This window comes from Peromyscus californicus, unplaced genomic scaffold, assembly GCF_007827085.1.
Source record: "Peromyscus californicus insignis strain IS unplaced genomic scaffold, ASM782708v3 Scaffold_13__1_contigs__length_99412109, whole genome shotgun sequence".
Classification (NCBI taxonomy): Eukaryota; Metazoa; Chordata; class Mammalia; order Rodentia; family Cricetidae; genus Peromyscus; species Peromyscus californicus.
The window spans coordinates 29,632,774-29,704,862 of record NW_026294424.1 but is presented as its reverse complement, the minus strand read 5'-3'; the positions used below and the strand labels follow the sequence as shown (position 1 = coordinate 29,704,862).

The window sequence follows — 72,089 nt, the reverse complement described above, 5'->3', positions numbered from 1 at the left end:
AAATTATAAGAGCTAGTTAGGTACAAACCTAAACTCAAGGCCAAGCTTTCATAATTAATAATAAGTCTCCATGTCATTATTTGGGAGCTGGTAGTCCTCAAGAGAAAGTCCAACAAGAAACACCGGATATATCCTCCTCCTCCCCTGCCCCCTCCACCTTCTTGTGGAAGGTAGGAAATGTGGATGTGGCTTTATTCTGTTAATGGGCAAGATGGCATCTTGGTAATGCCAAGGAGCTAGAGGGCCCCAGGCTGCCTCCTCAAAGTTCAGTCTGTTGAGGCAGCAAGCAAGAGACTGCCTAGAAATAAGGTAGAGGGAAGCCTACCCCACCCAAGCCAGGAGCCCAAATCTTGATATCCTTAAGCCCAGGCCACCTCAAGAGGGCTTGGCTGCAGATTTAAGTTTCTTTCTCCTGTGCTTGAAGCTGTACAGTAGGTTCTGGGTTTTTGCCTTCTTAGCATTGCTACAGGAGGACAGCTTTCTGTGCTTCCTGTTACGTTGCCACAGGCCACTAATTGCATCAGGAACCAGGTCAGGGATGTTGTTCAGGTGGAATGTCACCACAGCCAGGTGCAAGGGCCGGTGATGGCCCAACAGCGGTTGGGTTGCTAGGGCTGGCTTCAAAGTATGGCTGAGCTTCTCTCTGCCTCGGCTGCTCTTCTTCAATCTCCTTCAGTCTTGCCTCCTACATGGCCTGTTAATGACAGATCAATTGCCTGTTGCCCCATTAGTAATACTGGAAGCCCCCTCCATCTCCTCCATTTGGAGACCAGCCAGTCTAGCCTAATGGGTGATCTCCAGGCCAATGAGAGACTCTGCCTCAAAGAATGTAGAAAGTGTTCAAAAATGACACTCAAGGTTGTCCTCTATTGTGTGCGAGACACACACACACACACACACACACACAGAGGCATCATTTTATAATTTTATAATGTGCCCTTTCCCTAACCCCTCAACAGCTTTTATAACCTCATGGATAAGAGGCCTTATTCTACACAGGGATTATCCATTAAAACTTCAATATTTACAAATTTAAGCGTAACTTAAATTCCACCACAAAATAAGTTCCTTTTTATACTATTTCTTTTTAGACTCTATGGTTAAGAATACCTTGTGTCACCACATAATTCAGAAAAAGTCAAAATACAAGGTATACTTGGGCTCAGGTAAGAGTCACAGGGTTCTCGATCTGTCAGACACATGAAAGTTTTTTGTCCCATAGCATCAAGATAGGTGCACAACAAATAGCAGACTGCGATGTATCATGGTGAGCGGTAAGGATTCTTACTTTTCCTTCTATTCAGCTGTATCACCACGGACAGTGAGTTCTTGCTCAGTCCTAACTAAGGCTTCACCCAGCACCGCAGACAGCACAATCACATATCAGTCCTTCCTGTGGCCTGCAATGTCCAAATAAAACCGTCCTCTTTCTCCTGGGTAAATCCACTCTCACTGCTATTTTCCGTGCTTTGTGGGATCCAGGTTTGTTTTGGTTTGGTTTCTCAACAAATTAAAAATAGAAATACCACATGACTCAGTTATTCCATCACTAAGCATCAGTCTCTTTGTCCTCCCACAGAGATAGTAGCACATCCATGTATTGGTGCTCCATTCAAAATAGCACAGCAATGGAACCCTCTTAGATGCCCAATAGATGGATGGAAATTTTTTAAAGTAGCATATACATAAAGGAATTTTACTCAGCAGTTAAAAAAAAAACCTCAGGAAAATAGATGTATCAGGAAATTATATTAAGTGAGATAACCGACTCTCTCTCTCTCTCTCTCTCTCTCTCTCTCTCTCTCTCTCTCTCCTCGCTTCCCTCCCTCCCTCCCTCCCTCTTTCCCTCTCTCAAATACCCTCCGCCTTCATGAGTTCATGTATCTAAGCACTTGGTCCCCAGCTGGTACTGCTGTCAGGGAAAGACATAGAACCTTCCGACAAGCAGCTTGGAAGTACCATCACCGCTGGAGGCGGGCTTTGAAGTGCATAGCCTCACTCCACTTCCGGTTCCCTCTCTTGTTCTACTTCCTGGTTGTGGGTGACAATATATATGTATTTGGTTTTTTGAGACAGGGTTTCTGTGTAGTGTTGGCACTTATCCTGGAACTCACTCTGTAGCCCACGCTGGCCTCGAACTCACAGAGATCCGCCTGCCTATACCTCCCGAGTGCTGGGATTAAAGGCATACGCCACCACGCCCACAGTTGTTGTTTTGTTTCGTTTTGTTTTTTTGGTTTTGGGTGATAATATTAACAGCCAGCTTCCGATCATGTTGCCATTCCGTGCCTTCCCCACCATGACGGACTCGATCCACCTGGAACCGTAAGATAAATTCCTCCTTCCTGAAGTTGATTTTTGTCAAGGTATCCTGTCACATCAGCATAAAAGAAGTAATACAACAGGTAAAGCCTAAAAGACTAAACAGGAGGCTGACTAAGCTACTTTTTCTTTTCCGCTATGATGAAACACCCCGACAAAAGCAACTTAAAGAAACAATTCATTTTGGCCCACAATCAAGCAGGAGCTTGAAGCATCTAGTCGCAATGCATCCATAATTAAGAGGCAGAAAGCAGCTGGGGGAGAGGAAAGACTATGATCAAGCTATAATACATAGAACTTGAAAAAAAAATTTAAGGAAGCAGAGACCAGTGAATGTCCTAGGCTTATTTTCTCTTTTTTATGGAGTCTGGAATCCCAGCTGAGGGGCTGCCACTGAAGGGCCCCAGCATACTTGCTTAGCCTAACGCCATTTTTGAGCAAGGCCTGAAAAGTAACTAAAGGTCAGAAAAACAACTTGTACCCTGGATAAGAGCCAAGTCAGCAGGCGTGTCGAGCTCGGGGGAAAAACCACGAGCTGTCCTGAGTTTGAACCTGGCCTCATACGAATCGTCCAATCAGAACCCTGTAAACTATGCTTCCTGCTTCTGTACCCGCCCTTCCGCTGCCCAACCCTATAAAAACCCTCCACTCCAGCCCGTCGGCGCGCCAGTCTCTTCAGCCTCTGGAGGGACTGTATCGCCCCGGGTACCCGTGTTCCTGAATAAAGCCTCTTGCTGTTTGCATCTGACTTGTGGTCTCGGTGTGATCTCTGGGCGAGGGTCTCTCCAGAGGGAAGACTCCAGACGGGGGTCTTTCACCACCATCTACAGTAGGGAGGTCTTCCCATTCCAGCTAGCCTAAAGAGTATCCTCACGGGCATGTCCAGCAGCACAGCTCCTAAGTGAGTCTAGATTTCCTATGTTCACAATTGGACCTGACCCTCTTAACCTTGCTCCTTGTTCACAAGATGATACTCAAACCATCACTTCCTTTTTATCATTATTATTTTAACTTTTATTATTTGTTTGTTTTTGAGATGATCTCTCTACATAGCTCTGGCTATCCTGCAACTCACTATGTAGACCAGGCTAGTTTCAAACTCACAGAGAGATCTACTTGCTTCTGCCTCCCGAGTACTGGAATATTTTAATTTTTAAATGTATGGGGTGTGTGTGTATGTGTGTGTGTGTGTGTGTGTGTGTGTGTGTGTGTGTGTGTGTGTGTGTGTGTGTTATCTCCTCCCACCATGTGGGTTTCTGGAACTGAACTGAGGGTGTCAGTCTTGGGAGTAAGCACCTTGATCCACTGAGTTATCTTGCCATTCTAAATATATCACTTTAAATCATAACCTTCCAGCCCTTTCTGCCAAAGTTGTATGTTTATTTCATGATGCAAAATATAATACAACTTCAAAAGTCTCCATAATTTTTAACAATTTCAATAGTATGAAAGTCCAAAAGTCCAATCTCATCTGTTACTCAAATTAATCTTTTTTGTGAGCTCCTATAAATTAAAGAACAAATTATATACTACTGAGGTAAATGGTACAGAATAGACATTCTCATTCTAAAATGAAAGAATCGAGGCATAGCAAGGAATAGTTGGAATAAAGAAAGACAAAAAAATCCATCAGGAGAAACATTGAATTCTGCAGCACTGTGTCTAGCATCTGGAAATCATGATAAAACTGGCTGGGCTCCCAGTGGTTTAGATAACCTGAACCTTCTAGCTCGGCAGCCTACACCATTTGAAGTTTCTCTATTAGGCCAGCTCCACTTCATGCCTGCAGCTTCCATCAGTGGATGTCCCTTGGTCCTGGCATCTCCAGTATGTTTGGATCTACCTTGCAGCTCAGGCTTCACTGTCACAGCTTCACACAGGGCCTCTGTCCCTGCCACACATTGCCTGCCTCAGTTACTTTCTGAAAATGTCTCATCTTACAGGCCTGCAAAAACAGTATCACATGGATGACATGGTCATGTTATGTGTCTAGCTCAAGATATAGCTAGTCTGTATCCTTTGGACCACAGCTGTGTGAACGTTTATGTGCCAATCCTTCGGAAACACTTCCCTAGGTAGTTGTCTTCAAGAAGCATGAACCTCTTGAGTTCTTCCTTCAAATAAAATTGAATTATCATGAGACAGAGCCTCCAGTGCATGAGGTTTTGCCTTAAGATGTCTTTCCTATTTCCCAGTGTGAAGCAGGAACTTTTTCTTCAGTTATACTGGTTTCTTTAACAATTACTCTTGCTTTTTCTGTACAAGCCTGGATGCTTTTCTGTCTTAATATTCCCTGTCAAGTAAGTTAGTCTTGTTACTTTTTAACTCAACTTCACTCAAGTTCTCAGAACAGAGGAAGATTTAAAAGAACAAAAGCAGATTTTTGACTAACATTTCTCACGAATGGCCCCTCTTCTAATCCCTCCTGACGTTCTCGCTCCCCTCTGAAACCTCACAGGCCTCCACTGTCCAAATTTCTCTCAGCAATCTTGTCTCCCAAGCTTTCAGCAAAATGGTCAGGTATGCTCTGCTGAAGCATGCTAGGGCTTTGCTACACCAATGTACAAACTCTTTTACATTCCACTTGCAAATAAATCCCAAAAGCCCAAGAGCCATGTGGTCATGTTTAATCACAACAACAGACACAATTTTCAGTACCAGTTTTCTGTTTCAGTTACTTTTCAAGTTACTGTTGTAAACAACACCCTCCCCACCACCAACAAAACCTATTTACAGAAAAAAAGGATTTATTTTGGCCCATTTCAAGGTTATAGCCAGGCACAGTGGCATATACCTCTGGTCTGGGGTACTCAGGGCTGAGGTGGGAGGAACACTTGGCTTCCCTACCCTTGTGGAGTGTACCTCTAACTGAGCCACAATAAACTGTTTCCACCTTAAGTTGCTATGGTGGTTTGAAAGAAAATGGCCCCCAAAGGGAGTAGCACTATTAGGAGGTGTGACTTTGTTGGAGTAGGTGTGGCCTTGTTGGGAGAAGTGTGTCACTGTGGGGATAGGATTTGAGGTCTCCTATGCACAAGCTACACCCAGTGAGATAGTTCACTTCCTGTTACCTGTGAGTCAAGATGTAGGACTCTTAGCTCCTTCTCCAGCACCATGTCTGCCTGCACACTGCCATGTCCCACCCCGATGATCATGGACTAAGCCTCTGAAACTGTAAGCCACCCAATTAAATGTTTTTCTTTATAGGAGTTGCCATGGTTATGGTGTCTCTTCACAGCAATTGAAATCCTAAGACAGAAGTTGTTACCAGGGACTAAGGTATTGCTGTGATAGCTGATCATGTTTTTGTTTGGAGGAATTTGAACTCTGCTACTTTGGGTTAAGAAAGCAATGGAATATGTTAAGCACTGCTTAATGGACCATACTAGTAGGAGCATGGAAGATTTGAACTGTGGGAGCCTGGCTCAAGAGGATTCATGGGGGAGGAATTTTAGCATTTTGCTGAGAAATCTTTCGTGTGATATTTTGGTGAAGAATGTGGTTGCTTTTTGCCCTTGTCTGAAAAGTCTGCCTGAGGCTAAAGTGAAGGGTTCTGTTGGCAGAGGAAATTTCAAAACAGCCTAGTATAGACTCTGTTGTGTGGTTATTAGTGTTAGCGCTGATGAAGATTTATAATGAAGTGGAGCACACTGAGTAAATAAAAATACCTAATGTACAAGATTGAGAAAAGGGGCACTAGGAAGTGGAATGGAGCTAAGTCCTGTGTTCAAGGAGATAAACAGAATTAAAAATGTAGTAAAGGGAATAGTGAACTCAGGGCAAGATCCCACCCAGCTAAGTTTCCAACTTGTGAAAAGAATTAAAGGAAAACTTAGAGACAGGTGTGGTAGTGCACACCTTTAATCCCAGGACTCCAAAGGTAGAGGCAGGTGGATCTCTGAGATTGAGGCCAGCCTGGTCTACAGATCCAGTTTTAGGACAGCTGAGCTTAGGTAGTGAAGGAAACCATTGAAAACAGAAATCTGGTGAAGATGTAATTAAACGAGAGGGCCATGTTCCAGCCCCAGCAAGCAGCAGAACTTGGCAATTTTGGCCACATGGTTCTAACTTTAGAGTCAAGAATAGAAGAAAGAGGTTATAAAATCTTCCTCTATGACTAAGGAAAGCCACTGAGGCCAGGCATGTGTCAAAGGTGTCCCAGAATGGAGGCCGAGAGAGGCCATTGAACGAAGCTATATGGTAGAACGAAGCCTGGATTGCCTTGGAGACTCCAAGATGTTGGAGATGCCAGAGTCGTGAAATACCTGCCAAGGAGACCTACTAACAAGGGTGTGGAAACAGCCCAAAAGAGAGAAGTGTGTTGTAGTCAACAAAGCTGAAAGGAGTTGGAGATCTGAAGAGAATTTTGACATCAGACATGGAAATGCAGAGTTTGGAATTTCCCAGCTGGCTTTCAGTCTTACTTTGGTCCAGTATTTCCTCACTATGCTTCTTTCCCTAGGTTTTGGAATGCTAATCTATATCCTGTGCCATTATGTGTTGGAAGTATATGATCTGCTTTTTCATTTTGATTTTATATGGGATTACAGTTAAGAGATTTCACGAATCTCAGAAGAGACTTTGAACTATAGACTTTTAAATATGTTTGAGACTGTGATGGAAAATGGGGACTTTTGACATTGGACCGATTGCAGTTTTACATTATGATATGGCTGCAAGCCTATGGAGGCCACAAAGTGGAATGTGGTGGTTTGAAAGAAAATGTCCCATATAGGGAGTGGCACTATTAAGAGGTGTGGCCTTGTTGGAGGAAGTGTGACACCATGGGGGTGGGCTTTGAGGTCTCCTATGCTCAAGCTACACCCGCCCAGTGAGACAGTTCACTTCCTGTTGCCTGCAGATCAAGATATAGAACTCTCAGCTCCTTCTCTGGCACCATGTCTGCCTGCATGCTACCATGTCCCACCATGATGATCATGGACTAATCCTCTGAAACTGTAAGCCAGCCCCAATTAAATGTTTTCCTTTATAAGAGTTGCCCTGGTCGTGGTGTCTCTTCACAACACTAGAAATCCTAACTAAGACAGCTGCTTTTGTCAGAATATTTTACCACAACAATAGGAAAGTAAAGTAAGACAGAAACAGACACCAAGAATGAGGCCTGAGAGGTCTAGGTAAATATCATGACAGCCTGTCCTAATAACTCAGTTAAGAACTAGGCCTCGGTCCCTGCTTTTTGGAACCAAGCAAGCAGTTTCTGAGGAAGAGATACAAACAAAGGACAATCAATCTCCAACATCCCCAACAGCAAGGACAAGGAAGCCTGATGGCCTAAGCTCAAGGTGATAACTAAATGAGGACAAAGCCTGGGCTTTATCCAAGCATGACCAAAAGTGAAAAACTGTAGCCCTGACCAGTCCCTGGCTATCCCTGGCCAATTAGAACACACTAACATGATTGCCATTTGCTTAAGCCAATTGTATCCAAAGTGACCTAACTGCTCTAGGAACTCCCCCTCTGCTGTGCTTAAAAGGAGCCCACATTTCCCTCTCGGGGTCTTTGCCATCTTGCCTGTATGTAGGATGGTCTGCCCCAGCATACTGGAATAAAAATTCTCTTGCTGATTGCATATGTGGAGATGGTGGTCTTTTGTGGGACTTCTCTGGGACCCTAAAAGGCTGTTGCTGTGATAAATTTGACCATGTGGTTCTTAGGCCTTGGGACTAGTTTGCAAAAAGAATGTGGAAGTGTTTGGATGTTTGGGTTAGCAAAATTTCTGAGTTCTGTATATAGAGATTAATAGGCCTTTCTGGTATGAACTTAAAAGGAAAGAATGTAGAGTGAAATATAGACTGGGTACCTGGTTCAGGAAGATTCAGAGGGTAAAAAAAAAATGGGTCAGAGATCATTTGTGTGATATTCTGGCCAAGACTATAGCACTTAATTCTGTACCTCTTCTGAGATCTTGAGTGAAGTTGCATTTAATAAAGATAATGGACTGGTGGTTTGTTTGGTAGAAGGGTGTACAGGTGGGTTTACAGTTTCAGAAAAGAAGATTACAGACAACAAAGCAACCATAACCGTTAAAGAGATTAGAAACACGAAAGAGACACCTACAGCTTAGCTCCAGATAGTGGAAAAGGTGCCTTCAAGGCAAGACCCCACCCAGCAAAAGCTCTAACTTGTACACATGAGAATGTATGTGAAAGGTGAAAGCCTGAAGTGAGAACGCAACTAAGGAGTCCCCTGCTCCTCAAAAGCAATTGTCTAAGAGAGCACTGTCTTAGGGTCAGCACACAGAAGCAAATGCAAGTGACGTTCAAGTGACCCAGACTCCATCCCTAAACTGTTAGCAAAACTTACCAACGTTATTCACATGTTATTGGTGTCAGAGGCATAACAGATCCAAGACTGAGGTGGATAATGGAGTCTTGCTCTGTGGTTTCAGAGAGCCACTGAGGAAGGGTTGAAGTCCCCGAGAAGCTACTGTGTGAAGCTGTAAAGGTGCAGCTAAATTTCAATGAAGACATTCATTGTTGGAAACGTTGTTGAATGTTGGGAAATACCATAGTATGTCCACTGAGGGAAGCTGCATTCAAAGAATGGAGTCAGCTCAAGAGAGAAGCACACGTTTCAACATTTAGTCCCCAGCTGGTGGCGCTGTTTGGAGGGGTCATGGAAACTTTAGGAGGTGAAGCCCACCTGAGGAAGTGGGTCACTAGGCATAGGGGTGTTATATGCCTGACCTACTTCTTCTTCCTGGCTGGTTCATGTAATGAGGAGTTACCTCAGGCTCCTTCCAGTACAGAGTCCCCACTGCCATTATAGACTGTATCGCCTCAATCTGTGAACCAGAAGAATCCTTCTTTCCTTAAGTTATTTATCAGTTATTATAGTGACAGAGAAAATGACTAGTCTTCTTATAGTCTGAATAACAAACAAGGCTTTTTCTTGATATTCACTATCTTGTTAATATTCTGGTCCACCCCTTGAAATCCCACCCCTTGGTGCCACCTTGCATCTTGACGTAAAAGCCTCATACTAGGGAAAAACTCCTCCCCTTCCTCTCTCTTTCTTCTGTTTTTCCTCCCACAATATGCACACCCTCGACCTCTCTCTCTCTTCTTCTTCTTCTTCTTCTCTCTCTTTCTCTCTCTCTCTCTTTTCTATCATCTCTTTTCTTCAACTCTCTATTATAATAAACTATCCACATGGATGCAGCATTTGGGTTGTGAATTACTGGCCGCCGCCACCGCCTCGATGCCTGCATGGCAGACATCTGCCCAGCATGTTTCCCTGCACATGTGGGATACCCTTGGGGGTCCCCCCACATAATAATTCATAACATCGGCGCCCAACATTGCCACTGCTTTCTCCTGTCCGCTGTCCATCTGAGGAGCTCTGGGACCCTGTACCACCCGTCATTTTTTTCAGACTGGAGTATGACCAGGGACTCTTCACCCTATTGGATCAGTAAGATTCCTCCCTTCCCTGCCGGCCATTCTCCCACAAGTGAGGATTTGTCTCAATTTGCTCGCTGATACCATGTGTCTTTCGGGCTCTAAGCCCTTCGGCCCCCATCCCTATGTGATGGCATATGGACACAGCTTGTGCACACTCAATTCCACAGGCCATAGCCTTTGTTACAATGGTCCATTGGCTGTCTTGCGCCGTTCGTTAGTCCTCACTGACTCTCTGGGATGTTGGAGGTCAGATTCATCTCGTTTTTGCTTGCTGGTACCACATGTTTTTCAGGCTCATAGCCCTTTGGCCCCTGTCTCTAAGCTACAGCATATGGAAACGGCCTGTGCCCGTTCAATTCCACCACCCATAGCCTATTCAACGACAGTCCATTGGCTATCTTGCGCCATTATCATTGGCCCTTGCTGACCCTCTGGGATGCCAGAGGGCAGTCCACTGGGACTCACTTATACCTCATTGTGGAAAAAATGCACCTATGGCCCCCCCGCCCCCACCACTGCCACCAACCCATGGCTTGGGTTTGCTCATGTGACAATGGCTGTGGCTTTATTCCACAGTCTGGGGGTGGAGGGGGGGGTCCCTCTCTCCCACCTAGCTGTGCTGCTGCTTCTCTGTCTTCCTTTCACAAAGTCTATTTCCTATGTGTGAATGGAAATGTATGATTGATAGGGCCATCTATATTTCTTTCTGACTGACTTTTAAATGCTTCAATTTATCTGTTCCTTGTCTGCCCAGTTTAGTTTTGAAAAAAAAAAAAAAAAAAAAGCCCACATGAACATGCGGTCAGGCACCATATTTGATAGGGGTGATCATGTGATCAGGTAGCACCATCTTAAATAAGGACAATCACGTGATCAAAACACCATCTTAAATGAGGGTGACCACATGGTCTAGCCGCCATCTTGGCTAAGGTCAAAACAGGCAGGTCATGTGATCTCACCTCCATCTTTACTAAGGGCAGCATGGGCAGGGCACCTGGCACTCAGGTCGTTAGTATGGGAGGAGGTTAGAGAATTGCCTCCCGCCATGCATTGTTTCATTGTTTCATTGTTTCATCATTGTTCACCAGCTGAGGAAAAGTCCTCCCGTCCTTGGCCTGGCATTGCCCAGCTGCCTCTCTCAGGCTGTCTGGGCAGGGTGGGAGTCCAGTCATCGGTCCTTTGTTCCTCCCTCCACAGCCGCTCATGTGGGTGGAGCCTGGAGAGGTATGCACTCCCCTCTGGAGCATCAGTGGAACCACATGCAGGTGGTATCATTATATTAAGATGTTAAATTTCAGATTTTAACATTAATACAATTCTGATACACTTTGGGTCACAAGCTCAGGACTTAAAATTTTCCTTGGCTACTCATTATCTGCTTTTCCATGATTTGGATTTCAGTACTGATTGATAATACTAATTTATCTAAAACTTTTATTTTTTTCCCTCACTTGTGTATTTCTAAAACAGCATTTTTTCTCTCTCCTGGTCTTGGGACTCCTGCTCTTCCCAATTATTAAGACTATAGGCCAAAAGGCTCCAAATAAATTCATAAATTTTAACTTCCATCTCTAGTCTATATTTAAGCCCGCTGGCTGAAACATTGAGGAGCAGTTTGGACCACAAACTGCAGCACTTTCCCTGCTACAGATGTCAGCAGAGATTTTTGTCTATGTGATGTGGACCCCAGCCCAGCCAAATGTAATTGTTCCCTGCCTCTACAGCCAGGTCACATGACCACATGCCTGGGTTCCCTCCTTACCTTTAACTAGCCAGAATCCTCCTGACCACACCCTGTTCCAGCTTGAAGCAGCTATGGAAAATACATTGTCCTGTGCTCCCTGTTCCCAGGATAGGCTGGAGGGCTAGGTTAGGCATGGAAACCCTGGCATAGAGTCCACCAAGAGGGTCCTTTTCCTTTTCTCAGAGGGTGCTTTTCTCAGAGTTGGGCTGCACCCAGACTCACAAGCCCCTTTTCTCCTGTTCTCATTTGGCCTTGGGATCTTTCCCTGTCACTCTTCTTTGCCTCCTCAGGAGACAACTTAAGAAATAATTATTTCCAAGCGGTGGCACACGCCTTTAGTCCCAGCACTCAGGAGACAGAGCCAGGCGGGTCTCTGTGAGTTCAAGGCCAGCCTGGGATACCAAGTGAGTTCCAGAAAAGGCGCAAAGCTACACAGAGAAACCCTGTCTCGAAAAAAATAAATAAATAAATAAATAAAAGAAATAATTATTCCTATATAAGTCATTCAGGATTATAATCTGGCTATACTCAAAGATCAGAACTACAGCTAGAGGGCCTTAAAAATGGTAATAGATTTAGATATCACTGCCAACAGCTTAGAGAATGTCTCTCCTTACTCAAGGTCTATTCAGGCTTAAGAATGTGAACCTCCCTGTCCTTGCTAACTTCATTAAGCTGTAACTAACTGGGAAACCTGTATATTCAGATTTAAGTCATATATATATGTTCTCAAAGTTATAAATAAATCTAACAGATTTTGTTCCCCCAATCCTCAAACACCTGTAGAGATATGAGAATATAGCATTTAATATAAAAGCCTTTTTATGATAAAGAGACATGTCAGCTCCTGGCAGCATCCTGTATCTCCTGCAAGAAGACAGATGGCCTCAGAAGAACGTCTACCCAGAAGCTTATGGCAAGGCTAACCATGCAGCAAGAAGCTGAGATCCTGTCCAGACTGTGAATAAGTGGAACAACAGAGGACTGATTGCCCCATACTGAAAAGTCAAGGTGGGTCAGTCTCCCCAAATTTATACTCCACAGGAAAAAGCCTGTCAGATCTTCTAGGTCTTGTAGCTGAACAAGTTCTTCTGTCCCCTCACCCCCCAATGACCACAGAGAGACTTGGGATTGCTGCCTAGGTAACTGGAAAGCTGTCTCACTTCTTAAATTTATCCTTCTCAGATCTAATGATGTTTGATGACTAGGGTATCAGTTTAACAGCCCTAATCCCAAGATTATTTATATATATATATATATATATATATATATATATATATACTCTCAAATTACAGACAGGTATGCCTCATTCACAGACTTCATGGTACAGGATAGACCAGTTTCAGATATAACATCAGAGGTTCAAAGTTTTAATATTTGTGAGACCAAAATGAGCCATCTTAGAAATAAGACCAAAATGCCTTCACCCAAAAACTAAGGCCTAATATTTCCCCTTCTAGGAATAGGCCAATAGTTACTGAAACAAGTCAGTTCAGATTCCAGAAACCAGGAAGTGTAAAAGTACAGAGTCACAAGATAGTCACGAGGTAATGCCTGCCAGACTATGGAATGTCCTCTCCCTGGTTTCCAGGGTAACTGACCATAAAAATGCCCCCACCTGAGGGCAACCAATGAGAAATAGTGGCGGGCAACCACTCCCTTAGAAGTAAGATTAAGCCATGATTTCTAGAAAGCCCCTAGAAGCGAGCCAATCAGAATTGTACCCGTACTAGCATCCCTAAACGATGTAACCTTGTGATTTTTCCCTTTAAAAACTGAGCTTGCAGACAGGCGGGCACTTCCTCCAGCCTCCACTGCATTGGATGTATTGGATGAAGTCCCTGCCTAGGCTTGTATTGCTTTTGGATATCCAGAATTAAGCCTTGCTTTTGCATTCCGGCATGTTCGTCTTTGGTGGTCTCTCTGGGGGTCGTGATCTGGGCACACCAATATTGACAAATGCAGCTTTGATAAACTGATAGAACATTGACTCCAAAGAGTTCTTAAGAGTCCTTAAATGGATTTTTAACCCTTTTGCCATAATGTAAATGCACTCCAGCTGTCTTATAGATATCTACAGGCTCCTGGAGAAAGTTTTGCTACTGCATCAAGAAATCTGTTCTGATGAAAACTAAAAATCTCCAGAGCCTCTTTCTGACTCCACTTATTTTTCCAGCATATTTTGCAGATTCATTGTTCCCGCCTGACCTCCAGAGAAACAGCAGATGCCATGGCCTCTATACTCCTGATTTGGCATGCCATTTCCCCCGAAGCTCCTGGAACACCACTGCTGCAACCTGCCTCCTCAGCTCCCTCAAGGAATGTTCCTGAGATCTTCCACTGTGTGTGACTCCTGGTTCCCCCCACCCCACTTCGCCCCTTGTCAGCTTGAAGTAGCCTTGAGAATTCAGTGTCCTTGTTCCCCCACTTCCTCCCATAATTCACCTCTTTTTATGATAATCAAAATGGAGGAATGTTAATATTCTGATCCATCCCTTGGTGCCACCCTACATCCTGACATAAAAGCCTCATTCTAAGGAAAAACTCCTCCTCTTTCTCTCTCTCTCTTCTGTTTTTCCTCCTACAATATGCACACCCTTGACCTCTCTCTGTCTTCATTTCTCTCTTTCTCTCTGTCTTTCTCTTTCCTTTATCTCTCTATTACAATAAACTCTCCATGTGGATGCAGCATCTGGGCTGTGAATTACTGGCCACCCCCGCGGCTGCCATGCCTGCGTACCTGCATGGCATGCATCTGCACAGGATGTTTCCCTGCACGCTCAGGATAGCCCCGAGGACACCCTTGCACAATAATTCATAACGTATCTCAAGACTGTAAGTGAGGGTGCAGTAAAGAAACCATGGAAATGACCACTCCATACTTAGGAGAAAGATTTTTCCTGTAGGTAAGAGAGAGAATAGCCAGAGGCATCTAGAAGAATACAGAGCAGAGAGAAAAAGAAACAGACTGACCATGGCCAGGGCTTGGAAGTGGGAGATGTGGAAAAGTCATGCAGATTATAAGGCAGATGAGTAGCTGTGGGGAGGGAAGGCCATGAACTAGAACAGCCTGGGAGTTTAGGGTAGAGGAGGAAGTGAGAAAGGTCAGGAGTTGGCTTTCACATGCATGACAGGTACATGTGAATAGAGACTAAAAGAGTCCAGAGGACTCCAAAGTTAGTGTGGACTTTGATGTGCTGATAGGCGCCACAGGTATATGACAATAGAAAGAAAAATGTCCCTTTTGTCAGAGGCAAAAAAATGAGTCCTTCTATAGTCCAGCTTGAGCTGAGCCAAGATTGTCATACTGGACCAAGTCAGTGGGCTCAGGGTTTCCTTTGTACCTGACAAAGACCAAAGAAATGTGTTTTGTAACTTAAAGAAACAACTTCGAGACAATCTAGACCATTTGTTTGAATACGCATGCAGATGTAAACCTATATATCTTGAGACCATTTGAACACACTGGGGGAGGACTCAGAAACAATGGATGATGCTGATCACTTTCTGACCTTAAACTCTTCTCTTTCAGCTTCCAGAACCTCTTCATTCAATCTTCTATCCCTCTGGCAGGCCCATTACCTTACCATTCCAATCTTAAATTCAGGTGTTACTTGTGGTTTTCTTTGGCTCATCCTTATTGCTTTTCTGCCCTGCCCCGTTTCTTGGTTTCCATGGTTCCCTTTATACAGATAGTCACCCAATTGTCATATATTCCTATATGGGCACATACACACAAGCTCATTATGAAAACAGTGTTAACAAACTGCTTTTCAAATACAGTGGGGTTTTCCTCCAACATACAATAGATGAGGGATTAAGAACTTTAAGAACAAATTTTAAATCATGTTGTTACCCTTCCTTTCGACCCATTGTTTAATAAAGAAATGACTTATATACTTTAAAACTTATATACTTTTTTCTGATTTAAAAATTGTAGAGCTAGTCGTGGTGGTGATACATGCCTCCAGTCCTAAGTACTCAAGAGGCTGAGAGGAGGATGGTGTGAGTTCGTGAGTTCAAGGCCAGCCTGGACAACATAGAAAGCCTTTATCTCAAAAACAAACAAAAACTGGGCAGTGGTGAACACACACCTTTAACCTCACCACTTGGGAGGCAGAGGCAGGCGGATCTCTGAGTTCAAGACCAGGCTAGTCTATGAAGCACGTTGCAGGACAGTCTTGACTGTTACACAGAGAAACCCTGTCCTGAGAAACGAAACAAACAATAGCAAAAACACAGAGCCAAGAACATAGATCTGTGGTTGAGGGCTTGCTTCTACTTCTAGCATCGTAAAAGGAAACAAACTTGTCTGAATTCATATTTTATCTAGAAAATAAATGATCAAGGTTTTCCTCTGAAGAAATTCAATGTTATTAATTTTCTGTTAGAATTAGAAAAGTTGCATAGAGTCAGTATTTTTATTTATGCTTAAAAGTTTTTTTAAAAGGTTAATTCTATACTTGGATATTGTTAAGTTTCTGAGGTGCCTATTTAACATATCAAAGCTGGAACTGGCCACCAGGTTCTCCCAGCATCCCTCAGTCCCTACCTATTACAGGGTATGGCTGGCAAATTCCACCTTCTACCTTGAACTTTCCAGTCCAGGGGCTGAACTCTCCCCCAGAGGCTCTTCCCTATATAATTCAGCCATTTTGGTTACCCACTCCTTCTTGGACCTTTGTCCTCCTGACTGCTGCACCTTGTTTCCCTCTCTGCCTGCTTCCTTCCCGCCCCCTTCTCCCCACATGGCCCAGTTGGTCATGGTCATGTCCACTCTGAACTCTCCCAGATATTCCTGCCTCTGGCTATGCTCTCCCACATATCTACAGTAACCTTTCTCCTTCACCATACTTAGGAGTAGTCATGTCCTTTCCTTTCCTTTTTATTTCTTTTTGTCATTCAGATATATTTACTCTAAGCCCATTAATTCATAACCTTTTGCTACTATTGTTTAGGATTTCATGTAGCGCACACTGGCCTCCAACTTGCTACACTGCTGAGGATGACCTCAAACTCCTAATCTTCCTGCCTCTACCTCCTAAATGCTGGGATTACAGACACGTACCACCATACCCACATCAAATCCATAAATTTTATTATTTATTTATCTGAGACAAGGTCCCACTATAGCTGACCTGGAACTCTCTATGTAGACCAGGCTGGTCTTGGAGCTCCCATATATCCACCTGCCTCTGCCTCCTGCATGGATTAAAGGTGTGTGCAGTTAATTCATAAATATTTTTGGGAATATTGTTTTCTATTATCAAATTCCCATGTGCAAATAAACAGAACGCCAACCACTGTATAACGTAAGCTGACTTTTGTAGGAATGCCACTGTGTTCGAGGCAGCCTCGGTGCGATGGTTTCCATGGAACAAAGGGATTTAGAATTCCATTCAAGTGGAACTTAGAATCCGTAGCAGAACCACTTGCTGCTGAGTAAAGAGGACATACGCCACTTCCTCTACTTTTTCAGTCACCATGGAACCCTCCCTCGACCACACCATGGAGCGGGGAGTTAGCTTACGTTCCCAGTCTTCCTTCACTACAGAAAGGGATTTTGAGAAAAAAAGCAGAGCACTCTTCCGGAAACCTAAGTACGCATTCTCGAGGGAATATTACAAGCTGACTTCAGGTGGCAAAAAGGTACAAAGGTATTAAGTCTGGGGTTCTTGGACTGGGGCGTATGTTTTATTTAGGAGGAGCAGCTCGTGTTCTCTTTAAATCTGTCAGCAACACATCTACTACAGCCATTCCCTGTCGCAAATGGTTCTAATCGACTCTTGTTTTTCTATGTATTACAAGAGTATAAAATCAAATATGGTCTCTGGTTCAGTAAGACCATGAGTAAAGATGGCTATCTGGGAGGAATAATGTGCCAGAATACCTTAAAGGACAGAAATGGTTGTTTCTTCTGTAACCCAGATATTCCATAGAGATAAATGGCAGTGATGAGCCCTTCAGGCACAAGTGGGCTATCCAGGTATCCAGGTATCACTATGATGTTGAAAAAGTAGAGCTAAAAAGGAAACCCTGTCTCAAAAAAACAAAAAACCAAACCCCCCCCCAAAAAAACCCACAGCATATCATGAAATTTTTAACTATTTAAAGGTAATTGTGGAGACATTGAAGCCCTGGTGTTGCTTATGGTCAAATACAGCGATAAATACTTTCCTTTTTTAGAAATTCTTTTGATTATTTTTGAATTTCGTATATCTGTATGGAAGGGGTTGTGCACATGAGTCCAGGTGCCCTGGAATGGGGATACAGTTGGGTTACAGTTGGTCGTGAGACTGCCAGTGTGGTGCTGGGAACATAACTCAGCTCCTCCATGAGAGCTGCACATGTTCTCAACTTCCGTGTCGTCTCCCCAGCATCCTTCTACTTGTTTCTTCCTTTTTTAAAATTTATTTTTATTTTATGTTCATTGGTGTTTAGGCTGCGTGTGTGTCTACTGAGGGTGTAAGAAGCCCTGCAACTGGAGTTACAGGTGTGAGCTGCCACGTGGGTGCTGGGAACTAAACCTGGTCCTCTGGAAGAGCAGCCAGTGCTCTTAGCTGCTAATCCATCTCTCCAGCCCCCTCCTCTCTGTCTCTTGATGCTTCCTTTTCCTGTAATTTTTTTTCTCCCTTGATATTAATCATATCTTTGAATTCTTTCTTCCATCACTAAATAAGGAATAGAAGTGAATGTTTCAGTTCCAACCAATCTTTTCTTTGGGGGAGGGAGAGTAGAGAGAGTTTCTGAGACAGGATCCCTCTGTGTATCCCTGGCTGTCCTGGAACTCACTCTGTAAACCAGGCTGGCCTTGAAGTCACAGAGATCCACCTGCTTCTGCCTCCCAAGTGCTGGGATTAAAAGGGAGTTCCAGTCTATCTTAAAGTCGATTATGACATCTCCGTTATCTCCTAAAATTACTTCCAGCTTCTGCTTGGGTTTTCCCATCAACTCGAACTGTGCTTCTTTTTCTTTTCAGTGCTGGGGATTAAACACAGGACCTTCAGCACACTGAAGTTTTGTAGTTTATACTTGCACTGTATGTACAGCTCAAAATGTTACATCTTCACTCGTGTTCAAACTCACCTCTTCTCAACAATAATCAAAACTCTGGCTTCTTTCTCTTAATGGTACAGGTAGTTTGGGCCATCTTTTACTTTTTAAAAGTTTTTTATTAGGCGGGCGGTGGTGGCGCAAGCCTTTAATCCCAGCACTCAGGAGGCAGGGGCAGGCAGATCTCTGTGAGTTTGAGGCCAGCCTGGTCTACAGAGCAAGATCCAGGACAAGCACCAAAAACTACACGGAGAAACCCTGTCTTGGAAAAAAAAAAGTTTTTTATTATTTTATATATATATAAGAGTTTTGTCTGCACATATGTTTGTGTACCACGTGTGTCTGGTGCCCATGGAGGCTAAAAGAGGGTGTCGGCTCCCTGGTACTCCCTAGGTCCTCTAGAAGAGCAGAGTGTCTTAACGGCTGCGCCATCTTTCCAGCTCCCTGATGCTTGGAGCAGCTGGTCACGTGGTATCCAGTCAGGCAGCAGAGGGAGATGCGTGCTGGTGGCCAGCTAGTTCTCCTTCCTTTACCAGCCCAGGGATGCCTTCTTCTTTTAGGGTGCATCTTCCCACTTCAACGACCCTAACCAAGAGAAGGCCTCACAGACACGGCCCGGGGCTAGCCAAATCTGCATGAACCCCTATAGGTGTGCCCAGGGGTTTATGGCCCAGTTGATTCTAGCTACTGTCAAGTTGGTAATCAACATTAACCATCACAACTAGCTGTTTGAAATGTTTGCTTTTATCAGGAACATTTGGTTTGTCTCTGTCCTTAGCACCACACCAAAAGTTAGTGGAAAAAGAGAGAGGGAGAGAATAACATACTTACTTGTTTTTAGCCATGGAGAGAAAATCCTCTCATTGATGAAACATGTATTTTGGATTTATCTCCCTGTGGGTTCAAAATAATTACTTCCGGTGTCAGAGATTCTACTGGTTATATGCCTGCATTTTATGCAGTCTACCCAGTTAACGGAATACAAGTTGTGAACAATGGGAAGCCAGCAGAGAAATTAGGAACCAATAAGCAGGCTACCTTTAGGTCTTGATAGAGTGGAGCTGTGCTCCGTCCCTGCCACCGCTGATATGAAACATAGAAAAATAGCACACAAAAATGATAGAATTCTTATAAAAGGAAAGTTAACAGACTGCCTTTAAATGTCATTTTATCAAACTGTTACTGGGGAACACACTATCCCCTTCACATATTAATAGTCTTGTAGATAAAAGGATTTTAAAATGGGGCTAAGGGGTGGCTCAGTAGGTAATGCACTTGCTGAGCAAGTCTGAAGACTTGAGTTCAGATCTCACCTGTACTCGCTGATCTACAGTGAGGCGGGAGTCAGAGAGAGGGAATCACTGGAAGCTTGTGGGCTAGCTAGCCCGGCTTATGCAATGGCAATCAGCAAGAGGGAAACCCTGTCTCAAACAAGGACCAATACCCAAAGTTAGCCTCTGACCTCCACATGTGCACTGTGGCATGCACACACACATTGTACACAATACATTACACACACACACACACACACACACACACACACTAAAAAAATATGATGACTATCCACTACTGTAAAAAAAAATTTAGAAAGAAACTCAAGGACAATTTTAATGGAGCTTAAGAGAAAGAAACAACAGTATAGATAAGCTGAAGCTCTTGACAGCTTTGGGGAGGAAGGGGATGGAGAGGTATTGAGAGAGAAAGTCAAGCTTCGAGGGCAAGAAAACAGGCATGTATGCCTTGCAATGGAAGTCCATTAGCACTTGATGGCTGGGAAGTGTGTGGGATGCGGGGTGGAGGAGGCAGGTACTCTTCAGAGAGAGAGAACAAAAATACTCAGAGAGTCAGGGCAAGCAAGTTTGGAGTTTGGGTTGTTTGTTTGAGAAATGGAGATAGAAGAAAGAGGTTCATTTCTGGGTGAGCGGGCAAATTTAGCAGTGAAGGTCTATAAGCAACCACAAAGAAGGTGGGGATTGTGGGTGTTTAAGTATTCATCTTATCAAAGGGGTAATTAGTACTCTCATCTTTCTTCCTTTCAATTTTATTATCTATCTATCATCATCTATCTATATATCTATCATCATCTATCTATCATCATCTATCTATCTATCATCTATCTATCTATCTATCTATCTATCTATCTATCTATCTATCATTGAGACAGGGGTTCTCTGTGTATCTATCTATCTATCTATCTATCTATCATTGAGACAGGGGTTCTCTGTGTAACAGTCCTGGCTGTCCTGGAACTCATTCTGTAAACCAGGCTGGCCTCGAACTCACAGAGATCCACTTGCTTCTGCCTCCTGAGTACTAGGATTAAAGGCATGCACCACCACTGCCCGTCTTGATTTTATTTTTAGTGGGGTGTGTGTGTGTGTGTGTGTACAGATTCCCTGGAGTTGGAGTTACAGGTAGCAATGGATCCACAGGCAACAGGAAGAGAGAGAGCCACTGCTCCTGGGTTAGGCTTCTGACACTTCAAAGCCCACCCCTAGTAACACAAGTCCATATTTCCTCCAACAAATAGTACCACTCCCTAAGCAAATCTATGAGCCTATGGGGGCAATCCTTATTCAAACCATCACATTCCACTTCCTGGCCCACAAAGGCTTGTAGCCATATCATAACACAAAAACACATTCAATCTAACTTCAAAGGTCCCCATAGTCTGTAATAGTTTCAACATTGATGAAAAATCCAAAGTTCACAATCTCGTCTGAGACTCAAGGCAATCCCTTAACTGTAATCCCCTGTAAAATTAAAACGAAAAACAGATCACATACTTCCAAATACAATGGCAGAAGATATACATTACCATTACAAAATGCAGGGAAGGGAGCACAAGAGGAAAGAAATACTGGACCAAAGCGAGTCCCCAAACCAGCTGGGCAAACTCCACACTCTGCATCTCCATGTCTGATGTCCAAACACTCTTCAGAGCTCCAGCTCCTTTCAGCTTTGTTGACTGCCACACATCTCTCTCTCTCTCTCGGGCTGGTTCCACACCCTTGTTAGCAGGTCTCCTTGGCAGGTATCCCACAGCTCTGACATCTGCAGCATCTTGGATTCTCAAACGACATCCAGGCTTCAGCTTCACAGCTTCATGCAATGGCCTCTCTGAGACCCCATGCAGGGACACCCCCGACACATGCCTGGCCTTAGCAGCTTTCCCTAGTTGTGTAGGGAGATTCCACAACCCGTTTCTTGTATTCTTGACAGCAAAGCCAGAACCATGTGACTGAAGCTGCCAAGTTCTTCTGCTTGCTGGAGCTGGAACTTGGCCCCCTAATTCAAATATATTTGCACCAGCTTTCTGTTGTTGGTTTCCTTCACTACTTAATCTTTTCTTTAATTCTTTTTTTCACAAGTTAGAAGCTTAGCTGGGTGGGCTCTTGCCCTGAGGTCACCACTCCCTTTATTCCATTTAGTATCAGGCCTTCTTTAAACTTTTTATCTCTTTGAGCACTGGACTTAGCTCCATTACACTTCCTGGTGCTCCTTTTCTCCTCAAACTGTACATTTTGTATTTTTCCTTTCTCAGCTTACTCCTTTTCATTATAGATTTGCATAAGACTGGCCACTAATAACCGCATGACAGAGTCAATACTAGGTTGTCTTGAAATCCCCTCCATTAATGCCATTAATCCAAAACTCTTCAATTTAGTTTCAGACAGATTTTTTTGGACAAGGGAAGAAAGCAGCTACATGTTTTATTTCCCCAAAACATCGCAAGAATGATCTCTAGGCCACTTAGTAATATTTTTTCCTCCAAACCCGCTGAGCCAGTCTGTCATAGTCTACACTGCTTACAGTATCACTGTCTTCCACGCTCCTACTAGGACGACCCATTCGGCCCTGCTTAAAACATTCAACTGCTGTTCTTGTCCAAAGTCCTAAAGTGTGCATTCTGCCAGCAAGCAGCATGGTCAGGCCTATCACAACAATACCCCACTCCTGGTACTAACTTCTGTCTTAGTCAGTGCTCGATTGCTGTGAAGAGACACCATGACCACAGCAACTCTTATAAAAGAAGGCATTTAATTGGGGGTTATTTATAGTTTCAGAGGTTTTAGTACATTATCATCAGGTAGGAAGAATAGCATGCAGGCAGTCACAGTACTGGAGAAGTAGCTGAGAGTTCTACATCTGGATCTACAGGCAGCAGGAAGTGAGAGAGAGCCACTGGGACTGGCTTGGGCATTTAAAAAAATTCTTCTCTCATACATTACATCCCTGTTGTATGATACTCTGTGTTCTGACAAATAAAGCTTGCCTGGAGATCAGAGGGCAGAGTTAGCCACTAGGTAGCCATAGAAACCAGGCTGTGGTGGCACATACCTGTCATTCCAACACTTGGGAGGAGGAAGGAGGAAGATCAGGAGTTCAAGACCACCCTGGGCTCCACAAGATTGATCTCATCTAAAACAGGGCCAGTCAGTGGTGGTGCAAGCCTTTGATCTCAGTATATGGAAGATGGAGACAGGAATATAAGGCCGGTGGATAAAGGATCTCTAGCCCATTCAGTCTGAGGATTCAAAGAGACCATTTAGTCTGGGGGTTTGTAGAGGTAAGAAGTCTTTAGTGGTTGGCTGCTTTACTCTGATCTTTAAGCTCTCACCCTCACTATCTGACTCTGGGTTTTTATTTAATAAGACTAATTAGGATTGTGCTTCATCTGGCGTCCAACTTTTGGGTCAGGAATTCATGAAAAAGCCACTTGCCAGTGACTTGCAGCCACTGGCACATGCTGGAGCTGCACTTGGGGGCTCCCGCCTGAGTCACTGCCTTGCCAGCTAGGTTTTTCTTTTTTTTTCCCCCAAGCCCTCTGAGAAAGTTAGGGATTTTTCTGTTGCAGCCTTTCTGCAGCAAACTCTGCAGGTGCTTGGGCTCTAAATGCAGCCAGAGTCAGCTGTGTTTGAATGTTCCCCTGTGTAGATGCCTGGCTCTTTGGCTTCTTCTCTCCCGGTGGGGTGGGTTGTGGGCTTTACCTGGACATCCTCCTCGGGCTGTTGCCACACTAGGGAGCTGCCTTGACACCCGCTTGGGCTTCTGCTGTTCTACACAACAGCAGTCAGTCTCATTGTCATCTTTACTGCCGTCATCAGCAGATTTGGTGAGACAACTGGGAATTCTTAAAGGGGGAATTAGTTGAGAGAGAGAGAGAGAGAGAGAGAGAGAGAGAGAGAGAGAGAGATTTTCCCATGTTAAAAATGGGAAACAATATTACAATGGAGAGAGTTAGGTCTCTATATGATCATGTAATACATGGGTTAAAAATGTAGTAATTAAATGAAGGGATAATCAACTTAACTGGGATTGACATAATGTTAATTTGTTGGTTTGATTATTCTTGGTTTATCTCTAAAAAAGTTGGCTGATATGAGTGCCAAGATACAGGCCTTAGAAAAACTTATTAAAATGGATCATAAAGATATTCAGTCACAGACAGAGAATTTTAAAGGAGAATCAATCTCAGCATTGCATTATAAAATTAGAGAGGAACAGCCCAAAGTTTTTAAACAACCAACCTTAATTTATCCAGTCACCTTATAGGAACTGCCAAATGACAGATATCCCCAAAGCTGTGTAAGAGCTGACTGGATTCCTGTGGAAATGTTAGATTTAAGGAGATTTAAGGAAGAGATAGTCTCATATGGTATGAATTCACCTTTTGTGAAGCATTTGTTAAATTCATGGTCAATTAGTAACAGAATTGTCCCATAAGATGGGAGAGACTTGGTTACAGCAGTATTGGAACCTGGTCCTCAGTTACAATGGAGGACCTGGTGGAAAGATGAGGCTAGGACAACGAAGTAGGGCTAGAGTTATTGAAATCTCCCAAAACCAACTTCTTGGAGAGGGCAATTATGCTGATGTACAAAGACAGTCTCTATATGATGACCACACCTTGACTCTATGCCATGCAGCAGCTTTGAATGCTTGGGACATATTTGAAGAAGTGAGAAAGAGAACTGAGTCATTTTCTAAAGTTAAAAAGGGCCCAAAAGAAACCTTCACTGATTTTTTACAAAGATTGACTTCAGTTATAAATAGAATGATACCAAATTCAGAAACTAGACAAATAATAATTGAATCTTTGGCTTTTGAAAATGCTAATTCACAATGCAAAAAGGCAATTAGTACTTTAAAGGCAAAATCAGCACCTATAGAGGACTGGAGATACAGTCAATATTGAATCTCATAACCATGATGATGCTTAGATAGAAGAGGTGATTTCCAGAGGCTTGAAGAAAAATCAAAACCTTAGGTGTTTTGGCAAACAAGGTCACCCAAAAAGGAATTGTAGACAGGGAGTTCCTAGAAACAATGTTTTTTCTAGGAATAACCCAAACAGGAAGCCTCTCGCTTCTGGAGTATGCAAAAGGTGTGTGGCAAAGACAGACATTAGACCAATGAATGCAGATCAACAAGAGACGGGCAGGATAACCCTTTGCCCTTGGGAAACACCCTGGGAGGGCCTCTCGCAGGCATCCATGCCATTCCCTGTCACCGCCGGGGAAACTCCTCAGAGCAATTAAAGGACTTAATGCCTATTGTAAAAAATCACACTGCTCTGGATGATAGAACAGCTTTAGAAAACAAAACAAAAATTTCAGGAGAAACCATAAACCAAAACTGATAAAGATTAGATTTGAACAAGAGAGAGCCCTCTTAATTAGAAGAGGTTCATCAAACAGTGTGACCATTCAATCTAAACTAAACTATAAAACCAACAAATGCTTTTCATTTGATCAGATATAACTTGCCAAAAGGGAAACTCCCCAAAGTTAGGGTTGGGGAGGGTTTTGTTTTTGTCTTTCCAGGAAAATAAAAACAACCATCTTGAGGAATTTAAAGGCCTTTGTACAAATAAGTATTGCTAACTGGGAGGTCCAGCCTTCCAGCTACCCAGGGTATGCCAAAAAATGAAGGCAGCAAGGGGAAAAATAAGGAAACATATTCACTTTCTGATGGTAACTTTCTCTTTTACTTCATCTTAAAAAAATCCTCTCTGGCCGGGCGGTGCTGGCGCACGCCTTTAATCCCAGCACTCGGGAGGCAGAGCCAGGTGGATCTCTGTGAGTTCGAGGCCAGCCTGGGCTACCAAGTGAGTTCCAGGAAAGGCGCAAAGCTACACAGAGAAACCCTGTCTCGAAAAACCAAAAAAAAAAAAAATCCTCTCTGAAAATCTCTTGCTCTCTCTCCTGCTTAGCTACTCATCCTCTCTCCTCAGCTCCCTCTCCACACCCACACACACTCCCTCCATAGCTCTTTACACAGTTTCTTCACATCGCTCCTCTACACAGTAGCAGCTCCTTCACACAGCTCTCTCTCTCTCTCTCTCTCTCTCTCTCTCTCTCTCTCTCTCTCTCACACACACACACACACACACACACACACACACACAGTCTCTTTCTCTCTCTCTCTCTCTCTTTCAGCACACTCTCTCACATTACTCCTTCCGCAAATTCAGCTACATCTCCTTCTCAGCACACACACACATTCACTCACACACTCTCTCACTCCTCCTTCCCCTCCCACTGCCAAACTCTGGACAATTATATGTTACATTTTCAGGGGCCAACCCATTCTCATAACACATGATAAGTCACACAGTTTTTCTCAGGCTAGAGATGTCACAGACTGGCCAGTGAGTAACGCTTGGCCATGCATGCAGCTCTTTCCCAGACAGAGAATGACATTGAAATTCGGGACTTAACAGTACCAGCTAGTTGGCTGAACCTTGAGTGGTTGGGGTACATGCAGAAAGAGAATTTCTGCAGAGGGTTATGTCTACCAAAGTTACTTCAGTTCTGACCTTGATTCAGCAAAAAAAAAAACACCTGAAACTTATGTTTGTGTATTCTCTGCAGGGCAGCTAGTCTGTTCTGAATTTGTTCTGAAATCTAAAGTTAGCTGTCTTTGTGACTGAGAATACTGTTACCTTCCTGTGTCAGTTATGAAAAATATTCTAGTATTATTTCTAATCATCAGAATTATACAGCTTAAACAGAAATCATCTTCCTAACCATCCACAGTTATAAGTGTGCCGAAAGATGTAAAACACAGTACCAATGGGCTGTGGGAAGAACCCCACAGCTGTTCTTTTTAGTGAGGTAAGTGGTGGCACCTGAGAAAGTTACTGACAGAAAACAATCAGTTTCCACGGCCAGTGACCCCACAGGCTTTACCTAGTGGGGCTCCCCAATAGTGAGTTATTTGTCTGGTGGGTCAATCTGTTAAATACTAATTGTCACATTACTCCTTCTGCAAATTCAGCTACATCTCCTTCTCAGCACACATTCACTCACACACTCTCACTCCTCCTTCTCACACCTGCTATATACTACCATGGCCTCCTTCATGCAGGAGTTCAAGGCCACCCTGGGATCCACAAGATTGAGCCAGTCTAAAAGAGAAACAGGGCCAGGTGGTGGTGGTGCAAGCCTTTGATCCCAGCACATGGGAGGTAGAGACAGGAATATAAGGCAGGTGGAGACAGGATCTCGAGCCCATTCAGTCTGAGGATTCAAAGAGACAGGCTGACCCATCTGGTCTGAGATTTCATAGAGGTAAGATGTCTTTGGTGGCCAGCTGCTCTGCTTCTCTGATCTTTCAGCTTTCACACACACACACACACCCCCACTTCTGACTCCAGGTTTTTATTTAATAAGAGTAATTAGGATCTAGCTTCACATTCCAACAGCAGTTTACTCTCCCTCTACTCCTCCAAGTTCCTCCCCTCCTCTCTCCTCCAGATCCATTCCTCCTCCATTTCCTCTCAGAAAAGAGCAGACCTCCCAGAAATACAAACTGAACACAGCATAACAAGTTAGAATAAGTCAAGGCACAAACAAAATATCAAGGCTGGACAAGGTAACTCAGTAGGAGGAAAAGCATCCCAAGAGCAGGAAAAAAGAGTCAGAGATGCCCCCCACTCCCACTGTTAGGAGTCCTACAAGAACACCAAGTGACACACTTTCTGCAGTGAGGTCTCACATACTTTAACAAATAGTACTGCTCCCTATGCATTCAAATATATGAACCTACGGGAGCCATTATCATTCAAAACAGAAGGGAGCTAGAGAAGAGGAAGAGAGCCTTGCCTTTTGAGTTAGGCATGGCTGGCAGTTCAGCAAGCAGCCGTATGACAAAAGGAAGGTATTTCATAGAAAATCCCAAGTGCGTGAGAGAAATGGTGTGTTGGGTTTGACCAGTATCTAGAAGGAAGAGATAGAAAAGAAGAGGAAAAGTTATGCTTTTCTGAATTAGGACTTGGAAAACCGACAGCTTTAGAGCTGCATGGTAGCAGCTTCATAAGGCACTCTCTGAAGTAGGGTTTTGGGGAAGAAAAAGTACATTATTTCATTAAGGGAGTAATTACTCTTTCTATCTCGTTAGCACGGCTTTAAGTGAACCAGTTTTCTTGAGGGATGGCTTCTTGGCCAAGTTTGACAGGCCCAGATGGATTCACTAAGTAAAGAGATAACAGTATGAAATGTTCTAATCTTCGGAGCAGATCAGAATGCCATGTCTCCTTTCCAGGCCTGAGGCATTCTGTTCTTTTGGTCAGGTCTCAGGGAGTGACAAGTCTGAGGTTTACCTTTCTTTCTAGTGTTACCAGAGAAATGGCAGAGGGATCCAAAGCTTCGGATGCCTTCATGGCTACTGCAACCACCCCCACGCTGGGGTAACCCGAAAATCATTTAGGAACCAGACCAGGGATTTGGAGCCCAGAAAAACTAATGGTATTTCTGGCCTCCAGCTAGGACAGGACCAAGGACATTTCTGGATTCTAACCTAGGGAAAAATTGTTCATTTGGGGGTCCTCTTACCCTAAACTCCTACTCTATTTCTAACTCTTGTCCTTATGACTAACACATTTCCAGGTGACTAATGTTCCTCAAAGTGGCTGAAACAGGCAGCTTCCCAAGGGGCATTTTTGTGCCCAAGTTGTTGACTAACCTATTTTGATTAACTCTTAAAGAAGGGGACAATATCATGTCTTTGTTCATTATAAGCAACCTCTGCCAGATAGTAATCCCATGGCTGTTCAGATTGTCATGCCTCTTCCCAAGGCCAGAGGTCAATTTAGGTCCCATTCTTTTTACAACAACAACAACAACAACACAGTAATAATAAATAAGTTTAAAAATCATGTAACAGAGTAAAGCAAAAGTAACTAAAGAAAAAACACAAATCTATAAAATACCCATGCTGTAATAGGAAGAAATAACCTTCCCATAAGGAACCTCAGGAAAACCCTGCTACCTCCATTTCCCCTCACCCCCTTTCAGACGGTATTTTAAATATTAAGGAGAGGTAATTGTGATACTTTTTTTCTTCTTGAAATTAGTGTCACCAGAGCCACGGGAGATGAGGTCCAAGCTGATTATGACAGAGGGTAGTTCCTCAAGTATCCCAAACCTGCTACTGTCTGAATGGTGTGTCATGACTGCACTATGCCAGAAATGTAGACAAAAACATCCACGTCTTTCCACAAGGTCTTCATTTATTGAATAGCAAAAATTCACAGGGTTTTGTGGTTTCAATCGCAGCTATTTGCCAAATATTCATGTATTCCTTGGTAATCCTTGCTGAGGCAAACACAGGCTTCTCTTCTAAATCTTCTCTTCTTCTACTCTCAGATCATACAATAAATATATCTGTATGTACATCGATTACAGAATGTCTGCAAAGGGCAGTGAGCAACAACAGGGCTCAGGGGGTTTTATTGGTATGATAAAAATACAGCTTGTTTTGATGCTAAACTAAATGCCTGAGCTTTAGGAAAGATGTTGGAGCAGGCTGCTGGGAGTGTCGTTGGTTTAACTGGGAAACTATAGGTGTGAGTTCAGCTGTAGAGGGCGAAGAGTGGAATCTGGGCCCATACGAAGGGATGGATGGATGGTCCAGATGGGAATAGAAAGATGGACAGTTGGTGTTGAGCATCAACAGTGGTAACTCAGCTGAGTTGAAGCCTCAGGGGCAGTCAGAGGAGTTCTTTGCCTACCAGTTCTGGCCCCCAGGATGGTCAGATGACCGATTTGTGGGGTCATTGCCATCACAGCGCTAGGCGTCTATCTCTTTATGGAGTCCAGGTGAGGAGGCTGCACTCTTCTTGGTTTGATGTGTCCGGTAAGTTCTTGCGCCTGGTTTGCTGATATGATTGTAACAATCCCATGTGCGGTTACAGTTTCAATTTACCGTGATCAATTCATAGGGTGGCACCCTTTCCGCTCCAAGCTATAAGCCATTTGCCGGCGCTATGTGAGTGGGGCTGGACACACGTTATTATTCATGTGTCCACCCTGGTGCAGGCATTCCCCATCCTCAAAATGGAGTAAAAAAATCTGCTTTGTATAATGTAGAGCAAGGCTTAAAAAAACCAAAACAAAACACCCAACTACTCTTACAGAAGATGGAGTTAAAACCTTCCTCTGGCCAGGCGGTGGTGGCGCACGCCTTTAATCCCAGCACTCGGGAGGCAGAGCCAGGCGGATCTCTGTGAGTTCGAGGCCAGTCTGGGCTCCAAGTGAGTTCCAGGAAAGGTGCAAAGCTATACAGAGAAACCCTGTCTCGAAAAACCAAAAAAAAAAAAAAAAAAAAAAAACAAAAAACCTTCCTCTGCCTCCCGAAGGCTGGGATTACAGGCGTACGCCGCCACCCCACCACCGCCTGGCTCTGACTTTAGGTTTCTAAGCATTCAAAAAGTGGTTAACATAAAAACTGCAACATAAACATGTTATCCTTATCACACCTCTCCTACCAACTTTTTTTTTTTAAACATAACTTCTATCCGTGGATTTCATTACCTACTGTAGTCTAACTTGTTGTAAGGTAACGGCCACCATTACGGACATACCCTTTACTACACGGCCAAGTGGGCACTCGGTTTCTCTTAAAGGCTTCTGCACCCGCTGAAGGGTTGCCTGGAGGTAGTGTTTGCTGGAGAGGGAAGCAACCTCTCCACTCCCATCAGCGGCTCCCCAAGGCTCAAGCCGCAGCTAGTTTTGGTTGTCCTACTTTGCCAACTGCGCGCCTGACTCTACAGTGCGCTCTTGCCCGTGCCTCGCCATGGTGCCACGGCGTCCAGGAGAGCGGCGCAACTCCGCGGCCCCGTCCGGTTAGCCGCCCCATTTCCTCCTCCCAGGAGCCTGCCTACTGCCCGCCTTCCTTTGGTCCCATCGCAGGAAGCGCGCCTCCGCCGACGTCAAGACGCCTGCGCCACCCCCCCCCCCGCCCCCCGCCCCGGCGCACCGAACGCACAAGGCGTGGTGGGGGAGGGAGGGTGTGTAACGCCGTGCTCTAGACACACTCCGGTTGGAGAGCGTGTGCGCGGCCCGGAGCGGGTTCCCGGATGTCGGCCTCCCGCTGGCCCCGCCCCGCCCCGCCCCGCGCTCGCTCCGCCCTCTGCGCGCCCTGTTCCGTGCCTTGAGGTTGCGGTCAGCGCGAGCCGCTGCAGCGAGTCGGGGCCGTCCGGGTCGTGAGGCTGCCACCCTCTCCAGCCGCCGACGCATCTCCAACCGGGACTCCGCCCGCCTCGCTCCGGGTCCAGGCCCCCCCCCCCCGTTGCACCCCGCCCGGCGCCGGACAGCAAGCCGCCGCGTCCCGCGGAACCCACAGCCGCCGCCCGCCGCCAGCGCCGCCCGCCGAGCAAGATGGTGAGACCTCGGCTCCCGGGTCGGGCGAGGGAGGGCCCGGGGCGTCCTCCTCGGTAGAAAATAACAGAGGCCTGGCGGCTGCGGATGCCGAGCCCAAGGTCCACGGCCGCCCGTGCGCCCCCCGGCCCTGCGCGCTCCCCGGGCCTCTGCAAACTGCAAGGCCCTTGCGAGCCCCCCAGCCCCTGCTCGCCTCCAGGCCTCCGCGCGCCCCCGCCCCCCTGCCCTGCCAGCGCTGGCCGTCTCCGCGTCCCCCGGCAAACCCCTGGGCCTCCGCTTGCCCGGAGCCTCGCCGCCCCCGCCCTCCGCCGCCCCTGGGCCGCCGAGCACCCACAGCGCCGCCGCCCCCGGGCTCTTAAGCCCCTGGGCCTCCGCGCAACCCCGGCCCCGCCGCCTGGCTCGGCCTTTGCCGAACCTCTGCCCCACGGGGCTCCCTCCTCCCTCCCCTCCTCCACGTGGAGCCCACTTTCCGCCCCCAGATCGGTTTCCAGGTTGGGGATCCTGAAATCCTGTGGAAATGATAGTGTGCGGCAAATGGCGCTTTATGTAAGACCCACTTCTCCAGAGTTGGGCTTCCTCCCACTCACTCTGCATTTTCCAGCACCGAGCCTTGGCAAGAATCCTTCCACTTCTTGCCTTCGCTCGTTTTCGTATTTATCTCGCTGCTGTTTGCAATCTTAGGGGTTTGCTTTCGCGGCTGCTTTTCTCTGCATTGGTGAACATGAAAGGGCCAGCGTGTATATTGCTTGAGACACGGGGCAGCCCGGCCCTGGAGAAGTACTTATACTGGTTCGTTCATGTTTTCTTAATATTTTTAATTTTGTTGCCTTTGTGTGTCCGGTGCTTGGGGTAGTCGTTTTTGAACCATGGCGATTTAAATTTCCCTTTGCTTACTTTCACATTAATCCCTAGGTGGAATTCACCATGTAGTGTTTCTGGCTGACGCTAGGGGTGTGCCTCCTGCCTGTCACCAGGGCCAAGAAATCTATGACGCCTTTAGCTTGTTACCTTACTGGTTCTGTAGCTCCGCTGGCCCCTGTTGTTTTCCTCTTTGCGATCAAGAATTGTGTTCAGAGGAAAATGTAGCCGCACTGTGCGTGTGTGTCAGTTACCCAAACACGACATTGGATTGTAGCACCCTGTGTAAAAGTCTCTGAATACTTACCAAGGAATTTTAGACTGATTTGGGGGTTACTTGCACCTTTTAATTGTACATATGATCCCTTTTAGGTAAGATTTAAATGATTCCAATGTGGATCGGAGAAGGGACTGTTTATTGGCAGTTGAAAATCAATTAGGGTGTCGTGACGAGAGAATGAAGTGAAATTAGTCAGCTTTTGTTTGAAGTATAGGGCTTGTTGGCATCGTTAGACCTGTGTTAGGAGCAGTTTTAATGACTGCTTCATGGTTTGGGTATGTAGGATAATTTTTTTTTCTCTTAATTTGGGAAGCTGTTTAGATGACTTGGGTTTTTGAAGGTTACAAAACTTAAACGTTTCCAGACCATTACAGAATATTTAGAAAGATCATGTCGGCTCATAATACAGTTGTCCTAGTTTGAAGTTAGGAATTGCTCTTGATATTTTTTGTTTGTTTTGAGGCTGTTTTTCTCTGTAGCCTAGGCTGGCCTGGAGCTCATCGCTGGCCTGCTCAAGTCTCCTCTCTGAGTTGTATACCATCACCCTATACCAGAGTAACAGATGAAAAGGCCAAGGTGTTCAAAATAGGCCTCTCTTCCCTTCTCACTTTCATACTTCAAATGGATGCCTTAAGGCAAATATGTGGTTTCTACTTCTTGGCATCGACGAACCTGCCAAATTGGGGCACTTCATAGTAACAGAGTAACTGAAGCCAAGAAATACAACATGACGCCTCAGCAGGTAAAGGCACGGACCACCTCACCCTGTGGCTTTGGGGGCTTAATGGAACTTTGTACACGTTTCTTTGAAGACCATTGTCCACTGCGGTGATTTTTTTTTTTAAATAATATTTTTAACTTTAACTGTGTATATGTGGGGGAAGGGGGATGTGTACAAGAGTACAAGGTGCCTTAGGAAGCTGAAGAGGCTCCCAGAGATCCCCTGGGTTCTGAGAGAGCGCAGTGTGTACTCTTAAGCACTGAGCCGTCTCTGCGGCTCTTTTTTTTTTTTTTTTAATTTGTATTGCTGGTACTGAAGGTTACATTGAGGCCTCTGTGTGTTGCTTGTTCTTTACACAGCTGTTCCCTCGGCCCATCGATTCTTAAGTTCCTTTTCTTCTTTTGACTCTGTGTTTTGTAGTTGTTTCGATATCTTAAGATGCCCTTGATAATGTCTTCCAGACTTTCCCCATTCACATTTGCCTCGTTCTCCATCCAGTGCTGCCCTAACATAGGACTGTCTTGGTGTGATTTGGAAATATCAAGACCATGTGCATAACTTGATTTGGCCATATGGAACACTGATTAACTGAACTATGTTGGTATGTTGGGCCTCACAGTGATCTGGTTAATTTCCTAAGTTGAGCCCACATTTCTGGGAAAATTTGTCACCTTTAGAAAATCTCCCAAGTCTTAGTGGGTACCACGGAATTGTTACATTTTCATAATAGGTTTTATAGTTTTAAGTTGTTGAAACTGACTAATTTTAAAATTAGAAAGCAAAAGGGTTTGAATTTCTTACAGAATTTTGTGTGTGTGTATGTTTGTGTGCACATGTGTCTGCACGTGTGCCCGCTCGCGTGCTTGTGGAGGCCAGGGGTGGATTTTGGGAACCTTCCTCAGGTGCTCACCACCTTATTGTTTGGAGACAGGCTCCCTCACTGACCCTGGAACTCCCTGATTGACCTGTGCTGGCTAGTGAACTCTAGGGACTCCTGTCTCTGCGTCCCCAGCCCTGGCAGTACAGGTGTGTTCGACCCCACCTGGCTTTTTATGTGAGTGCCGCAGAGATCAGAACCCAGGCTTGTGTGCTAAGCAGCTTATTGACTGTTCCCCAGTCCTCTTAAGGCTCATTTCTGACAAGTGTTTTGCTGCTTTAAAAGCAGTTAATTTCAGCCTGGCATGGTGGCACAGGCCTTTAAGCCCAGTACTTGGGAGCCAGAGGCTGGCTGCCGTTAGTTTGAGGCTAGACTGGTCTACCCGGCAAGTTCCAGGCAGTGGGGCTATAGCTAACCCCACCTAATCCACTACTCGTAGTCTGTCCCTGCCTTCACTCTATTTGCATTGAAAACAATTAAGCATTGAGAATGATGTAGGTTAGGTGTATTCTAAGATCTGTGAGTATAGAGCAGCTCAGAATTTTTCCTCAATTCAGGTTGTTTGTATCTTTGGATTTGGGCTGTTGAGACATCCCAGTGGGTATAGGTGCTTTCCCCCCAAGCTTAAAGACCTGAGTTTGATTTCACACCCACATGGTATGAGAGAACTGATACCTGAAAGTTGTCTTTGGACTGGCAGCACAACTCCTACCACAAATAATCAAAATCGGTGCTGTGGATTTTGTTGTGAAGATAGATTGTGTGTGTGTGTGTGTGTGTGTGTGTGTGTGTGTGTGTGTGTGTGTGTGTGTATGCATTGTCTTTTTTTTTATTTTGGTTTTTCAAAACAGGGTTTCTCTGTTTAGTCCTTGCTGTCCTGGAACTCACTTTGTAGAACAGGCTAGCTTTAAGAGCTGGGATTAAAGACTGTCCGGCTGCATTGCCTTAAGTTTTAAGACTATTTTAAATTTCAAAGAGATTTATTTCTTAGTCATTTTTAGCTTTTTATTTAAAATTTCCATTTTCACGAACTTGCGTGTACGTGTGTGTGTGTGTGTGTGTGTATGTGTGTGTGTGTACACCTATTTTATTGCCAGTAGAGTTAAAATTAATCTAAGTTTGTAGGAGACAGTGTCCCATCTCAGTATGTCCAATAGTGGATGAGAAACTTAAAAGCATCAGTCAGTACTGAGAGGGATGAGCAATATGGAAGAAGGAAATAATCTATTACAGACAGCAAAGCAGGATGAATATGTCAGGTTGGGCTAGGAGAATTAAGCAAGGCTGACTGAGGACCTCAGGCTGGGTAAAGCAACAGGGATTCATTCATAACAACGAATATTTGTGGACTCTGTTGGTCACTGCTTACTGTCTGTTCTCTGTTGTAGAAGATATTAAAGTAACTTTCCTTGCCTCGTGTAAGTAAACATAAGACAAATGTCAGTGGTTGTGAAATAACGTGATATATGGTGTGAATAATATAAACAAAGCCTGGGAGAAATTGAGCAAAGAACACAGTGAATTGGAAATTAGAGAAAGCTTTGTGAAGTAGAGGATTGTGCTAGGTCTAAAAAGATTACTAGGCCTGCAGAAGGGAGATGTGAGAACACCTAGGAGATGAAGAAGATGTTCCGTAGCCTGAAGGTGGGAAGAGAGTAAGTATTTCGATAGTGATTCTCAGACGTGGTTCCGAGACCAGCAGGGTCACTGTCATCTGGAAATTTGGTGTGTCCTAGGACAGTCTGGTGAGGAGCCAAGCCCTTCAGTTTTTGTAGATCTTCAGGTGATCATGAAGTGATGCTAAAATGTAAGAGCCACTGCTTAGAGACTGTTACTTATCTAAATGATAATCGGGTCTGATAATCTACTTAGCACTAACAATGTAAACGTTGAAGATGTGATTATTATCTCTAAGCAAAGTCAGAGTGGGTGAGCTGGCAGTGATTATGGAGTATGGTGTGTGCTTTCAGCAGACTTCACTTAGGATGCTGTGAGAGTGAGTGGGGGAACGAGGAACTCAGATTGGGGTGGGAGTCACAAGTCATGGCGGAGGGGCACTCCACATAGGAAGAAGCTATGTTCACTGTCATAGAAACACGTTCAGAAGTGGAAAGTACAGAGGGACCCTAACATGGGTTTCTCTTAGGATTTTTTAATTTTTAGGAGGATGATATGTTCAGTAGATACCATATTTAAAGCATACATTAAACTGTAACAGTTGTTTGTTTCACTCCATATATAGTATTCAACAAATTATACTAGACATTCACTTTATTATAAAATGGGCTTTGTGGTTTTTGCTTGACTGTAGGCAGGCCAGGCTGGGTCACAGTGTTCAATAGATTAGATTGTTAAATGTGCTTTTGAGATTTATGATACTTTCAACTTATGTACAGTTTATCAGTCGGTTAACTCCATGGAAAGTTGAGAAACATCGGTGTTGAGCATGGCTGTAGAGAGTTAGAGGTGGAAGAGAAATGTGAGAAAAATTAATATTAGGTATTTAGAGGTACTTGCATATCATTTCCTTAAATACATTTTAAACCACTGTTTATAAGCATTTAAACTATATTTTTTTATTTTATGTGCATTGATATTTTGCTTGCACATATGTCTGTTTGGGGGTTTCAGGTCCTCTGGAACTGCAGTTATAGACAGTTGTGAGCTGACATGTGGTTGCTGGAAATTGAACCCAGGTCCTCTGAAAGAACAACTAATGCTCTTAACCTCTGAACCATCTATCCAGCCCTAGAATGACATTTTTAAGAGAGATTACTTTGTAGTTGTTTGTTATTTTAATAGGTAAATCTAGATGTGGGAATTAATTAAGAAATACTTACATAAATCTGGAGCAGTCACTGTGGAAGTCAGTATGGAGGTTGTTCAGGAAAGTTAAAAGTAGAGCTACTTTTACCAAGTAAGAAATGCCCAGTGGGCCAAGCAGTGGTGGCACATGCCTTTAATCCCAGCACTCAGAGGCACAGGCATGTGGATCTCTGAGTTCAAGGCCAGCTTAGTCTACAGAGTGAGTTCCAGTACAGCCAGGACTGCTTCACGGAGAAACCCTGTCTTGAAAAACCAAAAAAGAAAGAAGAAATGCCCAGTGAGTAAAGGTGTGTGCCCTCTGAAAATTCGAGCCTGACATCTGAGTTCATTCCTGTGGAAGGAGAGAGTCAGCTCCTGTGCGTGTGCGTGTGCGTGTGCGTGTGCGTGTGCGTGTGTGTGTGTGTGTGTGTGTGTGTGTGTGTGTGTGTGTGTGTGTGTGTGATAGAACTACCATATGATTTAACTACACTACTGTTGAGTGTATATGTGCCAGAATCTAAGGCAGCATGTTTTAGAGATTCTTAGGTATGTTTACTGCAACGTTTTTCACAGCGGTCAGGATGGTGCCTGCCTGTGTGCTCATCAGCAGCTGAATTGGGAACAGAGATGTGGCATATGAAGTTTTACTCAGCCATAAAGGAGAACAGAATTGTGTTATTTGCGGGGACGTGGGTAGAATTGGAGCTTGTCATGTAGAACTGACAGCTAGTCTTAGACAAGTATGTTTCATCCATGGAATAAAGGTTAAAATCAGTGGTTCTCAACCTTCCTATTGTGGGGACCCTTTAATGCGGTTCTTCATGTTGTGGTGACCTCCAGCCGTACAATTATTTCATTGCTGCTTCATAATTAATTTTACTACTGTTACGAGTCATAATGTTAATACTTGATATGTGACCCCTGTGAAAGGGTCATTTGGCCCAAAGGGGGTCTTGACCCACAGGTTGAGATCCACTGGTTGAAATGTCTATGCATGGCATGGAAGTTGGAAGGGAGGCACTTTGGGAGGACGGGGACGAGAACTGGCTAAGATGAGTGAAATAGGTGAACAGGTGTTGCAAAGACACTTCATGCAGCCACAATAAGTAGTAAGTATAAAATGACATGAAGGTGATCGGAGTAATTCATTTGAGAAGTGTCTTAGGGTTACTACAGCTGCGATGAAACACTATGACAAAAATCAACTTGGGGAGGCTTATTCTTCCACTTCACTATTCATCGATGAAGAAAGTCAGGGCAGGAGCTGATAGAGAGGCGGTGGAGGGGTGCTGCTTACCAGCTTGCTCCTCATGGCTTGCTGAGCTTGCTTTCGTACAGCACCCGGGACCACCAGCCCAGGAGTCACAGTACTCACCTCCTACATACATCTATCAGTAATTGAGAAAACGACTGTAGGCTTGCTTGCATACAGCCCCGTCCTGTGGAGGCATCTTCTCAATTGAGACTCCCTTCCTTCAGATGACGCCAGCTTTATCAAATTGTCATAAAACTAGACAGCATAGGTAAGTAAGGACCTGAAAGAATACAGTAATAGTGCAAAAGGAAAGGCAGGACTAGATGTGTATGCATTTAGGCAGAAGAGATGGCCTGGGTACTGGTGAATCCTGCTTCGGTGACTGAGGAGGTGATATGTCTGTCAAATCCAAGCACACGTTTGCGTGCCTTTTGGGGTTTAGCTGTGTGCTTGGGATTTAGACCTGTCCTCAAGAAATGTAGTTTGCCCAGATGCCTTTTTATCTCTAGTGTTATCATTTGGTAATGTTTCTATTACTGTGTTGCAGGATTCTAAGTTCTGTAGGCCAGAGTGTGAAATAGTACATGGCTGCTGCTTTTATTTATTCTTTCAGCTGCATACATAAGTTACTTTTATACTCCGCCATTATGTTCCCATACTGCCTTCTCCCTCCACCAAGCCCCCTCATTATAACAAGCCTCCATCCTTCTCTTTCCTTCCATTACATTGAATTAGGGTTGCCTGCATAAGCATATGGGGGATAGTTACATGACCATAGTCACCTATCAGTGGCTGCAGTACTGAGGAATATGACTTCCTCTTCCCCATCCACCCTAACTGCTTAGAGCTGCTCGGGAGGGTATATGTTTTTCTTTTGATAACACAATCACTAGTAAAGATTAGAAGCTGGGCACAGTGGCACACACCTTTAATCCCAGTGCTCAGGAGGCAGAGGCAGGCAGATCTCTGAGTTCAAGGCTAGCTTGCTCTACATAGTGAGTTCTAGGTCAGAGGGGCTATGTAGAGAGACCTTCTCAAGGGGAGAAGGTTTGATGAAAAATAAAGGGCGAGAGGGGATATGTAAATTTTATGTGTGCGTATAATTTTTCTTTTATCATAGCAATAAAATTTCATCTCCAGCTCCCGGGAGTTTATCAGGGACACTGGTGTATGTTTGCTGTGCCTCTGGCTGACTGCTCTTCTGCCTTTACCTCTTTTTCTGCTGCTTATTTCATTTATCCTCACTTTTTAGCTTTTCAACCCACTGCCTTTCTGTGAAGTCTAATTCCGGGTAGTATTTTAGACCTGATTCCAGTCCCTGAGTGCAGCACTGGGTTAAGGGAGCTCAGGAGCCCAGTGTGGCTACTGATGTGTGTCTTAGTGAGGCTGAGTGGTTCATGACGAAAAGCCTGCTACCCATCTTGTGTCCGTGTGGTAGACGGCATCACTGGAGGGAGTGAGAGTGTGCAGGCTGGGACCTCTTCCTCCTCTAGAGCCGCCAGCCCCAGTGCAGCGATCCTGCTCTCAGGATTCTCACAGACTGTACCTTAAAATGCTGACATACTAATTTGATGGTTAAGGTTCAACACAAGAGCCTTCTGGAGAGGACGTCTGTGCCCTAACATTCTGCTCCCCTCCCCTCAGACTCACCCTTCTAGTCCTAGAAGCCTTATCTGGTTAGCATCAACTCAGAAGTCCAAATCTGGAGTCTCATTGAATCAGGTATAAGTGAGATTGAGCACATCAGTCATCCCAAGGCAAGTTAAATTCCTCTCTGAACCTATGAAATTGAGTTCCACTCTTTTAAAACAGTGGTAGGGCCTACAGAACAGGTATCCCCATTTTAAGCTTTGTGGCTCCAGTATTTCTTCCACATGCTAGTTTGTTGCATTTCAGTTCTGTCCAAATTCCATGAAATCCTAGAACAGTTAGGTGTTCCTTGTAACGAAGGTAGCTGTTGCCTCTGGTTTGTTTCTAGTACCTTTTTGTTTGTGTTCCAGACTTGACCAGAATGGCTTTGTTTATAAGACCAGAAGAGGGCCTCAGTTCCCCTGGGGCTGGGCTGTGAGCCGTCTGTTGTTGCTGGGAACTGAACTTGGGTCTGTCAGTGTGCACAATTGAACCGTCTCCCCAGCCTAACTTTGCATGTTTCCACCAGCACTGTGATTAGGACCACTTCATCACTGAGGAGTTCTAGGCTTTCCCTCCAGCTCTCTGCTGAGCATTCACCTACAGTAATGGGGTTAATCCATTCATGAAGGCAGACTTCTCATCTAATATCTTTTTTTTTTTCTTTTTTCGAGACAGGGTTTCTCTGTGTAGCTTTGCGCCTTTCCTGGAACTCGCTTTAGAGACCAGGCTGGCCTCGAACTCACAGAGATCCTCCTGCCTCTGCCTCCCGAGTGCTGGGATTAAAGGCGTGCGCCACCACCGCCCGGCCTAATGTCTTTTTAAGGTCCTTTATAATATTGCAGTGACAGTTTCAGCCAGGTTAGGAGGGACATTTAAACCCCATAGTATTATGTTCTACATTACAGAAGTTTTTCTTAGGTAATGCTGGTCTAGAATGCTTATTCGTCTTATTTGGATTCTGGCTCTGGCTTTTTTTTTTTAAGCATTGTGATCCTGAATAAATGTCACAAGCAGGTTAGACTTTATCTAAAGAGGAAAAGCACCACTTCCAGCTGAGTCAGTACAGTGTCTGGAAATCCAGGAGGGAGTCATTTCATAGATTTGGCTGTTCATTCCTCTTTATACTGTTGCGCCTTCCTGGGAACTCAGGAGTTCTATTCTCTCATGGCTTCTGTGACTAGTTCTTCTGGTGTCCTACCACTCTGACCATCGTTTGCCTTTGTTTCAAGCCTCTCCTCCTCTATATCACTTCCCATTTTAAAGTCCCATGTAAGGAGAGATTAACATAAAGACTCCATAGCTATTTTCTGTTTTTTCTTATTAAGTGGAAGTGGTCTAGTCATGCTTTTTTCTCTACTTCACTGCATTCTAAGCTATTCAGCAAGTCACTCATGTTCAGTTCACACAGTACTGATTTCTGGAACAGATTGGCTTAGTACTGTCTGTAGACAAGGAATTGAGTGACATTGTCAATACAGAAGTTAATCTTTTTTTCCCCCACCAAGTAGTGGCAGCTGAATCCAGAAAACAACAAACTCCAAAGACTGATAGTGTCCAGTACAGAACAGCACAGTATACTATTCATTTAAGTCTGCGTTCCTGCCTGTGACTCAGTTCAGTCACTTATCTGTGTCAGAAGACTCCATAGACTCCATAGACATTGCACATCTACTCCTGGCTTCCATAGCTTCCGAGAGTCCTCACCCTCCAGTTAATCATCTGGACCTTAACAAAGCTATGGAATTCATTATCCAGACAATGGTAACTATGTTTAGGATTTTCGTGTTTTTAGTACTTTAGCTATAGAATCAAAGACTTTGAGGGTCTGCACCAAAGTCTACTTTGCTTAAGCCAAGTCTACTCCTTCCTCCCCAGGTGCTGGATACTAAACCGAGCACTATACATGCCAGGCAAGCACTCTGACTGAACTACATCCTCAGCTAGACCATGTCCCTCCCTCCCTCCCTCCCTCCCTCCCTCCCTTCCTTCCTGTTTTTTGAGAGTGGGTTTCTCTGTGTATCCCTCGTTGTCCTGGATCTCGCTCTATAGACCAGGCTGGCCTTGAACTCAGAGATCCGCCTGCCTCTGCCTCCCGAGTGCTGGGGTTAAAAGTAGACTATGTTATTTCTAATGTATAGTTTTAAGAACATGAAGGCTTTAGATTTTTTTGGGGGGGGGGGGTGAGAAGTATAAATGTGTTATAATAACAACATATCCTATAATTTAGATCTGTTAGATGCTTCTTCAATCTTTTATCCATTGGCACTGTCACAGTCCCCTCGTGTGTGCTATTTCTGAGGCCAATGTAGTGCTTTTAAGTGTTTACCCTAGTTTCTTTGCTCCACTTACCATATTGCCAATAGTTGTGTTCTGGAAAGAAAGTCTGATGTCTCTCTGTCTTCAATGAAAAGTTACTGCTGCCTCTTCTAGATCTAAACTTTAAACTTCTTTGCATGGTTATATGCCCTGACCCGCAGTTTCTTGCTGTTCTGATTCTTTACCCAAGTCAGGCTGTTCCTCAAATACCTCCTACCTTTTCAGTTTTTGGTGCTTCATTTCTAATTTTATTAATTAATTAATTAATTGATTAATTAATATGTATAGTGTTCTGTCTGCATGTTTGCCTTCAGGCCAGAAGAGGGCACCAGATCTCATTACAGATGGTTGTGAGCCACCATGTGGTTGCTGGGAATTGAACTCGGGGACCTCTGGAAGAGCAACCAGATGCTCTTAGCTGCTGCTGAGCCATCTCTCCAGCCCTTGTTTCTAATCCTTTTCCCTGTCTGGTTTGCCTTTCTCTTTGTTTGATAAATTCTGTGCCAGTGGCATTTTGTGAAAAACTACTCCATTCCCCCAGACAATTACAGAGCCTTCAAGGTGTGTATTAGGCACACTGGGAAAGTGTGCCCCAGAGAAAAGTATCGTTGATTCTGAAAGTTAGAGAAGTGTTCTGCTTAAAGATTATTACATATTTAAATAGAAAGTTATGAGTAAGAGTGTTATTTTTATTTATAAATAGTACATTTTTTCAGCTTTTAAGAAGCTCAAAATATGAATAGTGATTCCTTTTAAACTAATTTTACTTTTTTTGAATAGTCTAGAAACAATTGATGAACTGAGAGTGTAATTCTAAACTTTTGATTTCATTGTGAGCAAACATTTAATATTCATTTACTACATACAGCAAGCATTGCCAAGCACAAAGATGGGAAGTCAAAAAAAGACAGTGCTAGAGATGTTCATAGCATAAGAGGGGTCAGATGCCTGGGATGAAGGAGTCTTGGTACAACGTCCCAAGTGCTGCCGTAGGGCTGTCATAAGGTCATGTTTCTGCTTGCCCAGTTTGAACTTTATATGTAGGAATTTGTGGATTTTGTTACATTGATTCTAGTCACATTACTCATGGAGTGTATAAAGTCAAGAAATCTTTTTTTTTTTTTTTAAGATTTATTTATTAATTATATATACGGTGCTCTGTCTGCATGTATCCCTGCAGGCCAGAAGAGGGCACCAGATCTCATGATAGATGGTTGTGAGCTACCATGTGGTTGCTGGGAATTGAACTCAAGACCTTTAGGAAGAGCAGCCAGTGCTCTTAACCTCTGAGCCATCTCTCCAGCCCTAAAGTCAAGAAATCTTAAACGTTGATGAAACACTTCATTCTGTTACATAGCTTCACTGAGTTTCAGGTGATATTCTGTAATGTACAAATGATACAGAGCCTTGATCTTGTTTTTTTGTTTTTGTTTTTTCCTCCCTTTGTAGCTGTAAGATGTCCACTTGATGATTTAGAGGGTGTGTGCGTGCGCGCGCACACATGTGGAGGCCAGAGGTGGACAGTGCATGCTTGCCTGGATTGCTCGCCACCTTAGATATCCAGGCCTAGCATCTCTCAGTTGAACATAGAGCTTACCTATTGGCCTGGTCTAGCTAGCCAGCTTGCTAAGGGATCCCCTGTCTCTACTGTCCAAGCACTGGGATTACAGGGTGATTGTCATGCCCACCAGGTATGTGGGTATTAGCCTCACACTGGGGCAGCAAGAGCTTTTTACCCACTGATGCATCTCTTCAGTCCACATAATCTCATTTTTATCTCTCTGTGCAGCCCTGTGTCTGCACGATACAGTGATTATTAAAGTAGAAAATGTATCTGTTGAGTATATTTGGTTACAAGTGTCAAGGTGGCTTAAACAATAAAGAATGTATTGTTTCACAGAATAAGAAACTCAGAGCCAGCATTGAGGGGCGGTTTAACAGTTCACCACTTTTTGAATGCATAAACCATGTTTCCTAAGCTCTGCCTGCCAGGAGAGGACCATTACTACCTCAGACACTGACTGAAGTGAGGACAATGATTTCCTCCACCGTCTTTGCTACTGTCTCAAAGTAGGCCTTTGCCTTAGGTCTCTCTGTTTTCCCTGGCTCTTGTACACAAGTTCCTTGTTCTGAAGGTTCAGTTCTTGTAACCTGGCCCTGGCTTGCTTTCTGTCACCAAAGGCTAGGCCTGAAAGAACTGACAGCTGCCTCTTTAATACTGTACTTGATGTTCTGAACGAAGCTCGCTGATAACTAGTGAGCTTATAATAGTGAAAACTGTCTGGCTTTCGGTGTCTCACTGTTTCGGCCTTCTCTGGCGTGTAGCCGTCCATTCCCATGTGGGCAGCATCATCATTAAAATACTAGAGACAAAAACAAAAAGATCAGTATGGCAGGCATGTGACAAGTTGATGGTGGGAGTGTAAATGTTATAGTTGTTTGGGAAACGGCCCGTCAAATGCTAAACATAGAATCACTATGTGGCCTACGAATTCCATTTTATATATGTTATCCTTCTGTTCTTAGCAAAGTGTTCTTATGGTGAGTCGGTATTCCATGAATCAGTATGATAGCTGGGCATGATGGTGCATGTCAGTAATCTAAGTACTTAGGAGGCTGGGCAGGTTTGTGGATTTGAGGCCAACTTCATCAAGACCATCTAAGAAATCCAAAAAAAGAATCAGTGTATTTCTTTTTATTGTTGAACAATGTTGTTACATTGGATGGGTCACTTTTTATATTACTGGTGAGGGCTTCCTCCCTTTCCTCTCATTCATATTGTATGAATAAAAAGCTGGTGGTGCCGGGCGGTGGTGGCGCACGCCTTTAATCCCAGCACTTGGGAGGCAGAGGCAGGTGGATCTTTGTGAGTTCGAGGCCAGCCTGGTCTACAGAGCGAGATCCAGGAAAGGTGCAAAGCTACACAGAGAAACTCTGTCTCGAAAAAAAAAAAACAGAAAAAAAAAAAAAAAAAGCTGGTGGTAGACCTGACTTGGCTTGGGCCATAGTTTGTTGGCTAATAAATTACTCTTCAGTCTCCTACAAAGTCATTTCTTTCTGTTGGAGAGCACTTTCCTTTATTTCTTCTAATGCCTTTTGTTATCTGCCTTCTGGATATCACAAGTTTTTCGTTCAAACTTTAAGTCCCTAGCCTACAGTACCCTACCTTCAGCTGTTACATGATTATGATTATAATGGCTGCCCGAGCTTAGTGTTCTTTGGGCATTTCAGTTCTGTGGCCATTAGTCAGTGTGGTTTCTCACCACCTGGCCTTCTGCTAGGACTTTATTATTTCTTCTCTTAGAGACCATTTTTTCAATTGCAATAATTGAGGATGTCATGCCTATGAAATTTTGATTGGGGGTTTTATTATGTATGTTTTACCTAAAATTAGACTCTAGTACCAAGTTAGTATTGTAACCTATGTACAGGAAGGTGTTAGTACAGCTTCATGTCATGGTATTTTACGTTTCCTTCACTTCCCTTGTCCGCCCCCCTCACCTGGCTCTTGCTGTCTGCTGTCACCCTTGTGTGATTATGACTGTTGTGTTAGAAACTCAGCATTGCTACTCCAGCTTAGCCCCTTGGGTATTTTCTCAGGTGGGAAAATAGCTTCTATGTTTCTCTTGTATAATGTGTATAAGCTTTTTTTGTGATGTATTGGAACAAAGCTGAGATTTCTATTAAAATAGCATACCAAGTCTTAAATATCATTATGGCACTTTGCAACTGTTTTAGTGATTTTTCCTTCTCCTTCGCCTCCCCCACTTCTGTTACCCTTCACCCCTCCCATATCCACCCTTCCCAATCCTTTTTCCTCTTTTTATATATCTCATGTATCCCTTTATTCTACCCTGCCACCCAAGGCTTCTCTTCACCTAATTTTACACTCTCTTGGTCTTTTTTCTAGTTCTTTTAGACCTTACCCCCACATTCATATATACTTACAGACTAGGAATCTGCATATGAGAGATAACATGCCACTGTTATTCTGAACTTAAGGTGCCTTGGTTAGTATTAATTATACTTTTCTGACCCATCCATTTTCCTGAGAATACTATGACCTTATTTCAATATAATATATTAAATATATAAATATAAATAAATGTACAAATAGATGAAAAGATGTATGTCACACTTTCATTGTCCATTCATCTGTGATGGTCTCTTCTAGCATGAATGCACAAGTATCTGTGATAGTGGAGGGATACCTTTGGGGATATGCTGAGGAATGGTTTTCTGGGTCATAGGATAGTTCTGTTTTTAATTTTTTTGAGCTGCCTTCATACTGACCTCCTTAACAATGTACTGGCTCGCCCTCTACCAGCTGTGATTAAGGGTTCTTTCCTCACCTCCTTGTCGACATTTGTTGTTAGATTTCTTGATGCAAGCCGTTGTTAATGGGGTGAGGTAGCATCCCCAAAGTAATTTTAGTTTGCATTTCCCAGATGAGTAGGGATGTTGAACAATTTAAAAAATATGTACTGGTCACTTGTGGGGGTTTTGTGTTTTTTTGAGGGGGTGTGTGTCTTTTAATTAGTCCATTGATGATTTGGTGTTTAGTTTTTGTGGTTCTTTTTAAATTCTGGGTATTAGCTGTCTGCCTGGAGTGTGGTTACTGATTCTCTTCTCCTGTCCTGTGGTTGTCTGTTCTGCTGTTAGCTTCCTTAGCTGTCAGAAACTTGACTTTCATGGAGTCCCTTCTGCTAATTCTCGGAGCTAGTTCCTAGACTCTTGGGGAGTTCTTGCCTAAGCCTGTATTTTGAAGGGCATTCCCTGTGTGTTCTACCAGCCATGTCAGCATTCCAGGTATTAGGATAAGGCTTTCCATCCACACTGAGTGGGCAAAAGATCCTACCTAACTTCATTCTTCTGTCGGGATACTCAGTTTCCAGCACCATTTGTTGAAGAATCTCTTTTCCACTACATGTTTTTGAGCCTTTCTCAAAAATTAGGTAGCCGTAGCTTTGATCTAGAATTCTTCTGTCTGTGTTTATGCCAGTATCAGGCTATTTGTTAGTGACTGTAACTCTTGTCTCCTTTGAGATCAGGTATTAAGACACCCCCAGCTGTGCTGTTTCTCTTAGAGTTGTTTTGGCTGTCCATATGAGTTCTCGGATTGTGTTTTTTTTTTTTTTTTTCTAGTTCTCTGAAGAATGACATTGGCATTTTGATGGGCATTGCATTGTGACTGGATTGCTTTTGGCCATATGGTCATTTTACAATATTGATTCTGTCAATCAAGGAGCACGGCAGTCCTGTCTGTTGTCTAGTGTGTTGTCTTGGTTTTCTTTTTCATTGTATTGAAGCTTTCCTTGTAGAGGTCTTTCACTTGGTTAGGTTTATCCCTAGGTACTTTATTCTGGGGTAAGCTATTATGAATGAGATATTTTTCCTAATTTCTTTCTCTATGAGTTTATTGTTTGTATATTTGAAGGCGGCTGACTTTTATACATTGATTTTGCGTTCTGCGACTTTACTGAAAGTGTTTATTCTGACAGTTTTTGTTGGATCTATAGGGTCTTTTAACAGAATTACTTCATCTATGAATAGGGACAGTTTGGTTTCTTGTGTTTTATTTTTATCCCCTTTGTATCTTTCTCTTCCTTGTTGCTATGGTTAAGGTTTGGGGCACTTCATTGAGTAAGAGAGGTGAGTGGGTGTCTCTGTTCCCGGTATCCAAGGAAATCTTTTTGTTCTCCTCCATTCAATACAGTATTGGCCATTGGCTTGTTGTGTAGTAGAGCCTTTATTATTTTGAGGTATATCCATCTATTCCTCATGTCTCCAGGACTTTCATCATGAAAGTTGGTTAAACTTTGTCCAGTGCCTTTTCTGCATCCGTTGTGATGACTGTGTGATAACTGTTCTAACTTTATAGATTGTATTACATTTATTGATTGCCTATGTTGAACCAACCTTGAATTTCAGGGATGAAATCTACTTGGTCATGATGTAGGATCATTTTGATGTATTCCTGAATTTATTTTGTAAATATTTTGTTGAGAATCTTTGCATTGCTGTTCTTCAGGGAAATGGATTTGTGGTTTTCTGTTTTTGTTCTCTTTATTTGGCTTTGGTTTGGGGATGGTACTGGTTTTGTGAAATTAATTTGAAAGTGTTCCTTCCCTTTATATTTTGTGCAACAAACCAAGGAGTATTGGTATTACAGTTTTTTTTTTTTATCACCAAATTAGTTCAAATTTTGTTTCTGTCTTTGTGTGCTCGCTGCTTAACCTTATTACCCTGATGACTTGAAGGATAACTTGGAGAATAAATGAGAATATGAATGTGAAGTCTCTTAGCAAGGATCCAGCAACATAAATGTTACTTCACTTTTTTCATCTAGTAAATGTTAGAGTGCCCCCTTTCCATCCATAATTATTTTCCATTAACTTCTAGAGTGTTTCTTAGGTCTATTAGCTCATTATTCTACTTTGAAAATGTCTTCACTTAGTTCTAGTTTAAAGGTAATTAAATTTTCAATTAATACATTTGAGGCATCTGAAGGATTTTAGGCCTTTAAGATTTCCTTTGAAGAGCAATGTCATTGTTAGGACACATCACATGGGAGGGCCAGCAGATTGTATCTGTGTGAAGGCTTTCTTATATAAAAAAAACCCTTTGCTGCATCTGATAATACTCGATGTGTAGCTTATACGTTTGAATTGTATTCTTAAATCCTGACACTTAAGTCTCGTGCAGTGACTGCCTGCAGTATACTGGTTGCTTTGTAAAACACCATTTTGGATATAGACCACATCCCCATACCCCCCTTTTGAGTTTCTTTAATGTTGAAGTCTCAGACGTTCCTGGACAGGTTAAAGGCTGACACAGAGGAAAGAACCATTTGTGAATGGATGGTTGAAAGTTCATCCATAGTGGTTGGTAATCATCATTTGACTTCCTATCTATGAAAGCCTATTTATGGGATTAGAATATGTAAGTATGTTCTGTATCCTGCACTAAAGAACATGGTGAAGAAAGCAGGCATTTGCTACTGAGGAGGTTGAAGTGCACTGATACATTCCCTAGGAGGAAGACCTAGAATAATGTCGTCTCTTTGTATGACTGATAAGAAGGTATGTGAGGGCTGGAGAGAGGCTCAGTGGTTAGGGGCTCTGACTGCTTCTCCACAGGACTTCACACCCACATGGCAGTTAACCATCTGTGACTCCAGACCCTGGGGAACCTATGTCCTCTTTGGGCCTCCAAGGGTACCAGGCTTGCAAATGGAACACAGGCATACTTGGAGGCAACACACCATACATACACATTTTTACAAAGGTAAATGTGATTATGTTAGACTAGATCAGCAAGCAATTTTGAAAATTTCATCTCCTAAGGTCACTTTAAAGACATTTAGCAGGGAGGAGGGGAATGGATAATGTGGGTCATTCCTTGTGGTCTAGCAACCAACATAGTTTACAGGTACTGGTCAAATTCAGTTTGTGCTGTTCTTATGATTCATTGAAAATCTGCAGTAAAAAGAAGTTGGGAATTATTGTCCCTGTTATTATGCTTAACCTCTTCCTGATTAAACTTTTTCCTTAGTTTGTTTATAATCCTATTATATGAATCCTAGTAATAGATTCCATATTAATAGAATACATAAACACTTATATTCTAAGAAAACATTATAGAATAATTCAGATTATGATAGAGCCATGATAGACTGTTAAAACCTTTACCATAGAACCATGTTCAGTTAGATTAGGTTTTTTTTTTTTGGTTTTTCGAGACAGGGTTTCTCTGTGTAGCTTTGCGCCTTTCCTGGAACTCACTTGGTAGCTCAGGCTGGCCTCGAACTCACAGAGATCCGCCTGGCTCTGCCTCCCGAGTGCTGGGATTAAAGGCGTGCGCCACCACCGCCCGGCTCACTCTGAGCTTTTTATCAAAATAAGTTCATTATCCTGATCTGTTGGCACAGGCCTGTAATCTCAGTACTTGGGGGTTGAGGCAGGAGATTCAGGAGTTCAACGTCATCCTTACCTACATAGGGAGTCAAGGTGGTCTGGGCCTTGGAACAGTTTCTCAGAAAAAGAAACAAAATAAACTTAGTTTATCCAGCAAGACAAATGAGTGCATTGGTAGTCTCTAACGTGGATTTTGTGTGTAGTGTGTTTATAGTATTAAAGATACTTGAACTGTATTTTAATCAAATGCTTGCATAAGTCTTAATGATAACTTAACTCTTTGTCTACCATATTGCTCACTATATTTTCTTATCAGTTAAAAAGTATAGTTTATAATTCCAAACATAAATTTATGGCTCATTTACCTGTTTTGTCACATAACAAAAGTTGTTTAATATTCCAAAGACATTTTACTGTGTCTCATAACTAATTGATTCTTTCTTCCTCCCTCAGGGAAATGAGGCGAGTTACCCGTTGGAAATGTGCTCACACTGTAAGTTGAATATAATTGCAACAACCATTTGTTTTTCTTATAAATCTGTGTGTGTGTGTGTGTGTGTGTGTGTGTGTGTGTGTGTGTGTGTGTTTTACATCTCTATGATGCTTACTTATTGATTTTGTATCAAATGTAGCCCACATTTAAAATGGAGAACACATGGATCAGATATTCGTTTCGTTACCAGAGTAGGGAATTTTTAAAAAAATACAAATTTTATGATTAATATCTGCACAATGTTGTAATTACATGTTATAAACCCCCAAATCTCTATGACTTAAGTTCACAGAGGATTCTTTGCAGTTTCAAAGTGAATTTGTTACCATGTTTTGTTTTTTTTTTTTTTTTTGTTGTTCTGTTTTTTTTTTTCTGTTTGTTAATGGAAAGATCTGGACTCCTTTGTTTTGTAATGTTAATAGCTGTACCCAGTACTCCCAAAATTCTTTGGGAAATAGAATTGCAAGAACAGGAAAGCTGGTATTTTGTGGGCTAGCACTTGTCACCTGGCCCAGTTAGCTATCACATGGACTGGAAAGTAGATCCTTCTGTACCTTCAGGAAGGAGAAACAGATGTGTTCAGTTGGTATTTTGCAGTTTTTTTAGATCCGGATGAAGTGGGGTGGGTAACTGAATGAAAGGCAGTTGTCAAAGGCTTCTTCAGATACTGTAAATGTTTCTTAAAAGTTTGAGACTTTTTAAAAATTTTTAATTGTATTTTACTTATTTCGACATGTGTGGGTGGGGTGGAAGGTATGTGTGTGCCACAGTGTCATATGGAGATCAAAGGGCAACTTGGGGGGTTTGGTTTTTCTCTTTGCACCATACTGGTCCAAAGGATCCAACTGGAGGTATGTTATCAGGTGTGGCAGCATGCACCTTTACCTGCTAAGCAATTTTTGCCAGCCCCTCATTCATTCATTCATTCATTCATTCATTCATTCATTCATTTATGAGATAGGTTCTCACTGTGCAGCCCTGTCTGTGTGTGTGTGTATGTATGTATGTATGTATCTATCTATCTATCTATCTATCTATCTATCTATCTATCTATCTATCTATCAATCAATCATCTAGACAGGCTCTCACAATGTGGCCTTACCCATTTATTTATTTGCTTATTTATTCAGCACGCTGTCACTGTGCAGCCTTAAATTTATTTACTTATTTATTTATGAATGAGATAGGTTCTCGCTATGTAGCCCTACTTAATTAATTGTTTGTTTGTTTGTGGGACAGTCCTCACTGTGTAACCCTATTTACTATTTGTTTGTTTAATTAATGGAGCAGGTTCTCCTGTATAGCCCTATACATTCATTCATTCATTTATTCATGGGACAGGTTTATTATCCCTTCATTACATTTTGTATCAGGCTTTTCTTTAAACTTTTTTTTTTTTTTTTTTTTGGTTTTTCAAGACAGGGTTTCTCTGTGTAGCTTTGCGCCTTTCCTGGAACTCACTTGGTAGCCCAGGCTGGCCTCGAACTCACAGAGATCCGCCTGGCTCTGCCTCCCGAGTGCTGGGATTAAAGGCGTGCGCCACCACCGCCTGGCTTAAACTTTTTAATCTCCTTGAGATCTGTACTGAGCTTCGTTACACTTCCTGGTGCTCTTTTTTCCCCTCAAACTACATTTTGTATTTCTCCTTGCTCAGCTTACTCTTCACTGTAGAGCTGCATAAGAGTGAACACTAATAACCATATGATAGAGTCAATACTAGGCTATCTAGAAACCTCCTCCTCTAATAGCAGTAATCCAAAACTCTTCAATTTAACCTCAGGTAGATTGTTTTTTTTTTTTTTTTCAGACAAGGGCAGAAGGCAGCCATTCTTGGCCAAAATAATCACAAGAATGGTCTCTAGGCTGGTCATATTCTTCCCCTCTAGAACTTCTTGAGCTGGACCCTCACAGTTCAAGTCGCCCTTGGCACTGTCTTCCGTGCGCCTACTAGGATGGCTCGTTAAGACCAGTTTAACGTGTTCAGCTGGTTTCCTAATCCAAAGTCCCAAAGTCCACATTCTGCCAACAAGCAGCATGGTCAGGCCTGTCAACAGCAATACCCCACTCCCTGGTACCAACTTCTTAGTGTTCTGTTGCTGTGGAGAGACACCATGACCATGGCAACTCCTATAAAAACAAATTAATTGTGGCTTACAGTTTCAGAGGTTTAGGTCCGTTAGCATGGTGGGGAGCGTGGAGACATGCAGGCAGGCTTGTTGCTGGATTAGTAGCTGAGTGTTCTGATCCAGATCTACAGTCAGCAGGAAGAAAGAGCCTCTGGGCCTGGCGTAGGTTTCTGAAACCTCAAAGCCCATCACCCAGTGAAACACTTTGTCCAGCAAGGTCATACCTCCTTATCCTTTCAAATGTGTTCCTCACAGTGACCAAGCATTCAAATCTGTAAGCCTGTAGGGCTATTCCTATTCAAACTGCCATGTCATGCCTGGCTATTTTAGTCAGTTTTATTGTTGTGTGCATGAGTAAATGGTGTGCATGTGTGGAAGTTAGAAGACAACTCTGGGGGCAGTTCTCTCCTGTCTTTATGTGAGTTCCAGGGGTTGAGCTCAGGTCTCCTCAAGCCCCTATACCCTCTGAGCCCTTTTGCCAGCCCAATTTTATATTCATGTTAGATGAAGGGCTGGGTGTTAATTTAGACTAGGAATTGGTTTACTCGAACAATATGTTGTAGCAAGGGTTTTGAAAACACTTAGGTCACTTCTGTCTGGCCACAGTGCTGGTGGTGACCCAAGAACAGACCGCTCTGTGGAGGCTCAGTTTATGTTGATGGCCTTTAAGATACTTGAGAGTTGACCGCCACGGTTTCTTTCTCAGTGTATTGTAATTGCTGTTAGTCCGTGGGGGTTAGAGATTAAATCTTCAAAAATATTTGGTATGTAGAATAACACTTATTTTCCTTACTGTCTATTTCATTGATAATGTAAGATTTAGGAATAAAAGCCATGTGACTCAGGGGCTTGGTCATACTGTTTCTTTTTCTTTTTGGTTTTTCGAGACAGGGTTTCTCTGTGCAGCTTTGCGCCTTTCCTGGGACTCACTTGGTAGCCCAGGCTGGCCTCGAACTCACAGAGATCCGCCTGCCTCTGCCTCCCGAGTGCTGGGATTAAAGGCGTGCGCCACCACCACCCGGCTTCTTTTTCTTTTTTCTTTTTTTTTTTTTTTTTTTTAAAAGATTTATTTATTATGTATACAGTGTTCTGCCTGCATGCCAGAAGAGGGCGCCAGATCTCATTACAGATGGTTGTGAGCCACCATGTGGTTGCTGGGAATTGAATTCATGACCTCTGGAAGAACAGCCAGTGCTCTTAACCGCTGAGCCATCTCTCCAGCCCTCTTTTTCTTTTTTTAAGACTACCTTTTTCTTTTTTTTTTTTTAAGGATTTATTTATTTATTATGTATACAGTATTCTGCCTGCTTGTACACCTGCACGACAGAAGAGGGCATCAGATTTCATTATAGATGGTTGTGAGCCACCATGTAGTTGCTGGGAATTGAACTCAGGACCTCTGGAAGAACAGTCAGTGTCTCAACCTCTGAGACATCTCTCCAGCCTGGTCATACTGTTCCTATACATTAGGGTTCCATTACTTTGGTCCTATCTGCCTTACTGTTTATGCACCTGCTCCCCCTAATCTTCAGATTGTAATTTCTCTTGTGTCTGAACAACTTCATCCCCCCAGTTGCTTTTGGCGCTGATGGTTTTTGTTTTGTTTTGTTTTAAATAATCCCTTTCATAAGCACCATACCTGTTACACTGTTTTCCATTTATAGTAGGTCCGTTAGTATGGAAAATGAGGTTTTAGTGTACGTTATCAACATCAGTTAGCATGATTTAGACCATGCTCTGGTATTTAGTACATATCAGATTCTTTGGCAGCCAGAGTTCTCAGTGTCACTTAATTTCTGCCATAGACACAGTTATGCAAGGTTTGGAAGGTAAAATGACCTGGGCTTGTTCTGTTTTTCCTGTAGGATTCTGGTGTTTTTTGTGCAGTTGTGTTTTTGCACTGTTCTGGGGCCAGGAGTTTAACATTTGCTTTGTAGCTTCCTGATATTTAGGGCAGCAGTACTTGAGTTGATAGTGCAGTTCCATAGTGTGGTTTATAAAAGTTTTAAAGTTTAATGCAGTCCCTCCACCTTTCTCTCTTTCCACTCCACCCTCTCTCCCTTTCCTTCCCTTTTGTCTTCTATTGTTAAGAATCAATGCTTAGGGCCTTGGTATGGTGGCATACATCTGTGATTCCAGCATTTGGAAGCTGAGGGAGGAGGATCGTCATGAGTTGGAGGCCAGCCTAGAATATGTAATGAAACTGTGTCTCAAAAGCCCAAAGCCTGTGGTCTGTCAGCTAACTCATTTGCTTTGGTTGTCTGTAGTGGAACCCTGGGTAGCACAGTAGTTTGAAGGAAGGTGGTGTACAGGTTGTGCACTCAAGGGGGATGGGGCAGTGACTGACCTGGCTAGGTGGGGAAGAAGGACCCATAGAAAAGAAAACAGACAGATGGTGTGTGCAATGTGTTTCTCTTGGCACATAAATAAAGTGCTCTAAGAGAAAACCTTGGTAACACCAAATAGCTATTTCAGAAACGTTGGGTGTCAGGAATGGAGAACAGGATTGAGATGGGCTGAGGACTTGGTATCTGAGAACCAAAAGAAAGAAATGAAGCCTTAGTAATTCTTCTTTTAAGGACTAGTGATGAGCAGGTAGCTGATGTCTTCTTTGAAAGAAGTCAGGTCTCTCAAGTGAAAGGGTGTTTCTCGGGAAAAGGTGGCATCTCTGGAATTGGATTGGAGACCGTTGATAGGTTAAGATAGTTTGAAGCTTCCAAGGTTCCAGATCATTCTGCTGTCCTCAGCAGAAGCAGCCCTGTTAGCCCTTTTGTGTGGCTAGTTCTTCCTTGCTTGGATCCTCTTGTCTTGCACTGAGTTGTTGTTGCTTGGGCTTTGTAGAGTTGAAGTCGCTCTTCTCGGTTTAAGTTCCTTTGTACCTGGTTTGTTGCTGTGTGTGTGTTTGCACGTTCTGGAGCCAGTCTGTACTTGTGCTTTGCTATGTAGCCCAGCCTGACCTGCAGCTGTGTAGATTGTCCTTGAAGTTCCTTTGCCTCAGCCTCCCATGGACTTGTCTCCGAGGCGTGTGCCACCACATCCAGCTTAGTAATTGTTGACTTACTTTTTTGCGACAGGGTCTCATGTGTGTATCAGGCTAGCCTTGAACTTTCTCTGAAACCAAAGTTGACCTTCAACTTCTATTCTTCCTGCCTTCTGAATACTGGAATTACAGGCATCCCCCAGTATCCAGTTTATGAGGTGTTAGTGATGTCTAGCTTTATTTATTTGACTGTTATTTGATAATTTTGAAGTAACAAAAGAATTTTAATCTTAGCAGCACTGAAAGCCCACATGAGTAATTCTTGCTTTCTAAATTTATGATACATGTCTAAAATCCTCATTTTATTTTTAATTATGTTTATGCCTAGGTCTCTGGGTGCAAATGTTTGGGAAGGTCAGAAGAGGGTCCCCTGAATCTAGAGTTAGAATCAGTTGTTAGCACCCTGGATATGTGGGTATTGGACTCTGAAGTCAGATTCGCTACAAGAGCAGGGAGTGCTGTGAACCATCTCCCAGCCACTGAAGTCTAGGCTCCTAAACCACCACGGTTTCCTGTTCTAGAAAATAGATAGCTGAAATGCATGTGACTATCCATATTTAATACGCTACTTCAATCTTTCATATATTGGTAATAACTTTGCTTTGTTCACTTGGTAGTTGATCTGTTTTATGCAGAATATAAATATTAAACTGGTCTGTAAACAAGTTTTTTGTCTTTATTGATATATAACATACTCACTTTGAGAACATAGTGATGGGCTGCAGAAGCCATTCATCACGTGTGCAATGTGCTGTGTCACACCCCCAGTGTTTCTTCTTCCGCTCAGGCTGCCTTGCTTCTCCTTCCGTGTCACACACGCATTCAAACCTGACAAAACATGGGGTGTTCTCTTTTTGAGTTTGAGTTATTTTGCTTAGGGTTACAACCTCCAGTCAGTCTGCTTTTCTGTGATTGACGTGATTGCATTCTTTCATCAGAGTCCTTTGGGTGTACGCTTGGGCAGTACAGCTGGGAGTCATTCCCTCCTTCCAAGTGTGCTGCAGGGATAGAACTCCGGTTTTCAGCTTTTTGTCAAGTGTCTTTAACTGCCAAGCCATCTTGCTGGCCTCCAAACCTTCTTTTTATTTCACAGACAGAAAGGGAATTCCAATAGGAGTCATTTTTTTGAAGTCTTACATTTCACTTAGCCACTAATCAAGAGAAGTGAAGATGCTAGGCACAATGAAAACTCTATGTAATAGAACGAATTTTGCAAAGAATTTGAATATTTGTCCAATAAAAGCGTTCGGTGGTTACTATGTAATTAGCAGGAGTGCACTGAGTAGGAGACATTGTTTCTGATAGGATTTTCTTCCTCGAACGCGGCAGGCGGCAGCTTTCTTTCAGTTTCCACAACCCAAGAGAAGGTTTCAAGGGGAAAACAGAACATGTTAAGACACAGTTTTAGCTGGTGGAACGTAGAATAAAAACTAGTCGTGGCGTTTCAATGGAACACCGAGTAAAGAGGAGAGCTGCAGACATGGAACGGGCGTTACAAGTTGAAAGTAGACGAGAGTGAAACTCTCACGGATGAAGTCTAATGCTAGTAGGTTTGTGAGCAGTAAGATTGAAAGAGACACCTGTGGAGTTCGCTAACCAAGGCTCTTAAACGTTCTCAGGTAAACATTCAGTGCTGTTTCAGATCTTTAATCCCAGCATTTTTGGAGGCAAAGGCAGCTGAATCTCTTGAGGTAAAGGCCGGCTAGGGCTTTATAGTGAGACCATGTCTCAAAAAATAAAATAAGAAGACCATGACACTTTATTTGTGCTGGAGAGATGGCTTAGCAGTTAAGAGCACATATTGTTCTTGTGGAAGACTGGAGTTGATTTCCAGCATCCAAACCAGGCAGGTCACAACTGCCTTTAACTCCAGATCCGGTGCTCCAGCCCCCTTACCTCTGACCTCCCAGGGCATGTATACACAGACATGCACTTAAACAGAAGGAAGGGAAGGAGGGAGAGAGAGAAGGCGGCGAGATGCTACAGTTTTAAGTGGCAGCCTTGGCCTTAAACGAAGTTGTTCAGTATATGCTAAAGGAAGAGCGCAATAATGGCCTCCAAAACCACAGTCGATCAAGAAAAAGGAGGCTATGACAATAAGTAACTTCAGAGTGAGGGGGAGAAGAAAGGAGGGGAAGGGAGGGAGGAGGAGGAGAGAGAGAGAGAGAGAGAGAGAGAGAGAGAGAGAGAGAGAGAGAGAGAGAGAGAGAGAGAGACAGTCTCTGAAGAATCTTGAGCGCCTGGAGGAGCTAGGTCCTGGTTAGGACCATAAATGGGGGTTGTTGCTGCAGGGAGGTGTGGCCTGGTCTCTGGCTGTGGGGTTTGGCCTTCTACAAGTGACTGCTGTCTTTTAGGGGCAGGCCCATGTTCTCACAAAAGTGAAATCAAGGTTGCCTGTTGGTTATGTATTACTTTGCCCAGCCAAAACTTTGTGTTCTGTCTTAAATAAGCCTTATTGCTGCTACCACAAGTCCCTCTTTTGCATTTCTCTCTTTACTCCCAAGTTAGTTTGATAATTAGAAATAAGAAATTAGCCTGTCTGTACTTGGATGAGGATGGGCTTGGACAATCCAGTTTCTTAGAAGCACTGGAAGGGGGTGAGGAGAAAGAAAAGAAGACCAGGTAGACAGAGGCAAAGGCTGGATGGTAGTCTCACACATAAATCCACAAACATATCAAGTCATTGATGGCGGCTAACAGCTCGACCTGCTAAGTGGGACTGTGTGACATCAACGGCATGAGGAGGAAAAACTATCAAGAAACTGAAAACACATAACACAGTCGTCACATTATAGTTGGTGTGCTCCGAGAACAAAGTAAAAATCAAACCTAACCAAGATCAGAAGGTGAAGTGTGCTGTGCTCTTAGGCTGGCGTTTTTCTTGTTTCAGGGATGATGAGTAGAGGGGAAATGTCCTTGCAAATGGACGTTTCTTATTTCTAATTAGTAACGCTGGGGAGCCCTGCAGCTCTTTAGCAGAACTCAAAGGGTCCAGATCCAGTTGAGGAAGTTTCCAGCAGGGTTTTGTCACGGACTAGAAGTTGTGTCAGATCTCTCCCGTTAGTCTCCCCCGAAGAGGATGTAACAGTGTCTTCCTTTGATTCAGAACTTTCTCTTTTCTTGGGGATTCTTAAAGAAGGGAGGAGAGAGTGAGAAGAGGGGCTGTGCGATCTGGAGTCCCCAGAACTCACTCTCAGTTCCAGCAGTGTTTCCAAGATTTACTTCCTGTTCCTTAATATTTCTTTTCCTCCTCAAGTTTGATAGTTTGCTAAACACTCGGATTTCTTTTTAAACTAGTAATTTCTTCATTTCTTGGATTGCTTTTAAATTCCTATTAGACTGGCTATTTTTCATCTTTTGATTGCCTACAATTGGAACTTGTAGTAAGAAATAAATGAATAGACCATTCAGGAGTACCAGCTAGTCCCCATTTCCCCAAATACTTGCAACTTTCCAGTTAGAATGATAACTATGAAACGTAAAGTCAGCTGCTAATTAGCTTTTTCTCCCAGCACATGCTTCCTCTCCTGAAGTTTTGTTTCCCATTTTAGTCCCACTCTCCTTCTTTCCTAAAAATTACAGCCGTTTATGTGAGCTGATGGGATTGTTTGGATTATATTTCTGTGCTGCTAACAGGAGTGATTTCCTTGTTCTTGCCCTGAGGTATTTAGTTCCTCCCATGGTATACTAGAAGTTTTATCTCACAAGTTTGGGATGTCATGACACAGCCCCATATCTAAAAGATTACCCTTAAGTGTGTCTTCTTGGCATACATGGAAGTTTTTTCAATTTCAGAAGGAAGTACACTGCCTCAAGGCTTCCCTTTGAGGCCATTGAATGTCTAGGAAGTTCCCCTTGACACATGCACCCTATAGGACTGGAAGGAACATATGCCTCTTCAGTGTTTCTCTGATGAGTTGCTCAGAGCATTTCTATACCAAGAATAGTCAGGTCCCAGAAAGCAGAAGAGACAGAAAGAAATGCTAGGCTAGAGGAGTGCTAGGAGAAAAGATGGAAAGACGGCAAACAAGGCTGTGACTAGCACTCTGAAATGAGGGTCATTAACAACCAAAGAGGAGGTCCGGGCCACAGGAAGAACTTCTCATTTACCTGAGAAGGCAGTGCAGACCTCTGGGTGCATGGTACTAAGTGCTGACTAGTGAGTGACTCTTTGTGAAAGTAGATAATCCTTTGAGTCACTGAGGGATTGCAGAAACACTCAACGTGAATCACAGCTCTGACTCCAATGGCAATATAATTTATTCTCTATTCTTTACACGAATACAACTGACTACAGTTCAGGAACAGAAAGTTGGGTTATAATGAATAGCACAGTCACCATTAAATTCTTTCTTGATAGCTGCAGAATGAACGAAACTTATAAAACTAATGTATTTAACCAAATATGTTGACGAGGATCTGTGGTGGGTGGTTTACAGTGAAGTAGAGAGACCTTTGCTGTAGGTTCAGATGCTATGTTGACATTTTTAGCTTTAGGGTCGCTGGAAGTCAATGGTCTGCTAAGTTACTATACCCCGATGGTCAGCAGTGTGTTAGGTCAGGTCAGGTATTAAGGTTATTAAAGAAGCCGAGGTCTGAGATAATTTAGACTGTATTTAGAACATACTGAAAGTACAAAATCATGAAATTTTGATGCGTTCCTTTAAGAACTCTTCAGCCTGGGTGTGGCATTTCTTCAGGTCACTTCAGTTCACAGAGTTTAAATTTATAGGTAAGCTTTTCAGCTGTAAAGAAAAGATGATCTGCATTCAGGAGGCTGAGCCAAGCAGATCTCTGAGCTCAAGGGTAGCCTGGTCTGCATAGCAAGTCCAGGCCAGCCAAGTGTGCATAGTGAGGCCTTGCCTCAAAAAACCCCTTTTTTGAAAGAAAAGATAATCTTTTCAGAACTGTCCTTCAAAAAGTGGAAAAACCACATGCTCATAGTTTGTTGAAACAGTGGAAAACATAAAAGATTGAAGTTTGGTTTTCTGACTTTTTTTTAATGGAGGAATGGAATCTTTGGTGAAAGGTAGTATCAGATGTTGAAAATGTATGCTTCAGTACTTATGCAAAGTACTGATCTGTGACTGCTAAATACTGAATGGGGGTAGAGTTTGAACTGTCTGTAGATTGGTTAAAAAACTAGCATTTCAAAAAGTGAAATCCTGTTTCATGTGTTACCTTGCAGCACATCTCACCCACTGTGGGCAGTGGGAGGCAGTGCGTGGATGTCTGCCTCTGTGGAGATGGAAGCCACACTCCCTTGAACAGTGCATTAAGGAACTACGTTTCCTATTTTGAAGTTTGTGTTCTCTGATCTTGATTTCAAACACTTTTCTTTGTTGTCATCCACCCCTAAGCACTGTTCGTGGCTTTGCCTTCCTAGCCAGCTTTATAATAGATAATTAGGGACAGATGCCATGAGTTTTGGTCTTCCTAGATGAGTGATATATATAAACATATGCATGTGACATAAATATTCTGTCTGTCTGTCTGTCTCCCTCAATACTCAGTATTCTGAAGAATGCTGGGCAATGCAGTAAACTGTAACTTCCAGCTGCCATGTTGAACACCGTGTTCCACAGTGTGCCCAGTTGCAGGGGCCTTGGGCATAATTTACCAAATTACATGATGTGTTCCATGCTTTATCACTAAACATGCTTGGAGAGTTAGGTGGTTTTGCTCATCTGTCCATGTATGTTAGATGAGGCTAATCCGTGATGTCTGCTAGATTTGATGTATTGTGTGCATTCCTATGGGTTGGTTGGTATCTTATCCCATCTCTCAGAGTATCTCCATAAGTCCATAAAGTTCCATGTTTTACTGGCATTCCTCTCCCCCTTTTGAATTACGATTGATGTCAGTGCCATCCTGTGACTTTGTGGTTTTACTTTAGTACCATAGATGATTTTTACAATATGCATGTTAATATGTTTTTGTATTTTAAATGAACACTTTAATTTGAAGTTCCTACAATGAGTATCGTGTGTATGTGTCATAAACAGATATTTAGAAGGTACTTTGACAGCTTTTCTTTTCTAAATTTTATGTGTATGTATGGTTTGGCTGCTTGTATGTCTGTGCACGACTTAAGTTCCTGGTGACCACAGAGACCAGCACAGGGCATCAGATCCCCTAGAACTGGAGTTACAGATGGTTGTGAACTCCTATGTGGGTACTGGTAATTGAACCTGGGTCCTCCAATAGTGCTAGCAGGCAGTGCTCTTAAGTACTGGGCCATCTCTCTACCCTGTACTTTTCTCTAGAAGTACTGAAAGCCGAGGTTTGATGAGAGAAGTAAAAGCTGTATTGTAGTTGCTCATACTTGGAACCTGAAAGAATATTCAGGAAGCCTGCATAAACTCCCTGGAAGGAAACTGGATGATGCCGGGTAAAATGGGTGGGAAACTTCGGGATTTTTAATCATAAGGTATTAGTCATAAATTATACTTTAAAAATGAAAATAAAGGTACCATGGTACAGAGCAGAAACTGATTCAGCCTATATCACAGACCTCCATGGTCAGTTTGGTAAAGTATTGTCACCCTGGGATTATGGCAGGAGCAAACAGAAATGTAACCTTTGTTGTATTTACTTAGAAGCAATTTGTAGCTTCTTAGATCAAATTGGAAGTTAAAATCTTGCTGCTTTTTGGTTTGCTTTTAGTTGATGCTGATGAAATTAAAAGGCTAGGAAAGAGATTCAAGAAGCTTGATTTGGACAATTCTGGTTCGTTGAGCGTGGAGGAGTTCATGTCTCTGCCTGAGTTACAACAGAACCCTTTGGTACAGCGGGTAATAGACATATTTGACACAGACGGGAATGGAGAGGTAGACTTCAAAGGTAAGGAAAGGCATTTTGTATTTTAAAGTTAGCCTTAGTGCACCCTACATAAGAATGAAACTAGATTTTTTGTAAAGTGTCTCTATTTTGGGTGATTTTATAATTAAAGTTTGTGCTAAAACTAATCTGTTAAAGGTTTAATTACTCTTCCCTTTTTGCTTCCTAAGTTATCAAGGTATCTCTTAGAGTGTAATCTACCACAGTAAGGGACATTTACTAGTTCTCTGTTTTAAGAAAGTCATCCTCACTCAAGGATGGCTTAACAGTATTAAAAGCTGTATTTTTCTTTTTCCTTACTGTTTTTTGTTTTTTTTAAGAGTGAGGCCTGTACTGGTCAGTTTCAGCAGCCTGTGCCTGCCTTATTTCAGCCTAACACCAAGGAATCTTTTGTGCAAATATTGATTGACTGTTGTATCATTTTACATTTGATCTTATACTTTTAAACACACATTTAACTAGAAATTTTAATGTTCTTGTTTTGTTTATGAATTACTGTTTACCAGATAGTAAGTAAATTCTTTTTCTAGAACTTTTCAACAGTGTATTTACATGTTTAGAATAGAAACCTAATCGCTTTTTGTTTTGCTAAAACAATGTATAGACTTTTTCTTGTCATAGTCTAAAGAAAACCTGTTAAATAAATATCCTTAAAGAGTGTTTTTGAATATTAATTGCTTACAGGCCTTAACACTTAATTCATATTGATTAATCTTGAGAATGCAAAGTTACAAGTTCAAATAAATAAAATGAAATCTCCTTGTGTTTGGAGACTTTAAAATTGACATTATTGATTTTTCGGCACTACTTTTTGGTTTTTCAAGACAAGGTTTCTCTGTTCAACACTGCTTTTAATATTTTGCACAAGAAGTAGCCCTTTGAATATTGCTTTTCTTTATAAAAATTTAAAGTTGTGATTTGTAAACATTTTCAACTTTTATGTAGAATTCATTGAAGGAGTCTCTCAGTTCAGTGTCAAAGGCGATAAGGAACAGAAGTTGAGGTGTAAGTATTTTCCCTTAAACTACCATTCCGTGTTGTGTCTTAGACTTCTAAAACATTTTTAAGACTTATTTCTTAGTCATAGAAGTTTCACATTCTCAAGAAAAGCACTTACGATGTTTGCAGCTAGTATATTTGAATAATGAGCTGTTTTTAGTGATATAGCTAGAGAGCAGATGTTTCTGAGGACAGGCATATCACATGTTGTACGTTGTATCACTTATTTTGCCTAGGTAGTCTACACTCCATATCTCAACCTTCTAATCAGTTAATGTTAAGTCAAACTGTGTAAGTAGTTTCTGTGCTTTCAAAAGTGCCGTCTTCACAGTCACCTCTAGATATCTGGTAAACCGCTTTTCATTTGAAGTATTGTGTTTGCCATATAATTGCAGTGATTTCCCCCTCTCTTTTTTTTAGTTGCTTTCCGTATCTACGACATGGATAAAGATGGCTTTATTTCCAATGGGGAACTCTTCCAGGTGTTGAAGATGATGGTGGGGAACAATCTGAAAGATACACAGTTACAGCAGATTGTAGACAAAACCATAATAAATGCAGATAAGGACGGAGATGGAAGAATATCCTTTGAGGAATTCTGTGCTGTAAGTGGAAAGGCTGATTCTTCTATTAAGTGTGTTGTTTTAAAAATTTTATTTATTTATTATGTATACAGTGTTCTGCCTGCATGTGTCCCTGCAAGCCAGAAGAGGGCACCAGATCTCATTACAGGTGGTTGTGAGCCACCATGTGGTTGCTGGGAATTGAACTCAGGTCCTCTGGAAGAGCAGTCAGTGTTCTTAACCACTGAGCCATCTCTCCAGCCCTTAAGTGTGTTTTAAAACATTTTAAGAATAGTTTACTAGACAATTTTGTAAGCATATTTTTATTTGAAATTCTGTTTTGTCCAGTTGCCTCACATTCAAGTTTGGGAATATGCTGTTTTAACTGCTGATAATTAAGAGATGCTATTCTCAAGAATTAGTATACAGACACAGTCTGATAAAATGCTACAGGAATGGTGGTGGTGTGATTGGGGGTGGGTGTGAATGGATGGAGGTCAGCACCAAGTGTCTGCCTCATATGCTGTCCTTATGTTTTGAACTCTTCTTCCACTGAACCTGAAGCTTACTGTTTCTGCTCGACCAGCTGGTCAGCAAGCCCCGGGATCTCCTGTCTGTCTCTCTAGTGCTGGCATCACAAATGCATTCCACCAACCAGGCAGTGGTGGCACACACCTTTAATCTCAGCCCTTGGGAGGCAGAGGCAGACAGATCTCTGTGAGTTTGAGGCCAGCCTGGTCTACAGAGCGAGTTCCAGAACAGTCAGGGCTACACAGAGAACCATGTCTTGTACCTGCCACCCCCCTCCAAAAGAATCAGAAAGCAAAACAACAACAAACCCAACAAGTACATGCCACCACATCCAGCTTTTTTATGTGGATTCTAACACAGGTCCTCATGCTTGCATGGCAAGCTTTTTACCAACATAGCATTCTCCTCATGGTACCAGTAACTTACTTGGTGATAGCGCCCCACCCCCCATGGGGTATGTTTTTAAGGTTTGTTTAAAAGTAACCCATGGAGTTGAGAATAAAGTTCAGTTGGAGAGCACTTGCCTGTCACCTGTAGCCGTAAGTTTCTCCAGTCCTGCCCAGCCCACATTGAATCTCTACCATCCGTGTCCTGCAGCCTGTTGGTCCCAAGTAAACACACAGGCTTATATTATTTACAAACTATATGACCTATGGGTCAGGCTTCTTGCTAGCTAGCTCTTATAACTTAACTCAGTCCATTTCTATTAACCTATATGTTGTCACGTGGCCGTGGCGTTACCGGTCTGTGGGCATGTTGTTGCTCCTTGGGCATCGGGCTAGCTCCCTGACTCCACCCTTCTTCCTCTCATCTTTAGTTTGAATGTATCACCTAACCTTATCCTGCCATGCCATAGGCCAATGCAGCTTTATTTATCAACCAATCAGAGCAACACATATTTGTAGCATACAGAAGGACCTCCCCCAGCAGGCACCAGTCAAGAGAACGCCCCACTGTTTTGCCCATGGGCTGACATTTTCTCCGTTGAGGCTGCTCTTCCCTGGATGACTATAGCTTGTGTCAAAATCATAAAACTCTAACCAGTCAGTCTGAATGTGATGAAATGTTTTGTGCTTAAAGCTAAGTCTCCTCAAAGTGAAAGAGAAGTGCAAGTTTGTCTCGGATTAGTATGTAATGTATACATACGGACTTGCTGTGTGGAGTAAAAGACTAACAGAAGTAACTAGACTAGAGTCTGCCGTGGCGGGGAGGATAGAGCAGCATGACCTCAAAGCACTGGTCACATGTCACCACAGTTAGGAAGCTGATGATGACGAATGCAGCTTCTGCTCACCTCTTCTCTCCATTTACAGGCTAGCATCTAAGTCAGAGAAGGTCTGCCCACAGTGGGGCTCTTCTCACTCTGTTAGTGCCATCAGCCTAGAAGCCTGTCTTCCAGGTGATTCTAGACTCTGTCAGGTTAACAGCACAGCTTCACTGGTTGTCACCTTGAGACCCAAACACATCATTTTAAAGCCATAACGTTCCACCCCGTCCCCGTAAGTTCCTAACCATTGTTATAATATAAAATGCATTCAGTGTAACATTGCAAGTCAGAGAGTAAGAAAGAAAGACAAGGCTGGGTGACTATGACACTGTAGACCTTTATGGGGGAGTCCTGCATAGAGGCTTTCTCTGAGAAGGAGAACCCACCATCCTCTTAGAAACTGCAAGAGTCTTCTAGCTTGATTCCTGTTGCTGACAAAACACTGACCAAAAGCAGCCCGGGAGGAGAAGTTATGGTTAATGACTGATGGAAGTAGGTCTAGTTTTAGTTTGGTTTCTTTTCCTGTGATAAAACACCAAACAGAACCAGCTAGGAGAAGAAAGGATTTATTTATCTTACACTTCTACACTAAAGCCCGTCATTAAAGGAATCCAAGGCTCAAGTCAGGAACCTGGAGGCAGGAACTGAAACAGAGATCATGGAAGAGCACTGTTTCCTGGCTTGTTCCCCAGGGCTTGCTCAGCTTGCTTTCTTATACAGCCAGAACCACTGCTGTGGATGGGGTGGCACTGCTGCTCACAGTGTGCTGGGCCCTCCAGCAGCAATGTCAATCAAGAAAACCCATCAAAGGCCAGTGTGATGGAGGCATATAGCCTTAGTTGAGTTCTTTCTTGGGTGTCTTTAGTTTGTATAATGAGCACAAAAGCTAAGGCAGGAACTGAAGCAGAGACTGTGGAGGCCCATGCTTATTAGCTGGCTTCTAGCCTTCTTTTCAGCTCCCTTTCTTAGACAGCCCAGGGATGGAACTGTCTCTCTGCAGCACACATAGCTGTTCTCATGAACCATCTTCGTTCCATCCGCACAGCTCTCCTTGGCAGAACTTCCATGGTCCTGGCATCTAACATTCTGGACTGTCTGTTGAAATCTAGGATTCACCTTCAGCACTTCAGGCAATGATTTCTCAAGGTCTCATCAGGGACTCAACTTTGCTGTGCTACAGCTCCCCTCAGTCTTGCATCTTTCAAGCCTTCAAAACCACTAACACATAGATGACACCATCCAGTTCTTCTAGCCTGGCCCACTGTCCCAGTTGCACCAGCTTCTGTGTGCTGATTCTGGGGTAACAGTCTTGTAGGTAGTTGCTTCTGAGGAGCAGGGAACTGTTGTGGACTTTATTTAAGATGTGTTGCATTTGTTTAACTCTGTGAAGCTATGTTACTGTGCCTGTCTAAAACACCTGATGGTCTAATAAAGAGTTGAATAGTCAGTAGCAAGGCAGGAGAAAGGATGGGTGGGGTTGGCAGGCAGAGAGAATATATAGAAGGACAAATCTGGTAGGAAAAAAGAAGTAACCAGAGGAGGACGATACAGGGGCCAGGCACCCAGCTACACAGCAAGCCACGGAGTAAGAAACAAAGAAAAGCATACAGGAATAGAGAAAGATAAAAGCCCAGAGGCAAAAGATAGATGGGATAATTTAAGTAAAGTTGGCTAGAAACAAACCAAGCTAAGGCTGGGCATTTATAATTAAGAATAAGCCTCTTAGTGTGCTTTATTTGGGAGCTGGGTGGTGGGCCCCCCAAAAGAGCAAATACAACAGGGAACCCCTCAGTTTGGACTGAGCTCATTTCTTCAACAGCTGCTGTTGCTGTACTCAAATGAAGATACATATAATTGCACATTAACATGTGATAGTCTTCCAGAACCTGCCCTGATAGCTACAGTCAGATCCTCCAGGCAGATGGTAGGAAGGAGTAATGGGGGTGTGGAGGGGGCAGGACATCTTAGGAAAGTAATGGGCCTGACCCTGTCACTAAGTTTACTCAGTCAGTAGCCTCATATACACAAAGGCTCGGAGCCTCAAACATGGGAAGAAAACCTCTACTATGGAACACAGAAATGAATACAAACCTATACAGAGTGTTTGGAATAATGATCACTCAACCCCACAAGAACACAGTTAAGGAGCGGAAAAAAAACCTGTCCTCAGTAATATACTGAATCCTTGAAACAAACAAAAAAACCTGGGTAATACATAAAAGATTATAGAAGTTCTTAGGGGCTATGAAGAGAGTGCTAGGGGTCCCAGAAAGAAAATGGGAAAAATAAATAATATAAAAACATCATAATCAAAGTTCATACACTTCCTGAAATGATTTAGTAATAGCATACATAGTATGTTAAAACAGTAGAGCATGAAAATCAGTCTGCAGATTAACAAGACCCAGGCTAGTAGGGCAAAGGCATCATTGAGGGCCTTCATACAAAGAATCACAGTCACAATGACATTGAATTTCTCAGTATCTGATTTGGAAACTAGACAGCATTGTTTTGGGGGTGAAAAATATAGATTAAACCTAAAATTCTGTACAGCTGAGTTAAACAGTAAAAATAAAGATGTATTCCAGTCCACCTTTCCTCTGAAACTAGAGGATATTCTGCTATAATGTAAGTCAGAAAAGAATGGGTAAAGTGCCTCCCTCACAAGCATGAGGCTTTGCATTCTGATCACAGTGCTGAAGATGCTGAGACATGCAGATATCTGGAGCTCATGGGAAAGTCAGGGATCATATTGTATGCACCATACAATGCAGATGTGCACACCTGCATGTGTTTTACTATGTAGGGGGAAGAGGTATAAAAATTTAACTGGGGGACTCTAGCCCACACCCCTCCCTTTAATCCAGTTTCTGAAAACAGGTAATGTGTGTTTTTAAGTTTATACTTTCTGGTAAAATGGTGTCGTAGTGTCCTTTTTGTTGGCTGTGGTAAAAACACTGGCCCAAAGCAACCAAAAGCTTACAGGTGTAATGCACCATGAAGGGAAATCAGGGCAGGAACTGGTGCAGAAACCATGGAGGGAAACTGCCTGCTGTTGTGGGGGTGGCTTCATTTACAATGGGCTGGGCCCTCCCACATCAATCATTAATCAAGAAAGTGCTGCACAGACTGGCCCATAGGCAGTCTGATGGAGGCATTTTCTCAGTTAAGGTTCCTCTTCCCAGATGACTCTAACCTGAATTCAGCTGACAAAAAGTAGCCAGGACAGATGATTTACTTACTAAAAACTTGTCTGTTACAGGTTGTAGGTGGCCTAGATATCCACAAAAAGATGGTGGTAGATGTGTGACTCTTTGAAGAATACCATCCAACACTTTTGCTTTCTTCTCCATCTCTGAAGATCTGCTCAAGACGTCCAGCAATGCTCTCTGTGTATTTAAATGGAAGTATTTTTCTCTGTGAAGCCACATTTTCCAACATGAGCCTCATGAAGCCAACTAAGTGTTATTGAACTCCTACTCTCTCAATAACTCTGTGTAGCACTTTAAGGTTTGAAGGACAGCAACATGAAAAGAGCATATCAGTGTGGTGGAGAAAGGGAAGGGGTTGGCTTTTTAATTTATTTTTCTTCATCTTTTATAACAAGAAAGTATCTATATATACATATGTAAATATTTATATATAGATATATGTAGCTTTCTATATATTTAGTAGGTTGGCTTTAATTTAATATACTTGATTCAGAAACAAAATGTTAGAGTACAAAAGTGCCAAGCAGAACATCAAACATCCTTACTTTTATTTCACACAGTTTTATATGTAGATAGAAGATTGTACAATGCGCCAGGTATTAGGCCAGCTGTTTCCTTTCTGTGCTTTCTCCTTTGAGAGATTGATAAAGCATTTGTTAATGCCCTATTATTTACCTTAACTACATTTTTGTAACGAGTCTGTAACTTTATTTATATCTCTGAATATGTTTCCAGGGACTGTGTCTTATTGCTGAGCAGCGTTTAATCCATCTCTGTTGGAGGTCTAGTTCAGTGCTGTTGCCAAGAGTAGGTTCTTGTGTCCAGAGAAGAACTGCATATGCTATGGCTGCTTCAGGCTGATACTTTATAGTCATTGTCATTTTTACTAAGTGTCCCTGAGGAAAAATGTAATTAGCAGTTGTGATTTTATAAAGGTCAGGAGTTTTCTGAGGCAGTCATGACTTTTTAAATGTATTATTTAGTGAAGAAAACCCAAAGTAATCATGTAATGGCTTAGAATAAATATCCTTGCTTCATTCTACACAGTTAAGTACTTGTCATTAAACTATGTATGAACCACGCATTTCCCTTCTGCATTTCAAAAAACATATCAGTTAATCTAAAAAACAGTAATAACTTTAATGAGCACATATTTATGTAAAATCCTGTTTGTGATTAAAATGGGAAAAGTCTTGCTAACCTATATGCATAGGAGAGCAGATTTTGTCCAGATTCATAGTTTTAAAATTTCTGTGCAGAAGGCAAGATAACCCATGACAGATTTTTGTTGTTTTGCCCACGATTAGTGATGGATGATGATCTAATAAATTTGTGTGACATAAAAGTATGTCATGTTCTACCACTCGACATTGTCCCTTCCCTTTTCTGCAAAGGTACTATAGGCTGAAAGTAAAAGGTTCTGGTTAGTTTTATATGACGGTCTTCCCTATGTAGTTTTTCTATTCAAATTGGTTTTATAATCATGAATGGTAAAGGGTGGGTTGAATCAAGGTGAAAGAATATTAAATTGAGCACACCTGCCTGCCACCGCTGTTCCTTCAACTGAGTGCTGCACACCATGGGCTCTGTCTGTGAGAGAAAAATCCCGGTGCTTGGTGTCTTTGCATGACATGGAGTTTTGCATGTAGATCAATTTAAAATGTACCTCTTGTTTACATAATTTGCATAATTTTAAAAGATGATGTTGCCAAACTTTGGAAATGTTAATATTCAAAATGAAAATCTCCACTACATGTAACTACTTTCTTCCTCTGGATCAGTACGTGGCTTACAATCCCAGCCAGTGGTTTGATCTGTTCCAGTGTCAACTGCCATGTGCTCTGCTTCAAGAGGGAACTAGTCTTTTGTGAATTTTTTTGTACATAATTATTTGTTACAAATATTTTAGCAAATGCTTTCTATATCTCTTGCTTGTGCATATCTTGGCTGGCGTTTGGAAAAAAAAATAGTGCGAACTATTTCCTTACTGGGGAATGAGGGTTTTTCTTTTTTAGTTTGTGTGAGGGAGGTGGGGAGGGCATGGTTTATGTTGAATGTTTAAATTTTCTTCTGCATGATACACGTCATGTTGTGAAATCTTTAGAGAACTTCATACTGTATGAGTAAGAAATAAAATATTTGAAACTTGCTTGGATGTATTCTGTCATCTTTGATGTACTGCTACAGTTGGACACCCTGTCCCTGCTTTAGGGTTTACAGACTTGGTAAATGCCTCATTGTTGTTTTGAATCATAAGCTACAGGTGAAATGTCTGGAACAAACAGAACAGCCCGATGTTACAAAGCCCGTGACTTCACTTCCTTCCTTGACCACTCCCTCCCTGCCCTGGGCCTGTTACAGTGCCTTCAGGGTTTGCCCTCAGCTGTATACCAACTCCATACCCAGTTAAGTAATGCCTTCAGTACTTTGTTCACCTGTGTATGTGCTGGCTCAAAGGGGGACTTTTCTGACTGTTCTGTTATAAAGTGTAAGTACTCTGGGGTCTCCTTTACCCAGTCTCATTTCCTTTATTCCCTAGCACCCTCTTCCAAGCATATTTTGTCTTCCCTGGTTATAGAATAAAAAACAATGCTTTACACAGTAGTGGATTCCTTGTTTTGCAGACACTTCTAGTTTTTCAGAATATCGCCTGGGTCACGCATGTTGTAATTTCATTTTTTTTTTTTTCTTTTTCTTTTCTAAGTTCACACTAAACCAGGCTGGTCTTGAATTTTTTTAATCTTCCTGTCTCCGCTTGCAGAGTTCTGGGATCATAGACCTGTGTCACTGACCCAGGTTACCGTTTTATAACTTTAACAGATGAAATTTTATTTTTGAGACTTATTTTTTTTTTCAGATAGGGTTTCTCTAGGCTGGCCTCGAACTCAGATTCCTCCTGCCTTTGCCTTCCCAGTGCTAGGATGGATTAAAAGCCTGGGCCACCATGCCCACCCAGCCTACGTCTGAGACTATTGCAGAATTCTTATGTGTTCAGCACTGTAATGAGGTTGAGATACTCATGGCAGGTAAGTGATGCCCCTTACCTAAATGAGTTGTGGGATATTGGGTGTGTTTACACCCAGAACATACATAGTATGTGTTCACAGGTTTTCAAGATGTGTGCATTGAATTGTGGGGCTCCTGTAGAGG

At 42.9% G+C, this 72,089-nt stretch overlaps 1 protein-coding gene across 1 annotated transcript; it reads left to right on the top strand.

The window, feature by feature from the left end:
• Positions 1–31,101: 31,101 nt before the first annotated feature.
• Ppp3r1 (protein phosphatase 3 regulatory subunit B, alpha) lies at positions 31,102–71,088 on the top strand. Its single transcript, XM_052734777.1, has 6 exons — positions 31,102–31,211; positions 50,322–50,361; positions 62,194–62,370; positions 63,313–63,372; positions 63,787–63,971; positions 68,990–71,088. Exons 1-6 carry the CDS (start codon positions 31,209–31,211, stop codon positions 69,035–69,037), a joined length of 513 nt encoding a protein of 170 aa, XP_052590737.1. The 5' UTR covers positions 31,102–31,208; the 3' UTR covers positions 69,038–71,088.
• Positions 71,089–72,089: the final 1,001 nt, after the last annotated feature.

Excerpts from the sequence above, each read along its gene's own strand:
- Ppp3r1 (XM_052734777.1), top strand. Across the intron at positions 50,362-62,193 it reads GTTGGAAATGTGCTCACACT|TTGATGCTGATGAAATTAAA; the intron begins GTAAGTTGAATA and ends GTTTGCTTTTAG. Across the intron at positions 63,972-68,989 it reads CCTTTGAGGAATTCTGTGCT|GTTGTAGGTGGCCTAGATAT; the intron begins GTAAGTGGAAAG and ends TGTCTGTTACAG.